This window comes from Zingiber officinale, chromosome 5A, assembly GCF_018446385.1.
Source record: "Zingiber officinale cultivar Zhangliang chromosome 5A, Zo_v1.1, whole genome shotgun sequence".
In the NCBI taxonomy this organism is placed as follows: Eukaryota; Viridiplantae; Streptophyta; class Magnoliopsida; order Zingiberales; family Zingiberaceae; genus Zingiber; species Zingiber officinale.
The window spans coordinates 110,584,133-110,656,221 of record NC_055994.1 but is presented as its reverse complement, the minus strand read 5'-3'; the positions used below and the strand labels follow the sequence as shown (position 1 = coordinate 110,656,221).

General features: G+C 38.0%; 1 protein-coding gene and 1 long non-coding RNA gene across 2 annotated transcripts; both read left to right on the top strand.

Annotated features, from left to right (window-relative positions):
- The first annotated feature begins 24,439 nt into the window (after nt 1-24,439).
- LOC121981380 (elongator complex protein 2-like) lies at nt 24,440-49,436 on the top strand. Its single transcript, XM_042533861.1, has 10 exons — nt 24,440-25,067; nt 25,286-25,373; nt 26,819-26,904; nt 29,465-29,618; nt 30,639-30,799; nt 30,865-31,533; nt 31,672-31,987; nt 42,176-42,393; nt 46,892-47,069; nt 48,608-49,436. The coding sequence occupies exons 1-10, from the start codon at nt 24,939-24,941 to the stop codon at nt 49,099-49,101; spliced, it is 2,493 nt and encodes an 830-aa protein (XP_042389795.1). The 5' UTR covers nt 24,440-24,938; the 3' UTR covers nt 49,102-49,436.
- A 578-nt stretch (nt 49,437-50,014) lies between these two features.
- Nucleotides 50,015-64,780, top strand: LOC121983136. Its single transcript, XR_006112394.1, has 3 exons — nt 50,015-50,164; nt 64,417-64,468; nt 64,561-64,780. It is a non-coding gene; the product is annotated as an uncharacterized LOC121983136 (long non-coding RNA).
- The last annotated feature ends 7,309 nt before the right edge of the window (nt 64,781-72,089 follow it).

Here is a 72,089-nt window from a genome sequence, read left to right as displayed (position 1 = left end):
TACATATTTATACAAGTAAGTGGACTCTAAGAACATAGGAAACAAATCATAAAAGACTGACAAATATACTTGACTCTTAGAATTTCTTGCAAATAAAAAAGATTCTTGATTAAATTAAAGACTCTTTTAACTAACTGTTTAACTTTCAAATATTGGCATCTTAGACTTTACAACTAACTCTTTGACTTCTAAAAGCTTTCAAATATTGAAATTGTTGGACATTATATCAAAGGTTCAAAATCTCAAATCTTTCCATCTTTAAATAGAATGATATTGTTCATGCTAATATTCTGACTCGTGATATTGATGATAGATTGGAGGTTATAGAAAAAAAAAAAAAAAAAAAAAAGAGATGAAGCATGTTGACAGCATCTAAAGCTTAAACACGGAATAAAATGTCATTATCTTGTGAAGTTATGCCCTTTTATGGTTCTACCTAAACACAAAATTTATGCTTAGATTTGCGTGACATAGGAAGTGACATATACATCTTATTTTAAAGCTAGGCTAATAGATTTGAGATGTATTCAAGAAATAAACTAGGACTCTCCTTAAAATGATTGTTATTATGCTTTTAAATTAAAGAATTCCACGTGTTATATGATATGTCTCGCGGTCTCTGCCCTAGAACTATTATAGATCTACCCATGCCAGTACTTGCTAGACAACTCAAGACATTGCCTTAGAACTCTGTGGCTTGGGAACATCCTCTTTGAGTACATCCCTGGAAAGATTAAGTGTCACGTTCCAGAGGAGTCCCTGTCAGACAAAAATTCGACAGCATCTTCCCTGTACAGATGACAATCTGAATCATACATACATCCACAAGAATACATCAGCCCACATGGTTGGAATATACACAACCATGCAGTTATATACTCAGTCTACTCGGCTGGAACAAAATATCACAACCACGCAGATATATATATATATATATATATATATATATATATATATATATATATATATATATATATTAAACAACCCACACGACTGTACTAAAAACATAGCGGAAAAATGAAAGAAAAGCCCATATAAACTAAAAACAAAGGTCGGCTAGACTTACACAGCCACAACAAAACAAATACAACTCCATATAGCAAACTCTAAAAAAACAAAGTTGAATTTATACAACACCAAGTCCACCAAAAACATAAGACAAGTAAAGCAGAGGTAAAACCGGGAAACAATCCTCGGATGTGACGTGAGATCGACAGACAGGATACTCCAAGCGACGCGACGTATCTATGTGCTAACCTGAAAATAACAAGAAAAGAAATAGGGGTAGTGAGTATAACATACTCAGTGGGTATCAAGTAAGCATACATAGTAAAATATAACTACTAGTAATAATCATGCAGTACATTATTCTGAACAATAACAGATAGTACAAAACTGAATAACAAAAGAATATTGTACTCACTAGGACCTCCTATCCGAACATAAAGGTGTGAACCATATGAACAGGTGCAGGGTCGTCAGACCAAATACATAATGTCTCCTGTATGCATATCAATCATATGCAACCACCAAAATGCAGCATACAAAAATATAGCAATCACAAGCAATAAATGTAATTCATGCATATGATGCAAATAACATGGTCACCCTTGACGCCAGTCAGCCATCTCACACGCGATGGTGAGACCGAGTGGGTAGGGCTATGACAACTATGTACTCTGTCATCACTACTCCTGAGTGACCAAGTGGACAGGATGTTGTCGGAGTACACCTATCCTCCTACCCCAACTAAATGAGGGAGTCGAAGCTCTCATCTCCCTGTGTCATAGTCAAGAGGAGGGATCCCTGCCCGCTACCATGCTGTAATCATCGCTACCCATGAGTGGACCAGCGGAGCCCTAATAGAGCAAAACTGCACACATCCTGCCTGATGTACCACTAACCCATGAGTGGTTGTGTGTGCAGATCATGTAACTGGTGATGTGCTCAACTATAAAGGAGCCGACAATCGCTCAACATGCAATCATGCAAAATAGTACATGACACTAAAGCATGTAACTCCTGAAAATATCAACCTTCATATAATATGTACCAAAAGAAAAACTGAGCCCATAACAATGATCTTGGTACACATGCCAGATAGTAAACCTAGGTACACATGTCAAGTAATAACACTAGGTACAGATGCCAAGTATATCTAATAGCTAGACCTGTATCCGGTAATGCATTGTATGTCACTACGTAAGTACATAATGCAAGAATCAAGAGAACATAAGCAACAATGCAGAACAAACAACAATATGGGCATACTACGGGTATCAAGTAGTGACACCCCAAGACATATATAAACATAATCATTACTAGTAGATATAACCTACTACGCATATCAAAATGATAATATCAAAATGATAATATCAAAATGATAATATCAAAAGAGATAAGTCAAATATACATGCCTTTATCTGTAGTTCGTATCAGAACAAATCCCACGTCGAGACGCTTGTCTCGAGTCAACTTCCTGTAAATCACATAATGTATTTAGCTAATTATATATGTAATAAATAGCTAAATAAAATTCCTAATCTACTTATAGTAACTCTAATCGAATATGATCTTTGATTAATCCTCCAGTTAACCTTAATCATACTACAACTAATTGGGTTTAATCATACATCCACTAAATCCAACTAATAACAATATTTCCACATACTCATCAAAACCATCCATTAAACAATCCAATACTAATTAATCAACTTCCATGATCAATTAACCTATCATCCATTCCATTGTATCCACCACTAAACATAATAGGGAAATGAACGAACCAACCTTACCTAAAATTGGAGACTCTGCTGTTATTACATAGCCAGAGATACTTGCTGTCGAGAAATGGTGAATCGCTCTCAAAAGTGATGTCCGAATCTACAATGGAGCTACTAATCTCCGACACAAACACCCCAAATCAACAAACCTAAATCACAATCAACCACAAATCTACACTCAAATCATCTGCTAGTAATGAGTGGTTACCTCCAATGTAATCGTTGGTAGCAGGACACTCAGGCGGTCTTCTATTGGTGACCGGAGCAAGAGTACGACTACATCGGGTAATCTGTCGCTCACGGCGGCGCTGCGCTCAGCGATTGGGGTGGCAATAGGGCTACGAAGCACCTCCTGATTAATGGAAAAAGAGCTCGACGTGTGAGAGTAGTGGATACTACTGACCACTTGAAATGTCTGCTACTGCTGAGATCCGGTGTCGATGGCCGTGATTCAACTCCGACGAAGGAAACTATGCGACGGTGGAGGCGAAACATATAGATCTATTGGCAATGGCTCCTCAAGTGGCTTCAGCCGCTAGCTTGCTTGGATCCGCAGGCGAGAGAGTCAACACAAGAGATCCAAAGATAAGAAGAGGATCATCAACTTGTACCTGTTGTGAGATGTGACTCGACGCTATGGCTTACGACAATCGGAAGTGGAGGGTCGATTGAAGGTTGCGTTAAGCGTTGCTGGTCCAAGCCTTAACGAGGAGTCAATGGTGGTCTGCACCAGCGATGAGGAGAATGTGGTCGGCGACGGGATGCAGAGAAGGAAAAGTGGGGGTTTGGATGGAGAAGGAGATGGTGTCTGGGTCAGTCCTATAACAGGGTGAAGGATGCGCTGAGCCGGCGATGGGCTTCTGGTGGTCGACGACGGCGATGATGCTGGATCACACAAGATCGTGCCGCACGGGAAAGAGACGACGCCTCTGTTGGAGTGTATACTTAAAAGTTTAGCCTTTGTACACATTTATTTTGAAATAAAGAATCACATTGGTCAAATGTTTACATTTATTTGTTAAATGTAATTGTTCAATTAATTTATATAGTAGATAACATGGAGTGTGGAGTCACACTTAGAAGATCATGTTGTCGGTTCTCTATAAATTATAAACAGTTGCTCACGACTAAGATGGAAAGGAACAAACCATCAGAATAGACGTAGTATAATTAAGTATTAGTTTATCTTGATTAATAAATTACACTGATACACTTTAAGTGTATTGAGTAGGATCATTTAGGTAAGTTCTTTTTGTATTGACTTAGTAAAAGAACTAGACCTTAGTTATTATGGAAGTGTGTGCTCTTAATCCTAATATAATAACAAGCATGTATATTTAATATTTATTTCTTTGACTTATCAAAGGGTGAGGTTTAGCTCGATAAATCAATATGCCCGATAAGTTGGGAAATGATATTACTTATAGTATGTGTTGTTGATTATAGAAGGAATCTGTGTCCTAGTTATCTAGGTTGAGAATGTCCCCAAGAGGAGCTCATAAGGATTGCCATGTTAAACCCTGCAGGTGGACCTAGTCCAACATGACAATAAAGTTGAGTGGTACTACTCTTGGAACTAGATATTAATTAAATGAGTTGTCAGTAACTCACTTAATTAGTGGACATTCGTAATCTTAAACACAGGGAGACTAACACACTCATGATAAGAAGGAGTCCATAATGTAATTTGTGATTGGTGCGGTAGTACGGTAATAACTCTCTAGTGGAATGAGTTATTATCGATGAACTTGAGTTGTGTGTTCGGAGCGAGCACGGGATACTCAAGCTCATCGGAAGGCCAAAACCAATTTCTCCTCTAGGTCCCTGTTGTAGCCTCAATAAAGCCTCAAATCCATCCAAAGAAAAGCCTATCTTGGTGTCCAAGAATGGGTCGGTTCATTGTTTGGCGACTAAGCAATGGTCGACCACATATTCTCTAGAAGTGGCCGGCCCTTGCCTTGGGCAAGGGGGCCGGCTGCAATATTTAAATTAGGAAGGTTGTTTTTGAATTTTTAAATTTCCTCAGATATTTACAATTTATAAAAAGAGAGATTTTAAAAATTTATAAAATTTTCCTAATTTAAATTAGGCCACAAGGTTTTAAAAGAGAATTGTAAAATTTATAAAACTTTCTTTTAAAAAGAAATATTATTAGAGATGTTTTAAATTTTAAAACTTGGTTTAAATTTTAAAACTTTCCTTTTAATATCCACATTAGAAAAAAAAAAGAGTTTGTAAAATTTTATTAGAAGTTTTCTTCTTTTAAAATTTTATAAAAAAATTTTCTTTCTTTCCCTTTCAATAAGTGGCCGACCACCTTCCTTGGTGCCCAAGCAAGGGGCCGGTCAAATAATTAAACATTAACAAATAGTTGTTTAATTAATAAATCAATCTAGGATTGATTAATTTAAAGGAAAGAAAAATAAAAAATTAAAAGGAAATAGGAATGAGTCTAATTTTTTATAAAACTCTTTCCATAATTTTCCGTTGGGAAACTAATATAAAAAGGGGGGAAGGGGAGGCCTTGAAAAACATAACAATTGATATTGTGTTATTGGAGATCATCAAGTGGCCGATCCCTCTCTCTCTCTTCCCTTTGCTCTCTTTTGCTCTTTTGTGGTGGTGGTAGCCAAATTCTAGAGAGGGAGGAGAAGCTTTTCGGGTGGTGTTCGTCTTGGAGGATCGTCGCCCACACGACGTCCAAGAGGAGGCGAGGGATACAGCAGAAGATCTCGAGGTTTTTAGCATACAAGGAAGAGGTATAACTAGTATTTAATTTCCGCATCATACTAGTTAATTTTTCTTTGTATAAATGTCAAATACAAGAGACATTCGATTCTTGTTTTTCGAATTTAATTTCAATGTTGTGTTCTTTTTCTTTTTTCCTTGTGATTTGATTGTTCCTTTTGGTTAACCTAGAGTTATATAAGGAAATTAAATATTAACTTTCCTTAAAAGGCTTTGTCTAGTCGGTGGTGGTTGCTCCTATATCCAAGAAGGTCAAGTGCCTCGCCATGCAGCACTGGAAGCCAATTTTAGAAACTAATATTTAATTGAATTTATAACCTAGGTGATTTGGATCAAACGTGTTAAGTTCCGCAGGAGATCCAAATCTAAACCTAAAAGAACATATAAGTTAAACTTGGAATCAAACGTGTTAAGTTCCGCAGGAGATACAAGTTTAACTTAAAAGAACACATGGTAGCTAGGAAAGGTTCAGATCACGTACAAAATTTTTGTACAGTGGAGCCATTGGGTTTTCCGAGTAGCAACCAACAATTGGTATCAGAGCTAGGGTTTTGCCTCTGTGTATTTGGTATTAGTTTAATTATGCACATGTCATACATAATTTAGGCTGGTTAATAGTAGGATGTGCTAACTTTGTGGATGCAGGATCCAACTATTATGACTTATAGTTATTATGTGTGTGATTGGATCCTTGGACATGTCAAGGGCATTTATTATGTGTGCATGATTGTATTATAGAATACAGCAGGAGCTGTATTTAGTTTTATTAGGATTTTATTTTTTGATCTAGATACATGTACATTCCTTTTATGGAATATAGGATCGATGGATGTAAATTTTATTTTATGTTCGATCTAGTTTACATGTACATTCCTTCGAGGAATATAGGATTGAAAAATGTAAAATTCTATTTATGTCACGGATCGAATCTTGCAAGGCGTGGAACCTTTTGATGATCAGAGTGGCGCAGCGGAACAAGGAGCAAGATGAATGCGACAACTAGACCCGGTGGCAGTGGCCAAAGATGGCAACAGCTAGGGATGATGACACATGGAGGACAACAATAGATAAAAGCCATAATAGTTGAAAATTAGTTTTTCTATTTATTGTTTTTGTATTGTGTTGTGTGTGAATGTTAGTGTACATGTTTAGTAGGCTAGCATCATCAAAATTCCTCACTTTAAATAACTAAGTGGGAGAGGAATTTATTTTAGTGAATTCCACGGTCTCCATTATTGGTTTGTAAGTGATGCAAACAAACTTGCGCGTTGGCTCTGAGTGCCTTCCTCCATATCGGATGAGTTTGTTTGCGGATCACTAGACCAAACTTCCATTTCGGATGACTATAGGAAATTAATTAAAAGCGTGTGATCTTCCCCATCGGAAGGGGCACAATCTTATTAATGGACTTAGTGTCAAGTAATGGTATACACTTAGACACGTCTAATAGTATCCTCCCCATCGGAGTCACTGCTATTATTTGTGTTACCGAAGGAAACCAACTATTAATTTTATTTGTCAAAAAGTTAGGTTGACAAGATAATAAAATTAATAGGATATACCCTCCTTTTACAAATGTTGAATTTGTATACGCCCACACTATCGTGGCATACAAAATTCACGGTGTTTTAAGGTGTTGGTTAATTTAAAATAGTATTGTTTGAGGAATCAATATTATTCTAAATTTAGAGTTTTGACCAAAATTTATTTTGTGATTCTTAGGATGACTTTCAACCCACTGGCCATTATTCTAAAAGAAAACAGACTTACTGGTCCCAATTATATAGATTGGAAAAGAAACCTGGACATTGTTTTAACTGTTGAGGGCTATAAGTTTGTACTGTCAGAGGAATGCCCAGAAACACCTAGCAATGATTCTACCCCAGAGGAGATTCAGCATCATAGTAAATGGGTAAAAGCTGATGAGATGGCGCGGTGTTACATCTTGGCTTCGATGTCAAATGTATTGCAACATCGGCATCAGGACTTACCAACAGCCTATGATATAATGAACAATCTCAAGGAACTCTTCGGACATCAGAATCGGGCTACTAGGCAATGAGAAAACTGATGACAGCCACCATGACTGAGGGGACTCCCGTGAGGGATCATATTCTCAAGATGATGGCTTACTTAAACGAAATACAAGTTCTTGGAGGGGAAATTGATAGGGAAACCCAGGTCGATATCATCCTCCAAACATTGCCCAGAAGTTTTGAGCATTTTCGCGTGAACTATAATATGAATAAAAGGATGTATTCATTGGCGGAACTTCTGACAGAACTTCAGGCAGCCGAAGGGTTGTTTCGTCAACATTCTCAAATTCACTATGCTGAAAATGGTTCTACTTCTAAGCCGAAAGGCAAGAAGAAGAAGAAACAAAATGGCTCAGCAAAGAAGGTGAATAAACCTCAAGGTGCAGGACAAAAAGATGGAATAAAGAAGCCAAAGGGCAAGTGCTTTATTTGCAAGCAGACTGGACATTGGAAGGCGGACTGTCCTCGTAGGAAACAGAACAATAAAGGTATATCTCATACTCTAGTAGTTGAAACATGTTTAGCAGTGTTATCTACCAGCACCTGGTGTGTAGATACGCGAGCCACTGATCATGTCTTCAATTCTTTGCAGGGGTTCCAGGAAACCCGGCGACTATTTGATAGAGAGATAACTGTCTACATGGGCAATGCTACTAAGGTGGTGATTGTTACAGTGGGAGACGTCTACTTATCATTTGATAGGAATAGGAAATTGATTTTAAGGAATTGTCTTTATGTACCCAGTTTTAGAAAGAATTTAATTTCAGTTTCTAAACTGTATTTGGATGGATATTCAGTTTCCTTTAGTAACAATGTTGTTATAAAGAGAAATAAAGTGATTATCTGTTCTGGTGCATTGGTTGGTAATTTATATACTTTAAATCCAATTTCTCCCACAAAGCAAAATATGAAAATTAATAACACATCTTCTAACTCTAATAAGAGAAAAGAACCTTCGGAAATGAACCAAACACATCTTTGACATCTAAGGCTTGGTCATATTAACTTAAGTAGGATTCAAAGGCTTGTAGCCGATGGACTCTTGGGTCCATTAGAGTTGGAAAACTTTCCAACGTGTGAATCCTGCTTGGAAGGTAAGATGACCAAGAGACCTTTTAAGGCCAAGGGGTATAGAGCCAAAGAAGCGTTAGAATTGGTTCATTCTGATTTGTGTGATCCTATGTCTATCCAGGCTAGAGGTGGCTTTGAATATTTTGTCTCTTTTATAGATGATTATTCAAGATATGGATACATTTACCTAATGCGCCGCAAGTCTGAGTGCTTTGATAAGTTCAAAGAGTACAAGGCTGATGTGGAGAAACGTCTAGGTAAAAGTATCAAGACACTACGGTCTGATCGTGGTGGCGAATACCTCTTAGGAGAGTTTAGGAATTACTTATCAGAGGTCAGGATTCAATCCCAATTATCCGCACCTGGTACACCCCAACAGAATGATGTGGCGGAACGAAGGAATATGACTCTTATGGAGATGGTTAGATCGACGATGAGTTATTCAGAATTACCAAATTCGTTTTGGGGATACGCTCTGGAAACAGTAGCGCACATTCTGAACTTAGTACCTTCTAAATCAGTATCTTCTACTCCCACAGAATTATGGAATGGGCGGAAGCTCAGTCTAAGACATATTCGGATTTGTGGTAGTCCAGCAAATGTGCTGAAACAAGATGCTGATAAGTTAGAATCTTGTACAGAAGTTCGTATGTTTGTGGGGTATCCCAGAGGAATGAAAGGCGGTTTATTTTATAGTCCTAAAGACCAGAAGGTCATTGTTAGCACCAATGTCTAGTTTTTAGAAGAAGACTATATAATAGATCACAAGCCCAGTAGTAAAATTGTTCTAGAAGAACTTAGAGAGGACACGTCTACTTCAGTACCAACAGTACAAGATGAAGTACCACAAGAGACTGCTGTAGGACCGTTAGATTCGATAGAGGGGGGGTGAATATCGATTCGAAAATATCGAGTATAAGCGCAGCGGAAAAGTAAAGTAGACACAGGGTGTTTTTACTTCGTTCGGAGCCTGTGACGACTCCTACTCGAAGGTTCGTACTCCTTGAGTACTTTCGTTGGGCAATTCACTAGCAATTCGGATAATTACAATTTAAGTACAAAAAGATGCTAATGAAAAGAAAAAACAAAGCTGTACCGACAGACAAGGAATTTAAAAGAGCGGGATCGTGTCGTCGGAGCTTTGTGAGCGTCGTTGGAGCGCAAAGCAGCAGAGCGAGTAATCTCAGAGTTCTCAGATGTGAAACAGATTATTCAGAAGCTCCTGCCTGGGGCTTCATTTATATGTTGCTCCGGGCGCCTGGATTCCTTCCGGGCGCCTGGAATGTGACGTAGCTGCTCAAACCGAGATGTTCCACGTGGCGACGACTTGGCCTGGATATAATTTGCTTTCCGGGCGCTCGGATCCCTTCCGGGCGCCCGGATCCCCTCTGGGCGCCCGGACCACTTTGTTCCAGAAAGCTCCCTTTTCCTGCAAAACAAAGTTAGTCCGAGGTAATATATATCATGCAAAATAGATCGTTAGCACATTTTATAATAGTATGAATTAGCACAAATAGTATGACTTAGATTCCGTCTTTCCGAGACCGGAATCTAGTCACGATCTCGACTTAGACATCCGAAATGGATCTAAGCTGGATCGACGCCTAATGTTCCCTTCCCGGGAACGCGTCCTCGCAGTCACTCCCCTCTCGTGACTTACCTCACTTACCTGCCAGACGTCCGGTCAGCCCTTCGACCCATCTAGACTTCTTGCCAGCTATCCGGTCAGCCCGTCGACCTAGCTGGACTTCTTGCCAAGCGTCCGGTCAGCCCGTCGACCCGCTTGGACTTCTCACCAGCTATCCGGTCAGCCCGTCGACCTAGCTGGACTTCACGCCATCCGTCCGGTTAGCCTTCTCCTGCACACTCGATCAAAGTGTCAGATAATAACAAAACTAACTTAACCTATTTGTCATTCATCAAAACCTAGGTTAGATCGTTAGTGCTACCTGCACCAACAATCTCCCCCTTTTTGATGGAATGACAACCTGGTTAAGTTAGTGAAAGGACGAAAAAAATAAATAACACAGGTACATCGGTTTTAAAGTTAGTTTTAGTGTTTTCAATTTGGTTTAGCTAACTTAACCACCTAACCCTCCCCCTTTGGCATTCATCAAAAAAATAAGCAAGGGTAAACAATCATAGTGTAGAGTTGCTGTAAAAAGTAATCAAATTAAAAAAACAGCTAATTTTGAAAAAATATCTAAGTTTGGTTCAAAATAAAAGTACAATTTTTAACACCAAGTTAAAAAAAATAGTCAAGTTGACTTGGGGGAGACAAGTTGAATTTTGAAAAGTATAAATTTAAAGTTAATCAAGTTTAACTTTTCAAGCGTGTAAAACTAGGTTTTTCAAATTTAGTTTTCAAGTTTAAGTAACAATTACTATTCAAAAAGGTAAGTTTTCAACTTCGATTTTTCAAAACAAAGCAAAAATTAAACAAGTAAGATTAATTTTTCAAGACGTAAAATTTTTTTGCCAAAATAAATTTTAAACACTTTTAAACTTCCAAGTTTAATATTCAACTTTTAAAATCAGGTTTAAAAATTAGGTGGGATTAAACTTCCAAGTTTTTCAAACACTTAGTTAAATTTGATTTTTTTTTTAAAAAAACTGATGTTCACAAAATAAGTTAGCTTTAAAATAGATGTATAAAAGCATTTTTCAAACACACAAAATTTTAAATAATTTCTCCCCCTGAACTTGATACTTAACATTAAACAGCTGTCTAACCAATTAGGTACTAACTAACTATCAGAAGATAGTAGCTTTCACTTGGTTAGTCAGATTAAGTTGATTATAAGCAGTCAGTGTTTGACTTGACTGATGATCTTAATCTGATTACTGTCTGATTTGTATTTAACGTCCAGACTTATGCTGATGCACTAAAATAAGCATCTTAAGTCCAAACAGTTGGCCTATGCATCTCACCCCTTTCTATGTTTGTCAAATACAAGCAAGGTAAACCTAAGGTGTTGGTGAGATGCTTAAAAACTAGTCCTATGGGTACATGCTTTCTAGGAATTCAAAACTAGTCTAAGGCCAAAACTGTTTTTGAAAATCTAAAAATGGAAATTTTTTAAAACAAACAAGTTTAAATTATAATTTGAAAACAATTATTTTTGGAAATAATTTTGAAAAAAAATCCTAGTATATTAAGCACATCCCTAATTTTCGACGTAAGTTGCTAAATTCACTTTCAGGGAGTGGCTTTGTGAAAATGTCAGCTAAATTTGATTTGGACTCAATGTATTTGAGTTCAATATCACCTTTAGTAACATGATCTCTGATAAAGTGATGTCTAATTTCAATATGTTTGGTTCTTGAATGATGCATAGGGTTCTTGGTTAAGTTAATTGAACTTATATTGTCAATTAATACTTTTACATTTGTGATATTTAAGTTGAAATCTTTTAGAGCATGCATCATCCATAATAATTGTGCAACACATTCGCCTATAGCTATGTATTCTGACTCAGTTGTAGATAGAGCAACACAATGTTACTTTCTACTAAACCAGCTGACAAGTGATGAACCTAATAATTGGCATCCACCACTTGTGCTTTTGCGGTCTAATTTACATCCAGCATAATCTGAGTCAGAATACCCTATTAGTTCAAAATTATTTGTCCTAGGATACCAAATTCCTACATTTGTTGTTCCCTTAAGATATCTAAAAATTCTTTTAACTTGTGTCAAATGGGATTCCTTAGCATAAGTTTGGTATCTAGCACACATACTAACTGCAAATAAAATATCAGGTCGGCTTGCAGTTAAGTACAGTAGGCTACCTATTGCACTCCTATAATATTTTAAATCAATTGGTTTTCCATTTGGGTCACTGTCTAAGATTGTGTTTACTGCCATAGGTGTTTTTATTTCTTTTGTATTTTTCATTCCGAATTTTTTAAGTAAGTCTTTAGTGTATTTATGCTGATAAATATAATTTCCTTCATTTGTTTGTTTGATTTGTAATCCTAAGAAATAGGTTAATTTTCCTACTAAGCTCATTTCAAATTCTTTTTCCATTAGATTAATAAATTCTTCTAAAAATTCTAAATTTGTTGAACCAAATATTATATCATCTACGTATATTTGTGCAATAAATATGTCTGTATTTAATGATTTAACAAACAAGGTTGGGTCAATTTGACCTTAGTTGAATCCTTTAGATGTTAAGTACGATGTTAGCCTTTCATACCATGCCCTGGGTGCTTGTTTAAGTCCATATAATGCTTTCTTTAACTTAAAAACATAATCAGGGTGTTCTAGACTTTCAAACCCAGGAGGTTGACCTATATAAACTTCTTCTTTAATTAGTCCATTAAGAAAGGCAGACTTAACATCCATTTGGTATAGTTTAAATCCCTTGTGGGCTGCATAACTTAGTAACATTCTAATGGATTCTAATCTGGCTACTGGGGCATATGTTTCATCATAGTCAAGTCCTTCAACCTGACTAAACCCTTTGGCAACTAGCCTAGCTTTATTTCTAGTAATTTCCCCAGTTTCACTTAATTTGTTTCTGAATACCCATTTTGTTTCTATTATTTTCTTATTCTTAGGTGGTGGTACTAGGTCCCAAACTTCATTACGCTCAAATTGGGCTAGTTCTTCTTGCATAGCTATAATCCAGTCTGGGTCTAGAAGGGATTCATCCACAGTTTTGGGTTCAATTTTTGAAATTAGAGAAATTGACTTAGGTTTCTAAAGGATGATCTGGTTTGAACTCTCAAATCTGGGTCACCAATTATTTGATCAGTTGGATGGTTAGGATTTACTCTTATAGTTCTAGGGGGTTCATGTTCTTGAGTGTGTTCATCTTCTTCATAGTCTAGGGATTGATTGGTTTCTTCAGAATTATTAATTTCAGTAGGTTGAAGTTGAGTTTGTCCTTGGGTTTCTTCAAATTTTACATTTGTGGTTTCCTCGATTTTTAGTGTAACTTTATTATATATTCTGTAACCCCTACTGTTTAGAGAATATCCTATAAAAATTCCATTTTCTACTTTAGAGGTGAATTTTCCTAAATGTTCTCTAGTATTTAGGATGAACGCTGTACACCCAAATACTTTAAAATATTTTATGTTGGGTTTTTTGTTATAAAATATCTCAAAGAAGGTTTTATTATGTCTTTTATTTAATGTTGTTCTATTTTGCACATAGCAGCCAGAAATATTTAGGTAGGTTATATTCATTTAACATGGTTCTAGAGGCTTCTAGTAAGGTTCTATTTTTTCTTTCTATAATTCCATTTTGTTGGGGGGTTTTAGGACATGAAAATTCGTGATGGTAGCCATTTTCAAGACAAAATTTGTTAAAATTATGATTTTTAAATTCTTCCCCATTGTCACTCCTAATTCTTTTAATTTTAATATCTTTTTCGTTTTCAATTTGTTTGTAGAAGTTTATAAAGATTTCAAAAGTTTCATCTTTATGTTTTAAGAATTTTACACAAGTAAATCTAGAATAATCATCTATAATTACTAAACAATATAAGTTTCCATTTATAGATTTGACTCCATGGGAGTCAAAAAGGTCTAAATGTAGAAGTTCTAATATTGAGTTAGTTTGTGGCTGATTTGTTTGTTTGTGTGTGGATTTAGTTTGTTTACCTTGTTGACAAGCATTACATATGGTTGAATCTAAGTTAGGTAATTTTGGTAAGCCTCTCACAAGTCCATTTAGTTTACTTATATATCTAAAGTTGGTGTGAGACATCCGCCTATGCCATAACCAAGTTTCTTCTTTTTGTGTTAAATAGCACTTAATGGAAGAAGTGGTTAAGTTGATGGCATAGATGTTGTCTTTTCTAAAACCTTTTAGGCTTATGGTAGGATTATCTAGATGTTTGATTAAACACTCTGTGGATAGAAATTTAACCTTATACCTAGTATCACACAATTGACTTATACTCAGAAGATTATATTTAAAATTTTCAACGAGTAAAACATTTGTAATTATAAAGTCTATTTTTAATTCAATATTACCTATACCAATTACCTTGAGTTTGTCGTTGTTTCCAAAGGCAACTGTTCCTAAGCTTTTGTAAGTGAGTTGAGTGAACTTGGTGTGATCTCCAGTCATATGTTTGGAGCAACCACTGTCCAAAATCCACTTGGTTTCCTACAGTAAGTAGGATTTAAAGTTAGTCTATTTATTTTTGAGCAGGCATTATTTAAGTTTTTTTTTAAATTAAAGTGAGTTTTAAGTTTGGAATTGAAATTAATTTTAAAAACTAAAATTAATTTTTAAGTTTAAAATTAAAAGTTTGAAAATTAAGTTTGAGAATTAAAATTTTGAAATTAATTAATAAGTTTGAAATTAATTTTTAAGTTTTAAAAAATTTGAAATTAATTTTTAAGTTTTAAGATTAAAATTTTGAAGTTAAATTTAAAATTTAAAATTAAAATTTTGAAGCCTTATTCATCTCACCCGATCTATATTATCAATCAGGGAATCCTATGATTTTGTGAGATGAAATTAGATTTTTAATTATGGAGTTTTGGTTTAACTTGTGTTAGATTCAGATTTAGCTTTGGTCTCCACAAATAGGCAATCTTCGGATAAACTTCTAAGCTTGGTGAGTCACATGGACGTCATTAGAAGTAAACAACCTTTCGAGGTTTTCCGAATAGTCCTATCCACGGAGCTTAGTACTAAATCTTGGTCTAACTGGTTAGGATTCATTTAAGGGTAGCTTCGGTCAGTTCCACTTGGCCAAATGCACCAGATCGAAACCATATCTTTCTAGACATGCGATGCCCAAGTTTCCCTAACGTACTATCATCCAAAAACTTTACCAGTACCATGATTCAAGTTAAACTTGGTCTCTAATCCTAATTACCCTGCCGGGTTAGTTTGTTTTAGGTTACCCTGTCGGGTAAGTTAGTTTTGGAGGTGCCAGCTATTCTGAAGCCTCCCCTTGAATTATTGGCCATTAAATTAACTTTTAGATTTAGGTTTGTGTCGATTCCTTTTATAGTTATGGTTAACTTGATGATAATTTTGTTGATTTTTAAAGTGTTTAAATTTTGAATTTGATTTAGGTTTGTATCTTGGATTTTGGTTTAGTTTATTCGATTTTATATAATGTATTTTTTCTTTAGGTATATAATATTGATTAAGTCCTATTTGCGTGGTTAAGCACGCTTTCGGAACCCAAGCTAGATTGGTTGATTTGTATTGGGTTATTAATGATTTGAAGGTTTTATTTGAATTCGACTTATATCCTAGTCCGGTTTTATTATAGCATGCTTTTTGATTATTTAGGATTAAGTCTAGATTTTTTGATCTTGTTGTGAATTTTTCTAACACTTCTTTTAAATTGTTAATCTCATTTTTTAATGATAAATTCTCCTCCTCAAGTGTTAGATCTTGAGTTGGATTTGTATTTTCTTTTTGTCCCTTGAGGTTTTGATTTTCCTCAAGAAGTGATTTGTTTCCATTTTCTAATTTAATCAATTTACTATTTAAACAGGAAATAATTCTAAAAAAAATTTTGTTTAAATTAAAATCTACCTCATTCGGGCCTTCAGAAACGAGTACGGACTCGTGGCTTGTTTCGGGTTCAGACCCGTCTTCATCTTCCGACTCGTCTTCTGTTTCAGCTTCGTGGGCCATCAGTGCGAGGTGGCTCTGATGTTTTTGCTCTTCTTCCTCCGATTCGTCGAGGAGTCGTCCCACGTTGCTTTGAGGACATTCTTTTTGGTTGGCTTCGGTTTGTCGAACTTCAGTTTTGGACATTCGTTCTTGTAGTGTCCCTTTTTGTTACAGCCGTAGCAAGTCACGTTCTTTTGTTCTGAGGGAGAACTGATCTTTTGAAGGTCCTTTTTGCTGAAGCTCCTTTTTCTCCTGGTGAACATTTTTCTTACCAAGTTCACCAGGTGTTCTTCGTCTTCGGAGTCTTGGTTGGAATCTTCTTCATATTCAGGTTTGCTCTTCTTTTCTTTGGAGGAACCTGCAAATAAGGCTATACCTTTCTCGGCTCCAGCATTAGTTTGTTCATGTAATTCTAATTCACAGAAGAGCTCGTCTAATTTTAATTTAGAAAGATTTTTAGAGATTTTGTAGGCATTTACGATTGATGCCCACAAACTATTACGTGGAAAAGCATTTAATGCGTACCTTATTAAGTCTCTATTTTCCATCTGGTGGCCTATCGCATGAAGCCCGTTGAGGATGTCCTTGATCCTCGCGTGGAGCTGATTCGCCGTTTCACCTTCCTGCATTTTTATATTAAAAATTTTATTTAAAAACAGGTCTCGTTTTGTTACCTTGGCGTCGCTCGTTCCCTCGTGTAGCTCCATCAATTTGTCCCACAGCTCTTTAGCGTTTTTTGTGTGGACCAACTCTGTTCAGTTCTTCTCTTGTTAATCCGCACTGTAGAGTGTTGATCGCTTTATTTTCTGTTGAAGCCTTTTTCTTCAAATCTGCTGTCCAGTCTTCAGGATCCAGTATATTCCCGGAGTTATCCGCTGGAATTTTATAGGGTCTCATAACGCTCATCCATTGATCGAAGTCTGTTTTGAGGTAAACCTCCATGCGCTTCTTCCAGTACGGAAAATCGTCCCCGTTGAAGAGTGGAGGTCGTACTGTGCTGAATCCTTCTTGTTGGGACATCCTGTACACAAGTAAATAACCAAGAAAAATATCCCAAGACTTGGTCTTGGATTAGTAGTGCGGTAAGAGAAAATAGTAGGAAAATCTAGATTGGTGTTGCAACAAAAAAATATAAAAAAAATGATAAACCAGTTTGGAGTTAAGTGTAAAACTGAAGACCGAAAAAGAAAAAAAAAATTTCACCCCCAGTCTGATTGGTGGTTGCACCAAATCAGAGCGATAACCGCTCTGATACCACTTGTAGGACCGTTAGATTCGATAGAGGGGGGGTGAATATCGATTCGAAAATATCGAGTATAAGCACAGCGGAAAAGTAAAGTAGACACGGGGTGTTTTTACTTCGTTCGGAGCCTGTGACGACTCCTACTCGAAGGCCCGTACTCCTTGAGTACTTTCGTTGGGTAATTCACTAGCAATTCGGATAATTACAATTTAAGTACAAAAAGATGCTAATGAAAAGAAAAAATAAAGCTGTACCGACAGACAAGGAATTTAAAAGAGCGGGATCGTGTCGTCGGAGCTTTGTGAGCGTCGTTGGAGCGCAGAGCAGCAGAGCGAGTAATCTCAAAGTTCTCAGATGTGAAACAGATGATTCTGAAGCTCATGCCTGGGGCTTCATTTATATGTTGCTCCGGGCGCCTGGATTCCTTCCGGGCGCCTGGAATGTGATGTAGCTGCTCAAACCGAGATGCTCCACGTGGCGACGACTTGACCTGGATATAATTTGCTTTCCGGGTGCCCGGATCCCTTCCGGGCGCCCGGACCTCCGGGCGCCCGGACCTCCGGGCGCCCGGACCACTTTGTTCCAGAAAGCTCCCTTTTCCTGTAAAACAAAGTTAGTCCGAGGTAATATATATCCTGCAAAATAGATCGTTAGCACATTTTATAATAGTATGAATTAGCACAAATAGTATGACTTAGATTCCGTCTTTCCGAGACCGGAATCTAGTCACGATCTCGACTTAGACATCCGAAATGGATCTAAGCGGGATCGACGCCTAATGTTCCCTTCCCGGGAATGCGATCACTCCCCTCTTGTGACTTACCTCACTTACCGCCAGAGGCGACCATGACGGCCGTCTTGATCCTATCCAGGTCAGCTAGACCTCATGAGGCTTCTTACCAAGCGTCCGGTCAGCCCGTCGACCCGCTTGGACTTCTCGCCAGCTATCCGGTCAGCCCGTCGACCTAGCTGGACTTCGTGCCAGACATCCGGTCAGCCCGTCGACCTGTCTGGACTTCTCCTGCACACTCAATCAAAGTGTCAGATAACAACAAAACTAACTTAACCTATTTGTCATTCATCAAAACCTAGGTTAGACCGTTAGTGCTACCCGCACCAACAACTGCAACACGTGTCACACATGATACATAACCACAGACGGTGCCTCGTCGTAGTGGGAGAGTTGTAAGGCAGCCCAAGAGATTCATGCTTTTGGGTGAGTCTTCGGACTTGATCCCAGGCAAACATGAACCAGATCCCCGGACATATGATGAAGCACTCCAAGATATAGATGCAGTATCTCGGCAAAAGACAATGAATTCCGAAATATAATCTATGTATTCTAATAAGGTCTGGGAGCTTGTAGAACCACCTGATGGTGTAAAAGCCATTGGATGCAAGTGGATCTATAAAAGGAAAAGAGGGATGGATGGGAAGGTAGAAACCTTCAAAGCAAGGCTTGTTGCGAAGGGGTACACTCAGAAAGAGGGAATCGATTATGAGGAGACCTTTTCGCCGGTAGCTATGCTTAAGTCTATCCGGATACTCTTATCCATTGCCGCTCATATGGATTATGAGATTTGGCAAATGGATGTCAAGACAGCTTTCTTTAATGGAAGTCTTGAAGAAAACATCCATATGAAGCAACCAGAAGGGTTCATTGAAAAGGGCAAAGAGCATCTAGTGTGCAAGCTTAATCGGTCCATTTATGGACTGAAGCAAGCTTCAAGATCTTGGAACATCCGGTTTAATGAAGTAAACCAGTCATATGGATTTATTCAGTGTCCGGATGAGTCTTGTGTATACAAGAAGTGTAACGAAAACATGGTGATATTTCTTGTAATATATGTATATGATATTTTGTTAATTGGCAACAATGTCAAGGTATTATCAGACGTAAGGGTATGGTTGTCCAAACAATTTGATATGAAGGACTTAGGAGAATGTGCACACATCCTTGGGATCAAAGTTATAAGGGATCGCAAGAAAAGAATGTTGTGCCTATCCCAAGCTTTATATATAGATGCAATCCTTGCTCGTTTTAGCATGCAAAACTCAAAGAAAGGTTTCTTACCTTTTAGGCATGGAGTAGCCTTATCTAAAGAGATGTCTCCAAAAACATCAAAGGAGATTGAGGACATGAAGGCAGTTCCTTATGCTTCGGCTGTAGGAAGCCTTATGTATGCAATGTTGTGTATGAGACCTGATATCTGTTTTATCGTGGGTATGGTTAGCAGATATCAAAGTAACCCTGGACAAGGACATTGGACTGCAGTAAAGCATATATTAAAGTACCTGAGAAGGACTAGAGATTATATGTTAGTTTACTAAGCAGACGATTTACTCCCTGTGGGTTACACGGATTCGGACTTCCAATCAGATAGGGACAACAGTAAGTCTACATCAGGCTATGTGTTTACTTTAGGAGGTGGAGCCATTGCATGGAGGAGTGTTAAGCAGAAATGCGTGTCAGACTCAACCATGGAAGCTGAGTATGTGGCCGCCTCTGAGGCAGCCAAAGAAGCTGTATGGCTCAGGAACTTTCTAATGGACTTAGATGTGATTCCTGGTTTACCCAAGATCGTCACAATTTATTGTGATAATAGTGGAGCAGTTGCAAACTCGAAGGAACCACGAGCCCATAAGGTAAGTAAACATATAGAGCGCAAGTACCACATGATACGAGACATCGTCAAGCGAGGAGAAGTTGTCGTCGCCAAGATAGCATCAGCAGATAACCTGGCAGATCCTTTCACTAAGGTCCTTCCGGCGAAAGCTTTTGATCGACATGTGGAGGGGATGAGAATCAGATGTATGGCAACAGATATGACAGCTTAGACTTTTAGTATAAGTGGGAGATTGTTGGAGTGTATACTTAAAAGTTTAGCTTTTGTACACATTTATTTTGAAATAAAGAATCACATTGGTCAAATGTTTACATTTATTTGTTAAATGTAATTGTTCAATTAATTTATATAGTAGATAACATGGAGTGTGGAGTCACACTTAGAAGATCATGTTGTCGGTTCTCTATAAATTATAAACAGTTGCTCACGACTAAGATGGAAAGGAACAAACCATCAGAATAGACGTAGTATAATTAAGTATTAGTTTATCTTGATTAATAAATTACACTGATACACTTTAAGTGTATTGAGTAGGATCATTTAGGTAAGTTCTTTTTGTACTGACTTAGTAAAAGAACTAGACCTTAGTTATTATGGAAGTGTGTGCTCTTAATCCTAATATAATAACAAGCATGTATATTTAATATTTATTTCTTTGACTTATCAAAGGGTGAGGTTTAGCTCGATAAATCAATATGCCCGATAAGTTGGGAAATGATATTACTTATAGTATGTGTTGTTGATTATAGAAGGAATCTGTGTCCTAGTTATCTAGGTTGAGAATGTCCCCAAGAGGAACTCATAATGATTGCCATGTTAAACCCTGCAGGTGGACCTAGTCCAACATGACAATAAAGTTGAGTGGTACTACTCTTGGAGTTAGATATTAATTAAATGAGTTGTCAGTAACTCACTTAATTAGTGGACATTCATAATCTTAAACACAGGGAGACTAACACACTCATGATAAGAAGGAGCCCATAATGTAATTTGGGATTGGTGCGGTAGTGCGGTAATAACTCTCTAGTGGAATGAGTTATTATCGATGAACTTGAGTTGTGTGTTCGGGGCGAGCACGGGATACTCAAGCTCATCGGAAGGCCAAAACCAATTTCTCCTCTAGGTCCCTATTGTAGCCTCAATAAAGCCTCAAATCCATCCAAAGAAAAGCCTATCTTGGTGTCCAAGAATGGGCCGGTTCATTGCTTGGTGACCAAGCAATGGCCGGCCACATATTCTCTAGAAGTGGCCGGCCCTTGCCTTGGGCAAGGGGGCCGACCGCAATATTTAAATTAGAAAGGTTGTTTTTGAATTTTTAAATTTCCTCATATATTTACAATTTGTAAAAAGAGAGATTTTAAAAATTTATAAAATTTTCCTAATTTAAATTAGGCCACAAGGTTTTAAAAGCGAGTTGTAAAATTTATAAAACTTTCTTTTAAAAAGAAATATTATTAGAGATGTTTTAAATTTTAAAACTTTCCTTTTAATATCCACATTAGAAAAAAAAAAGTTTGTAAAATTTTATTAGAAGTTTTATTCTTTTAAAATTTTATAAAATTTTTTTCTTTCTTTCCCTTTTAATAAGTGGCCGGCCACCTTACTTGGTGCCCAAGCAAGGGGTCGGTCAAATAATTAAACATCAACAAATAGTTGTTTAATTAATAAATCAATCTAGGATTGATTAATTAAAAGGAAAGAAAAAGAAAAAAAATTAAAAGGAAATAGGAATGAGTCTAATTTTTTATAAAACTCTTTCCATAATTTTCCGTTGGGAAACTAATATAAAAAGGGGGGAAGGGGAGGCCTTGAAAAACATAACAATTGATATTATGTTGTTGGAGATCATCAAGTGGCCGGCCCCTCTCCCTCTCTTCCCTTTGCTCTCTTTTGCTCCTTTGTGGTGGTGGTGGCCGAATTCTAGAGAAGAAGGAGAAGCTTTCCGGGTGGTGTTCGTCTTGGAGGATCGTCGCCCACACGACGTCTAAGAGGAGGCGAGGGATACGGCAGAAGATCTCGAGGTTTTTAGCATACAAGGAAGAGGTATAACTAGTATTTAATTTCCGCATCATACTAGTTAATTTTTCTTTGTATAAATACCAAATACAAGAGGCATTCGATTCTTGTTTTTCGAATTTAATTTCAATGTTGTGTTCTTTTTCTTTTTTCCTTGTGATTTGATTGTCCTTTTGGTTAATCTAGAGTTATATAAGGAAATTAAATATTAACTTTCCTTAAAAGGCTTCGTCTAGTCGGTGGTGGTTGCTCCCATATCTAAGAAGGTCAAGTGCCTCGCCATGCAGCACTGGAAGCCAATTTTAGAAACTAATATTTAATTGAATTTATAACCTAGGTGATTTGGATCAAACGTGTTAAGTTCCGCAGGAGATCCAAATCTAAACCTAAAAGAACATATAAGTTAAACTTGGAATCAAACGTGTTAAGTTCCGCAGGAGATACAAGTTTAACTTAAAAGAACACATGATAGCTAGGAAAGGTTCAGATCACGTACAAAATTTTTGTACAGTGGAACCATTGGGTTTTCCGAGTAGAAACCAACAGCCTCCTTGCTCTTGGCCGAAGATAGCCCACACTGAGAAGGGCAGCTCGGAGATGATGGTGGCGGATCTGAGGGGAGGAATGCGCCGGCGGCAGTGCGAAGAGGAGAGGGGAGGAAGGGGATCGGCGGTGAGGGTGGCTAGGGCACGGGCACGATATTAGGTTTATAAAATTTAAACTTAGGGCTTTTCAATTAAAACCTAGATTATTTCTCAATCAACTCTCAATTAATTGGTATATCTAAACAGGTTTTTCCCAAGCCTATAAATTCATCCCCTTAAAATACGTCATACGAGCTCCGAAAAATTCTCAAAAAATTTCTACAAATTCCTGAAAATACTGTTAAGGTTATTTATCCATTAAACCTTATTATTTTATTATTATTTACGATATTTTACACTAAGTCTTCATGGCTTAGGAAAAATGATAGTTTAGGAACACCCCCTTTGAATACATCATAGAAAGACTAAATTTCATGGCTTAAGAAAGATAGCTTCTAGGGAATAATCCCATTGGGTACATCCCCAAAAAGTCTAAATCTTCATGGCTCAGGGAAGATGGAAGCTCAACCCCTTTTGAGTACATACTCGAAAAGGCTAAATCTTCATAGCTTAAGGAGAATGGTAGCTTGGGAACAACCTCTCTGGGTACATTCCTAGAAAGACTAAGTTTCATGACTTGGGGAAGGCGACGGCTTGATAACAACCCTTTTGGATACATCCTCAAATAAACTAAGTCTTCCTATCTTAGGGAAGATGGTAGCTTGGGAACAACCCCTTTGGCTACATTTCAGAAAAGACTAAGTCTTCACGGTTTAGGAAAGGTGGTATCTTGGGAACAACCCCTTTTGGTGCATCTAAATCTTCATAGCTTGAGAAATGTTGCAGCTTGGGAACAACCTCTTTGGTTACATCCCCAGAAAGATTAAGTCTTCACGGCTTGGGAAGTTCGTGGACTTGAAAGTTTGTAGATTGAGAAGTTCGTGGACTCAGAGATTCCGTGGCTTGGGAACAACCCTTTTAGGTACATCCCCAAAGAGACCAAGTCTTCATGCTTGGGAAGCTTGTGGACGGGGAAGTTCGCAGACTCGGCAATTCCATGTCCTGAGAACAACCCCTTTCGGTACATCTCGAGGTGATCAAGTCTTTATGGCTTGGGAAGTTCGTGGACTTGAAAGTTCGTGAACCGGAAAGTTCATAGCTTGGAAATGTTGCAGCTTGGGACCCCCCCAATGAGACATCACGGGGAGGCATAACAGCCAAATGGCTAGGATATAGGAGTGGCAGTCTACTCGTCCTAGTTGACCAGCATGAGTAAAATCTTGGATAGTAGGATAGGTGCCTAATAACGAGCATTTCAACACATTATTTTGGCTATTATACTTAATATTTTTATCTTCTCGTATGCTTAAATCCTCGTTTATATCATGTTTTACGGGTAGGATCTATTTTTGAGCTCTTTATAATTTTTCTTAATTTTTAATATTATTTTATAATTTTATAGGGAATTAAAGATAAATCAGGTGCTAAGACTTGAATCAAATGAACCTAATGCTAGGGTTGAAAAGAGTTGGTCCAAAATTTGAAGGGTTCACTTAAAGCATCAACCGATTCATCTATTAGAGGAGGGTTCAATTCAAATTAAAGTTGGGTCAATTTAAGAACGGTTCACTTCCTTCCTTTTGGATCCGGTTCAATTTGAAACTTGATTCAAAGCTTGAGGGAGATTGGTTAGACCGGTTGATTTTAAGGATCATCCGCCGGTTCAAGGATGGAGGTTACTTCTCCTCTAAAGAAAAAAGACCGCACGAAGCTTCTCCTCACGCCATCTCGAGAGGATCTTCGCCCAAGCCATCCACGCCGCCACCAATCCTCCTCTTCTTCCTCTCCATCGCCGACCACCAAGGCCGGCGGCGCCACCACCTTCCCTTCATCACCTCCGTCGGCTGACCATCCTCTCATCATCTTCTCAAGCCATCTCTCACGGACACATCCCCGACACCATCAGTCCTCACACCATCTTCATTGACGCAAGATCTGCTCACGCCTTCATTCAGCCACCACCGGAGCTCCTCTCCTCTTCAGGGTTAGAAGAGGAGAGGCTCCGACCATTTCTCCAGATCCATCCAGCCTTTGTTGAGATTCCATCCCTTATCAACGGGCTTCAATACACACGCTTTAGCCCTTAATCGCCTAGTCATCATTCAATAGTGGTAGTGGCCAAGTAGGGTTTTAATAAATTCCCAAACGCGAGGTTGCATGTGCTCCCCATGACGCTCTCTGTAGAACCTGCCTTCGTTGGCGCCGGTTGCAACCGCATCGTGAACAATGTTTCCTGGGGTCCCTCAGGCTTGGTGGCCTTCGGCGCCCAGAACGCCGTCGCCGTCTTCTGCCCGCAGGTGTTCGACCATTAGCTCTTCCTTTTTATTATTTTTAATTTTTCAGTCGCATCATCTGTTTCCCGTTTGTTTTCTTACTTTCGGCGCCCAGAACGCCGTCACCGTCTTCTGCCCGCAGGTGTTCGAGGGCTAGTTCTTCCTTTTTATTATTTTTAATTTTTCACTCGCATCATCTGTTTCCCGTTTGTTTTCTTACTCTTTCTCGTGGTTTTGTCCAGAGTGCTCAGATATTGACTACGCTTCCAAGACACAAGGCTGTTGTTAACTGCACGCTATGGCTTCCCTCGAACAAAGATGCCCACAAAGGTGTCGCCTTTCTTTCATCTTATTTTCAGTTATGAATATTCTTTGTTCGAGTTCATGTATGATGATGGGTAGCAATTCACAGAGGCATTATTTTTTTTTAAATTTTAATTATAGGGATATATTTTTCAAACGTTTTGATAGACACTTACGTGTTCAGACAATTATTCACGTGTGTGAGCCATGTAATTTGAGAAATTAGGTGAATTTCCTTCTCAGTGGATTTTTCTATTAAAGTATTTTGTCCAAATTTCATAAAGATCAAGTGTTTCCTTTACTGTTTCCCACCAATTTCTAACCATTCTTTATAAAAATCAGGAAAATGCAAAAATGTAAATAGTAGAGCTCTGCTATGGTTACCCATGCAACCATCTATTTCACCTTTGTCTTGTAGTTAATAGTACTGCTACCAACTTTAATTGGATATATTTGTCGTTCAGTATATTGCCACTAATAAGTGGGGTTGCAGGAGCGTTAGATTGTGGAGTAATGAACCTCCATGCTTTATAATCAGATGGATCTCCATTCTCCTGATTTAGTTTGAGAAGCGGCACCATAAAGGTCTTACTCTCAAAGTATGTACCCAAATGGACATATGGATGTCTATCAATGTGAAAAATGCCCTCATTAAATGGTGTTTTTTGGGAAAATGAAACAAACTTTTAGCTAGCATTATCGCTGAACTGATTACCACTTGGTTCACTGTTTTATTGATTGATTGTACAGGTTCAACAGCTTAAATAAATACTTTTCTTTTATACGAGGCCTTTGATTAACCCTTGTTTGAACTACTTCAGTCAGCTGAATCTTCTGCCATTTTAGTTTTAGATACATATCTGCCTTGGCTACATTGATAAGTGGTTGGGGCTTGCACGTCTCAATTGTCAATATATCCTAAGGTTGAAAGAGAGCAAAATTGCAAGAGTCTATCTCCCAAAAAGGGCAATATCTTGATGGGCCAACAAGTTTAGATAAATGTTGAAATGCCCTCATTAGCCCTCAGTTCAACACGAATAAAGGAACAAGTTTGATAACAAAAAGAAGAATAAAAAGGCCAAAGGCACGATTGTCATGGTCAACAAGTTTAGATAAATGTTCAAATGCCCTCTTCAGCCCTCAGATGAAAAAGAAGAAAAACAACAGTTTTAGGCATAATTGTCCTGTCCATGTTTTCCTTCACTTAGAGAGTTATTAAAGTAGAAGTTGGCAATCATCTTGCTTTATTCTACAATGACTTGATGAAAATTCTCACCTTCAGGCACCCCCAATACAACATGTCCCACATACTGCAACCATTTCCTGAAGCAAGGAAAGATTTTTGTATTTATTTCTTCTCTTTTTCTTTATTGTAAACTCACCTGTCAGAAGCAGAATTAGAAGCTTTTATATTAATGTTATTTTTTTTTTCTAGCTTGCTGAGCTAACATTTCATAATATATCTGTGACAGTTCCAAATGCAGAGGTGCATTATTTGCTCTCAGGAAGTTCTGATGGTCTACTTGTGGTGTGGGAAATGCACCTCAAAAGAAGAGAGGTCTGTAGTGACTAGCGAGATAAATTCTACATGTTTCTGCAGTAATCAAATCAATTAGTGCAACCTCTGCTTTTAGTTTCTGTCTTCTGTGTTATGAGAGAACATCCTTTTGTTAATCATCCTTGATACCATAATTGGTACAAAACGGAAGCTCAATGTTGTTGGCAACTGCTTTTCTGGGAGTACTACACCAGTTGCAGTTCTGAAATCAATATGAAAAACAGGAAAATTCCTAGAGAAAGGCTATTTTTCCTTGTATTTGTTGAACACTTGACTTTGTAGCCTTAGTCATTCTAGATTATCAAATGGAATTCCACAATTAAGAATTAAAATATGTAGATTGTTTCCTTTCCTTGAATTTTGAACATTTGGAATAGTGATTAGTCAACCAACTTTAACAAGACGGAAGTCTTATTTTCAAATTGTGCTGTTAATAATATTTTCTCATCACTTCATGTATTGTGTTTGGGCTAGTCAAGTCATCCTGTGCATGAAGGGGAGTGTTAAGCATACAACATTATGCTCTTTCCTTGCAGCATGAGCTTTGGGGGGGTACTGTTAACCTATCAATTTTAATAACTACAACCAGTGTTTGGAACACTGGCCCAGGAGAGTGAATGTGCTAGTCTCCAGGTGGCCATTTTCCAAATGAATTTTTGGTAAAACTAGAAGAATAACACTACCTAGATCGGATCGAATTAGTCTCCGGTTCTTGGCTGAACTGGTTAAACTGATCCAGTCTGATTTTTTTCAAAACACTGGTTGTAGCTTACAATTAAACTCAGCAATCACAAGGGGTTCAGTAGAGGATTGGATGATGACAAGCTTGATAAAGAACAAGACTTGCATACCACAATTTTGACTTATGAAAGAAATCAAGTTATCTTTTACTAAAATGATTTTGAACTTAAATTCTTGACATATAGTTTGTGTATTAAGATTTTTATAGAACATATTTCAGATGATGCTCATGTTGAATGGAAATCTATTAGGATCTAAAAGAACATTGTTCAGTTTGTTTGTATGAATAACGTGTTTATCCCTTGCTAGTAAAAGAGGCTTCGATCATATGAATCCGTGAATGAGTTAACCACATTTGCTAACAAACTCTTCTGTTTTTCATAGTTTCAGGGAAGTTACATGGACTAGGAACTGGTAAAATCTAGTAGGCATATGTCATGCCCAGCTTGACTCAAATTTTTTAAAAACCTTTTCTTGTGGAGGAAATTATCTACATTGTTAAAATTTAAGAAATAAAAGTTCATTACATTATGTTTATATACAAAATATCATATAGATTCATCATAGACCCATGGTCTGGCTAGTTTTAACATCAAATTGCCATCTCTCATAACTAAAGTAGAAAGGAGATATTACTTCCAAATATATAGAGAGAATTATGTTTCATAATTTATGGATGAAACAACATTAGCTTTCTGTTAACTAAATGATATTATTTCAACCAAATCAATCAATAAATAATATTTTATTTTAAAGATTGACATTCTATAATGATGTTATATGCAGGGAACTTGTATATGCTCAAACACATCTTCTCACAAACTCTTTAGGTTCTCTTCCAGTTATGGACGCTCACAAAATTTGCTAGTTCTCTAGCCTTTAGGTTCTATTCGAAATATTCTCCATTCCTTTTATCTAGCATGGTTTCAGCCATGGTTTAAAATTTCGACCTGTGCCGAGGTTTTGGTCCTGGATTGGAACGATACGGTTTCGGCACCGTATCGTGCTGTGCCGATATAGTTTTGATATTTTTTAAATATAAAATATATTAATTAAAAACTAAAATATTTAACATAAATATTTAAAAAATAAACAAGATAAAAAATAATCTTTTAAAAAAAGGAAAATATATGAAAATAGATAAATAAATAAATAAAAATTTTATTATATTTTTTAAATTAAAATAAATGAAATATAAAATTAATTAGATAATTTTATTAGGGTTTAATAAAGTCTCTTTAGATTATCTCCACCATAATTAGGAGTTGATTAAAAAAAGTAACCTAAGTTTAATTAAAAAAAATTGAAATCCGACTCCACTCGTGAGCCTGCACGACTTTGGTGCTGTCGCAGGGTTGCGCGACCAGCCATGGCCGCGGGATTGCATGACTCCTTCGACACGACCACGTTGGTCGTGAGACCCCTATGCAGTGACCGCAAGATCGTACGATGCCTCCACGGCGGCAGCGGAAGGGTTATGCGACCTCTCCGCTGCTGTTGCAAAGTCGAACGACCCCTTTGCTGTGACCACGGGGTCGCGCAACATGTCACACCTGTCGTGGGTCTAGTGCCGGAGTCGTGCAGGTACTGGTCACCGAGTGGAACGAGACGTTTCGACCGTTTCGGCACGACACTTTAAACTATGGTTTCAGCTTCAGTTCAATACTACTTTGGGTTGAACTTCAGTTGGTGCTTGTTGCTAATATTTCTAGTACCTCTTACATATTCTGAGTATTCACAGACAATTATGTGTATAAAATGTATATGCAATTAGCTAACTTGTTAACCCTTGGATTTTATTTTAATGGTTCATATACAGTGGAGAAGTGTATTACAAGTATCGGAAAGGCATAAGAAAGGCATTACATGTCTAAGTGGATTGATGATTTCTCCTACTAAGGCTATGTTTGTTTCTACTTCTTCAGATGCTCTCATTTGTACATGGGAACTGATTTTTCCATCCAGTATGTCAGGTAAGACAACATTAAAAACTGATTTAAGTTTTTCTAACGGTTATTAAAATCTTACTGAATAAATGGGAAACAGAAAGCATTTCAATTTTCAAATAATTTTCTTGGTGCATGACTAGCTTACTAAACATCTTGAAGATTCTAGTAGGGAGTAAGAGAAAATAATAGTAAACAATAATCAATCATTATTGTTTTTACGTGGCAATGACATTTTCTGGTGACCTATGCATGATAGTCAAGATTGTGTTATGGACCTTAGCATTTTACGATCAAAACTAACTTGAATTCAAGTCACAAATAGGATCTAAATTGTGATAAGATATTATGAACTTACAATCTGATCCAATTCTACTTCTTGTTACTATGTAGGATTTCAAAATCCCAACAACCATGACTAGATAGAAATGTACATGCAACTCATCATGCATGCAACTCAACAATTTAATGATTGATGTTAGAAGTTGCTTCTTTATAAATAGGGGACTTTGAATTACATAATAGTTTCATATATTTACTACCTAATAAATTTATTTATGCTTCATGAAATTCAAATGCTACTTATTAAAATGTTTTATTTAGTAGTTATATATTGCAATATCAAATTCTATTCTAAAATATTTTAATTGAAATTTTCAATCTTACGATCTTATGCTCCGATCAATCCTGTGCTCCAATACTAGGATTTGAAACTATCGGACATCTTCTCATTCCTAGGTAGGATCTGGCAAACCTTGGTTCCATGTCCTTGTGTCCTGGAAATATGGGAATTTAAATGTCAAATCTTTTCTTAACTATAACTTACTTTGTTCTTTTTAGTTGTGGGTCATTTGCACATTCATTTTTTTTTTCAGAACTGTTAGATATGCATATTTATAGAATACACAAACTTGGTAGACTTGTGCATCGAGCTGTTCCTTCAACATTTTTGCACTATTACAAAAAAATATTTAACTTGTTGCCGCATTATTATTTATTACTATTGAGTTTTGACCAATGATTGTGCTGTTCATTGACTTCTAATAGGGGATTGCAAAATTTCCTGTTTGGAGTCTTTCTCTGTGGGTTCAAAGCCTATGGTTGCACTGTCCTTGGCTGTCTTACCAGGAGACACAGGCAAAGTTATTTTAGCCATGGGAGGACTAGACCAAAAGATTTATATTTACCTTGGCCAGTTTACTGGAAAAGTAAGCATAGTATTTTTCTGTTTTGTTATTTTGAAATCTGTAACTGATATATTTTCAACATTCAGTTTGTGCGTGTTTGTGAGCTAAAAGCTCATACAGACTGGATAAGAAGTTTGGATTTCTCTTTACCTGTTTGTTTAGATGGACAAAAAGAAAGTCTTTTTCTTGTAAGTTCATCTCAGGACAGAAGCATACGAATATGGAAGATGGTTATGTGTAGTTCTTTAGCTAATCCTCAAATGCCACTGAGGAAAGAAAGAATTGGCTTGGCATCATACATCGAAGGCCCTTTATTTATGGCCGATTCTAATTCCTACCAGGTTTCCCTGGAGTCTTTGCTCGTTGGGCATGAAGATTGGGTATATTCTGTTGAGTGGCAACCTCCTTTTTTTGATGGAAGTAAAGCTCATCAACCTATGAGTATTTTGTCTGCATCTATGGATAAGACAATGATGATATGGAGACCTGAAGAAAGCACCGGTATCTGGCTAAATGTGGTCTCTGTTGGTGAGTTAAGTCATTCAGCCTTGGGCTTCTACGGTGGCCACTGGGCATCTGATGGTGAGTCAATTCTTGCTCATGGTTATGGTGGATCATTTCATTTATGGAGGAACACTGGCGTGGATTATGAAAATTGGAAACCACAGAATGTTCCCTCTGGTCATTTTGCTTCTGTATCTGACATTGCATGGTCCAAGAATGGTGAATATATACTTTCTGTAAGCCATGACCAAGTAAGAACTTATCTTCATTACAGAGCTTTCTTATTGTGGTTTGTGCTAATTTTATCAATTGGATGCTTAGCTAGCAGTTTCAATTAGTTTCAATTAGTTCATCTTTACTGAAACAGTGTGGCAATTCTTTATCTGCAGACAACTCGTGTGTTTGCTCCCTGGCATAGTGAAGCATCTCTTGAGGAGAGGATTAGTTGGCATGAGATTGCACGGCCTCAAGTTCATGGTCATGATATTAATTGTGTGGCCATTATACAAGGGAGTGGGAATCATCGGTTTGTCAGTGGTGCTGATGAAAAAGTTGCTAGAGTTTTTGAGTCTCCTTTGTCCTTTTTGAAAACACTTAATCATGCAATACAAAAATCCTGCTGCTTTGAAGACATTTGTGAAGTACAGGTATTGGGGGCTAACATGTCTGCTCTTGGATTATCACAGAAACCTATTTATGCACATGGTGAGTTTCTTTTCTTTGCATTTCGACATAAATGAGTACGAATTTATTAGAAGATAATCAGCCTGGATATTGTTGGATGAGCTAATTAGTTAGCCATGAAGTAACTAGTTAGAACTGGATTTGGATTTGGGGTGATAGTTCTTCGCAATCAGGGAGAAGCTCTACATAAATTTGAAGAAACGCTCCATGACTGCATTTGTGATATTCTTGGGTTTGGTGGTGTCATCTAAAGGTTTAGAGGTAAAAATCATTCGACAGTAGACACTGCCTAGGATACTACATTAAGTTAGAAACTTTTATGACTTTGCAACATTTTATTGGTGATTCATAATTTTTTTTAGTACTATTATAGCCCCTATATAAAAAAAAGGACAGCCCGATGCACGAAGCTTCCGCTATGTGGGGTTTCGGGGAAGGATCCATTGTACGCAGCCTTACCCTGCTTTTTGCAAGAGGCTGTTTTCAGGATTTGAACCCGTGACCTTTTGGTCACATGACAACAACTTTATCGTTGCGCCAAGGTTCCCCTTCCATTATAGCCCCTATAACTATGAAGAAAATGTCAGCCTTTTTAGGTCAACACAACTTATGGACCAACACAACTTTTAAGAAGTAAGGGAAAGATTGGTTGAAACACTAATTCTTTGGCTATTAGATTTTTCAAAGGTTTGTGAAGTGACATGTGATGCATCTATTTTAAGATTAAAGGCGTGATAAGCCAAGAAGACTATCCTATTACATTTTTTAGTGAAAAGATGAATTAGGTAAAACAATAATATTCCACTTATGACAAAGAATTTTATGCAATAATTCAAGTATTGTGCCATTAGTGACATTACTTCCTTTCACAAGAGTATTTTATTGCCTATCGCTTGACATTACCAAGCCCTTCAATACATCAATTAAAAAAAACACAACTGGAAAAAATACTAAGCAATTAACATCAGAAATGAGTTCCCATTTTACAAGGATATTCCTTCATAATTAAACACAAATCAGGTATTGAAAACAAGATAGCTAATGCACTAGCAGAGCAATATATATTCTTCTATGACAATACAAGTGGTGAGGTTCAAGCCTTGGTTTTCAATTTTGTGTTGTGCTAGTTTGCATGGACAAAATTTACCATTTTCTCTGCCGATTCCATATCGTTGCGGTCATATAATGGTGGCAAAAGGCGACTACGCTCGCCCTCGCCAACTAGGGCCAATATGGAGGAGGTCAATCACGGGTGACTACTAACCTTTGGAATAGTGACTGGTGCATTAGGGAGACATTTACCTCGGCTATGCCGAGATTCAAACCTAGACCTCATGGTGTCAGCACCTCATGTGCTAGCCACTAGACCGTCCTGAGGGGACAAGAAATTTGACACAGTGGGCATCCAACCAATGGGAATTGAATCTTGCTTCGTGGGTGTTGTGAGAAACAAGGGTAGATAAGTCTTTTTATCTTTTGTAAATAAGTTGATGCTGCTTAGGGTTGTGTGGTTATATAAACGATGTATTTCTCCTGAAATAGGGATGATTTAAAAATCTCTTTATTACAACATGGTATCAGAGCAAAGTTTCTGATCCCTAACCCTAACCGCCACCGCCTGGCGCATCTTCTTCCTCTCTGCCCTAGCGCCGACCAAGCTTTCCCTTCCCTTCTTCATCGCTCGCGTGTTTGGCCTCTGGTTTCCTTGGTTTCCTGCTGCCGACCACAAGCTGCGCCCTCTCTGCTCGCGCACTCGGACGCCCTCTCTGCTCGCGCACGCTCTCTCTTCTCGCGCACGCCGCGGACGCCGTCTCTGCTCGCGTACGCCCTCTCTGCTCGCGCACGCCGCGGACGCCGTCTCTGCTCGCGCACGCCGCAGACGCCTCCCGTCCACCCAACGCCGCGGACGCTGCCATCGGCCAGAGCCACCAGCAGTAGCCTCCAGTAGTGTCGGACAGAAAGCACAAGAAGCTGCCTCCTGTTCCAGAGTTCTCTGCCTCCTGCACTTCCCCTTTCCTTGTCGCTCTTGGCTGCTGCTGCTTTCTCTCTACCGCGTTAAGGGATCGATCAACTGCACTTCCCCTTTCCTCTTCTCTTCAGCCTAGTCTGCTGCCGCCGCCCTTCCAGAAAAAGAAACATATTTTTTTTTTTGTGATCTTAATGGCGGACAACGCTAGCGAATCCTCTGGGATTTCTGTGAACCATATGTCTTCTTCAGGATAGGTACAACCAGTTTTCACAATGACAGGCACTGGAGGATCCGGTCTTCAGATCGTATCAGAAAAATTGTCTGAAACAAATTATGCATCATGGGCAGTTGCTGTTGAACTTTATGTCGAAGGCCATGATAAACTTGATATTCTTCATGGCACTAAAGTAAAACCAGATGAGAAGGATCCTAGCTTTCGCACTTGGCGGCGTGACAATATTCAATTAATGACTTGGATGCTTAACTCTGTTAATTCTGGCATCAAACAAGTCATTCTTCATAACAAAACAGCGTACGACATGTGGAAGACACTAGAGCAGATGTATGGACGTCGACATGATATGCTGCGTACCTATCAGATCAGCAGTCAAATTTTCAAACTTGAACAAGGTTCTATGTCCGTCACCAATTATTTTGCTACTCTGAAGGGGCTGTGGGATGAGTTTGACTACTACCGGATGGAAAATTGGAGTTCCACGGATGATCATCAGAGATATTTAAAGCTTCTGGAAAAAGACAGAATTATTAAATTTTTAGATGGCCTTACTGCAGAGTTCGAAAATTTAAAAGGGCAAATCCTTGGTCTTGATCCTACTCCCTCTCTAGAACAGGTCTACTACAAAATTCTAAGTGAAGAAGATAGAAAAAGGACCATGAACAACAAGGGGATTTCCGCTGTAGGCCCTCCGATCGGGGAGACCTCTGTCTTTATTGGTTCTGCAAACAAGTTCCGACCTGGGGGAACTAAAAGACAAGGGGACAGATTTTGTCGGCACTGCAAGAGGACTAATCATGATTCAGATTTCTGTTGGGAAAAATATCCAAAAAAAAACCTGAAAAATTTAAGCACAACGCTAAGAAGGCTCCTAATAGTAGTAATATTGCTATCCAAAAGATAGAAAATAAAGAGCCTATTGGTTCCTCTGTGCCTTCTACCACTGGACTGTCTTCCACTGATATTGTTAATCTCCAGCATCTTCTCTCTCGGCTTCAGGCTTCATCTTCGGCCTCTACTCCTGCAGACTCTACTCCCTCTCAGGCGCACACAGGTATTCGTGGTCTGGGATTAAGTGTTACTGGTCCCAACTTTTACAGCCCCTGGGTCATTGATTCAGGAGCTACGGATCACATGACAAATGCCGCTAACTCCTTTATTTCTTACTCTTTATCCTCTGGGCAGGAGAAAGTGATCATTGCAGATGGAACCAAAGCCACTGTTGCTGGCAAAGGTTCCATAAAACTTACAGATCATTTTTTCCTATCCTCTGCACTTCATGTTCCTTCCGTCTCTATTAATTTACTTTCTGTTAGTAGCATTACTAAACAACTACACTCAAAGGTGAAGATTCTTCGTTCTGACAATGCCCGTGAGTACTTTGCCCAGTCTCTAAATACTTTTCTTGAGGATTTGGGAATTCTTCATGAGTCATCCTGTCCCTACACACCACAACAAAATGGAGTGGCCGAGAGAAAGAATCGGCATATTCTTGAAACAGCCCGTGCACTTTTATTTCAACGTCACTTACCCAAATATTTCTGGGCTGATGCTGTTCTTGCAGCCGCTTATCTCATCAATCTATTGCCATCTAAAGGTCTCGGGAACCGTTGTCCTCTCACTATTCTTCATCCTGGTGTAGAGTTGTTCTCCCTTACACCTCGGGTTTTTGGTTCTCTTTGTTTTATTCATGTTCTTGGTCCCAAGTCCTCTAAACTTGATCCTCGTTCTATACGAGGAGTTTTTATAGGATATTCTACTTGCCAGAAAGGCTACAAGTGCTTTGATCCTATTACTAGGACGAGATATATTTTGAAGGATGTTACTTTTTTTGAGTCTGAGTCCTATTATTCTCCTCAGTCTCATCCTCAGGGGGAGAATATTACCTCTTCCTTTGTACCTCAAGTGGTTCCTCAAGTGATTTCTTCTCCTATTCCACTGGATGTCATAGAAAATAGAAAAGATGCCCCACCACTGGGAAAAGATGCTCCGTCACTGGGAGCACAGTCTTCACCAGATATTATTACTTACAAACGACAAAGACGCAAGCAAGAACCTACTATTGATCGGCTAGTTGAATCGGATGCTCTGGCTCCTGATCCTGTGAAGCAGTTATCCTCATCAGTTGAGTCAACCGCACCTCTAAATATGAATGAGCTGAACCTTCCGGTTGCTGTTAGAAAAGGTGTCAGGTCATGTACTCAACATCCTATCTCCAACTACGTTTCATATTCTCGTTTGTCTCCTTCATATCATGCATTTGTTTCACAGTTATCAAATCATGCTATACCTTCTTCCTATTATGAGGCTGTAAGGGATTCAAGGTGGCAGGAAGCAATGAACGACGAAATGGAGGCTCTTAACAGAAATGGTACTTGGGAATTAGTTGATCCCCCGAAGGGGAAGAACTTGGTTGGTTCTAAATGGGTCTATGCTATCAAGTATAACTCAGAGGGTGAAGTGATTAGATATAAAGCCAGACTTGTTGCCAAGGGATTTACCCAAACATATGGGGTAGATTACTTGGAAACTTTCGCACCAGTTGCAAAGCTGAACTCTGTCAGGGTAATTCTTTCTCTTGCTGCTCAATATGATTGGCCTCTATTTCAGTTAGATTTCAAAAACGCCTTCTTGAATGGTGACCTTTGTGAAGAAGTATACATGTTGCCACCTCCTGGAATTGAAACAAAAGGAAAGGTTTGCAAGCTAAGAAAAGCTTTGTATGGGCTTAAACAATCTCCCAGAGCATGGTTTGATAGGTTTTGCAAAGTCATGATTTTGTTTGGCTTTAAACAAGGGAATGCTGATCATACACTCTTTATGAAAAGGAAAGGGGACAGCACTACCATTCTTTTGGTTTATGTTGATGATATGATAGTTACAGGTGATGATGAGGTAGAAATCCAGACTCTTAAGTCCAAGTTAACATCAGAATTTGAAATTAAAGATCTTGGGTCATTGAAGTACTTCCTGGGCATTGAAGTTGCTCGATCAAAAAAAGGGATCTATGTGTGTCAGATAAAATATGTGTTGGATTTACTCAAGGAGACAGGGAAGCTGGGTTCTCGGCCAGCGTCTACTCCTATTGAAGTAAATCATGATCTTACTAGTTCTAGTGGGGAAGATCTTACAAGTCTGGAAAAGGGAACGTATCAAAGGCTGGTTGGAAAATTACTCTATTTATCTATGACTAGGCCTGACATCACCTATGCTGTTAGTGTGGTAAGTCAGTACATGCATGCTCCTAAGACTATCCACATGAAGGCCATTGACAGGATTTTAAGGTACTTGAAATCATGTCCTGGAAAAGGCTTGCTGTTTAAAGGAGGTGGTGATCTGAAGGTGGAATGCTATTCTGATGCAGACTGGGCTGGTTCTCGAGATGATAGAAGGTCCACTTCTGGCTATTGCACTTTTTTGGGAGGAAACTTGGTAACTTGGAGAGTAAGAAACAAAATGTTTGTGCACGGTCCAGTGCTGAAGCAGAATATCTAGCCATGGCACATGGTCTTGCAGAGATGTTGTGGTTGAGTTTTCTGTTGACAGACATAGGATTAAAGGTTGAATTACCTCTCAAGCTGTATTGCGACAACAAGGCAGCAATCAATATTGCAAATAATCTAGTACAGCATGACCGGACTAAACACATTGAGATTGATCGTCATTTTATTCGGGAGAGACTTGATTATGGAGAGCTATGTCTGCCTTATGTTAAGTCTGAGGACCAACTTGCTGATATGTTTACAAAAGCTATACCCCAAGCTGTGTTCGACTCTTCTTTTAGCAAGTTAAACATGTTTGATATATATGTTCAACTTGAGGGGGAGTGTTGTGAGAAACAAGGGTAGATAAGTCTTTTTATCTTTTGTAAATAAGTTGATACTGCTTAGGGTTGTGTGGTTATATAAACGATGTATTTCTCCTGAAATAGGGATGATTTAAAAATCTCTTTATTACAACAGTGGGTTTCACCACCAAACCCATTTACTGTTCCGATCATATAATGAAACTATAGCATGAGTAAAAATTGTAGACCTTAGTTTAAACTACTCAAGAAAGATTATCCTTTGTGTAAAGATTTTAACATTATATTTGCTATCTTGTTTGTTGGATAGTGATGCGGTCTGAATCTCCCTTCCCGCTCCCAATCCTCTTGGTTCGGCCGCACCATCTAGTTTAGGTTCACACTGGTAGAGCCTTTAGTCCTTTGTGAGTTGTGACTTGTTATCCCTGAATGATTCCTACTGCGACTTGCTGTGTCCAAGTTGTTTGTCCAATCTGCAATGTCAACATCGGTCAGCGCAAGCCGCGTTGTCGGCTTTTCCCCTTCGATGCTTAAGTCAACACAATGCTAAAGAGAAAGATTGCCTTCTTCAAGAAAAGGGCTTGAACCGGAAAGAAGAGAGTGCCTCCCATAGGAGGAGGGCTTTAGCAAGTTGAAAGAAAAGGGGCCTTCCAGTGGGGAAGGCCTTGAGCTAGAGTAAAATAGAGAAGAAGCACAATAATTGACCAAGTCAACCTACTGCCTTTACTCACAATGAGTGGTTTTGTCGAAAATGGCTGAGAGCCCCTCTTGATCAACCTCTAGTTCCTTATATAACGATGCAACACCTTTCCACGTGGAAAAACCCATGCTTCTGTTGCTAGACTCCTTTGTGGGCGGAAATCAAGCTTTAGTGTGGGCGGGGGTATGGTCACAATCACCTCCAGTCAACTTTAGTAAGAGACAAGGTCTGACACATGTATGAGTCCTAGGTGCAAGGTTGACCTCTCCCTATGCTTGTTGTCTAGTCCGCTGATGCCATTACGTAAGGGTATGTGGTTGACTTTGTCTCACCTCACATAATAACATGTATGCTTGTCACCTCACATAATAACATGTATGCTTGGTCTGCTGACGTCACCTGATGAGAATCCATGGCTGCCTTCACCTCGACTGCATCAGTTGTTTCGACCTTGACTTTATTGCAGCTTCTTCCTTCAGGGTTAGGCAATCATTGGCAAGAATGATTAAGCAGAACCAGTAAAGGAGTCTGAGTCCATTAGAGATGTCCGCGGGTGAGAATATTCTCATAGCCTGGATAACGGAGGCGTCAGAGTCCAGGCAGATATTCGCAGGTGAGAATATTATTGCGATAGTGTTGTAAATGACGATAGGCGGTGGTGGATGATCAATAACTGCCTATCGCCTTGGCCGCCTAGGCGGTTGAATATTTTTTACTATTTTTTATATATAATATTATAAAGTCATTATTCTTATATTTACTTTTAATAAAATATATTAATAAAAAATAAAAAATTTAATCTAAATATTTAAAAATTTAAAATAAAATATTTGTTTAACTATATATATATATTAAATTAATAAAATAATTTTATTAGACTTTAATTAAGTGTATTTAAATTATCCTAATTATAGGTAGAAGATTAAAATTATTAACTTAAAGTTTAATTAAACCGAGTACCTCGGCAGGGTGACGAGTCCAACACGTCGTTAGGACCGCGTGATGCGTTTGGGCCTGTCGTCGGGCTTGGGCGACGCATTCAGCAGTCACAAGGCTTAAGCGACGCTTTCAGGCTCGTCGTAGGGCTTAGACGATGCATCCAAACTCATTGTTAGGCCCGGGCGATGCGTCCGGATGTGTCGCGGTGGTGAAATGACGGCGGTGGCGATTCTAGGCGCAGTGGTGGTACAAGGAGATGATTTACCGCCTAAAGCCTCAGGCAAAGGCAATGTGATTGATGCCCGTCTTCTGCCTAGGCGGCCACCTCAGCCGCTATTTAGAACATTGTATCGCGACTTGGATGATGGAGGGGTCGGGGTCCATTGGAGATATCCACGGGTGGGAACATTCTTGCGGCTTGGATAATTGAACCACCTATTAGATTGCTGGTTAAAGAAGTGTTAGCAAGAATGATGTGATAAAATCACCATCGGAGTCCATGGGAGATATCCACGGGTGGAAATATTCTCGCGGCCCAATGACGGAATGAGGATGTTCTCGAGTGGGGATGCTCCTGTGCTGTCAATTTGTTATGAAAAGGAGCTTGAGGGGTTTACCCGAGAAGGCACCTGTGCAGGTTTTTACTCGTGTTGGTTGACTGGGGTGGGTAGACCGCCACTCCTATATCTAAGCCATTGGCTGCTATGCCTCTCCGGGGAAGTCCCGTAGGGGGTGTTCCCAAGCTGCAACATTTCCACGCTACAAACTTCCAGTCCATAAACTTTCCAGTCCAGGAGCTTTCAAGTCCACAAACTTCCCAACCCATGAAGATTTGATCTCCCGGGATGTACCAAAAGGGGTTGTTCCCAAGACACGGAATTGCCGAGTCCGCGAATTTCCCAGTCCACAAACTTCCCAAGGCATGAAGACTTGATCATCTTGGGGATGTACCTAAAGGTGTTGTTCCCAAGTCACGGAATTTCCGAGTCCACGAACTTCCCAAGCCGTGATTTCCCAGTCCACAAACTTCCCAAGCCATGAAGACTTGATCTTCTTGGGCATGTACCTAAAGGGGCTGTTCCCAAGTCACGGAATTTCCGAGTCCACGAACTTCCCAAGCCGTGAAGACTTAGTCTTTCTGGGGATGTACCCAAAGGGGCTATTCCCATGCTATGACATTTCCTGAGCTGTGAGATTTAGATGTACCCAAAGTGGTTGTTCCCAAGCTGCCACCTTTCCTAAGCCGTGAAGACTTAGTATTTCCGGGGATGTACCCAAAGGGGTTGTTTCCAAGCTGCCATCTTCCCTAAGCCATGAAGACTTAGTTTATCCGGGGATGTACCCAAAAGGGTTGTTCTCAAGTCGCCACCTTTCCCAAGCCATGAAGACTTAGTCTTTCAAGAGATATACCTAAAGGAGTTGTTCCCAAGTTGCCATCTTTCCTAACCTTATGAAGACTCGGCCTTTCCGAGGATATACTCAAAGGGGTTGACCTGCCATCTTCCCTAAGCCATGAAGACTTAATCTTTCCGGGTATGTACCCAAAAAGGGTTGTTCCCAAACCACAGAGTCCTAAGGTCACATCTTGGGTTGTCTCGTAGGTACTCGCACGGGCAGGTCTTTAGTACTTGCTAGGGTGGGGACTGCGAGACACATCATATAACATTTGGAATTCTTCAATTTTAACGGCATAATGACCTCACTTTAAGGGAACCTCACTTTGTTTCTTGAATACATCCACATATTGCTTCATCTCCTTTTTATTACAACCTCCAATCCATCTTCGACATCATGAGTCAGAATATTGGCATAATACTGAACAATATCATTCTATTTAAAGACTGAAAAATTTGAGATTTTGAAAATGTCCAACAATTTCAATATTTGAAAGTTTTTGAGAAGTCGAAGAGTTAGCTGTAAAGTCTAAGATGCCAATGTTTGAAAGTCAATAGAGTCCTTAATTTAGTCAAGAATCCTTGTTATTTGCAAGAAATTCTAAGAGTTAATCAAACTATATTTGTGAGTCTTTTTTGTGATTTGTTTCCTATGTTCTTAGAGTCTGCTTGTATAAAGATGTATTTGCAGTACTGCTAAAAGTAGAAAAATGACATTCAAAATTTTTTTTTTCCAGATTGTGCGCTATAATGTGCCTAAGGTATGATGCCTAGGATTCTTCAAGTGTGATGTCTTAGTTTCTGTGTTTTCTTATGTTTTTTAAACTAAATTGTGGATTTCTACCCCACATATCCTCGAGCAATCAAACCCTCCTATTAGGCTAATTTACGAAAAAACACTATCAATATTAGCACTGGTATTTTATTATATAAATCATTACTTTTGTGCAAATATCATAAAATCCTAAATAACACTCCATGTCTAGTAAAATTGCTACAGCTTGTACCTTTGTCTTTAATAGCTAACTATACAATCACCAACCATAACTGTCTTTTCTTTCTACATACAAATTTGGTTTAGTGTGTTTAATACAGTACTGCAAGTGTTTCATTTACATTATTCATCTGCGTTATGGGTAAATCTGATATTATTGTCCACATGTACAGCTACTGGTGAAGTTCCAAGCAGGCTTCAGAATGATGTTGCAGATTCTCTAGAAACAATTCCTGATGCTGTGCCTGCTGTTTTGACTGTGCCTCCAGTTGAGGAGCAACTTGCATATCATACACTGTGGCCTGAATCTCACAAGCTTTATGGTCATGGAAATGAATTGTTTGCCATCTGTTGTGATCACAAAGGAATGCTAGTTGCTTCATCATGCAAGGTATATGCTCTTAATGGTCCACTTCTATTGGTTACATAAAACATTAGTATATCAAGGGTAATACTTTTATCATCCAAGATACATTGAAGGAATGAAGATGAAACAATTATGATTGTAGGGCAAGATGGTGCTCCTATTGAGCTTTGACTTAAAACTAAGTAGTTTAAGTGTGTAGTTCTAATGTTTTTATTAAAATTTTCAATGACTTCCATGATTGGCTTTGGAGTCTGAACTCATAAAAACAAGTGACAAGGCAGTTAAATGTATCTTAGGTCACACAACACATGGTGATTTAATGGATACTATTAAAAAATAAATAGTTAGATTACAATTTGATTATAGGTCTTAAAGAACAATGCTATATTGATATACACTATTTTAGGCATTTCTGGGATGAAATGTTGCCGCGGTAGGACATCCAAATTGTCACCCAGCACCTGTGGTTCGAACCCCAACTACGACATATTTGCAGGAATTTACATCCAAATTGTCACCCAGCACCTGTGGTTCGAACCCAAACTACGACATATTTTTCAGGAATTTTTCCTCTAAATGGGGGACGTAATCGAAGGATGGTGGGCTTCTGGGATGGCCGCTGCGTGCGCTTCCCAATTTATCCTGGTGGCTGGTGGGAAACATCCTTGGGACTGGACCGGTCACCCCAGGGATAGTCAATGAGGCTAATTGAGATTATCATTTTAGGCATTTCTAGTAAAGACTCCAAGCTACAAATGTCCAAGCAAGGTCTGCACAGTTATAATTGCTAAACCACATGTGAGATTTACACCCTACAAGTGGCAAAAATAAAGTTACTAGTGTTGTAAATGGCGGTAGGCGGTGGTGGTCCGGTTAGTGATCGCCTACCGCCTTTGCATCCTAGCCGGTTACTTTTTTTTTTTTACTGTTTTTATACATAATTAAATAATATATTAACTAAAGGATAAAAAAAATTAAATAAAGGATAATTTTTTTTTTTTAAATTACTATAAAATATATTAACTAAAAATAAAAAAGTTAGTCTAAATATTTTTTTTAATAAAAAAATTAATATATATATATATATATATATATATATAGGATAATTTTATTGGGCTTTAATTAAGTTTATTTAAATTATCCTAATTATGATTAAAATTATTAATCTAAAGTTTCGATTAAAAAAAAACCTATTCTATTCGGCGATCGACTTCGGTGTTTTAGCGTCGGACGCAACGTGTTTGGACACATCGCCTAATCCTGACGACGAGTTCGGACCTGTCGTGCGTGCCCGAATGCATCGCCCGAGTCCGGCGATGCGCCCGGACCCATCGCCCGAGTCGGAATCGGAACACTTTACCATCGCCTAAACATAAGGCAGTGCGGTTCAAGGCGGTGTGGGTGAGGTCCGCCTCCTGCTTAGGCAGCCACCTCAACTGCCATTTAGAATACTAAAAGTTATTGGAATAGAAAATCTGAATATATAATTATAAAATTTGTAACATAGTATTAAATGCCACAAAGGTTTTTTTATCTATTGTATATGGGTGACTTTAGATAGTTGAGAAGACAAACACAATTTGATGATGATGAAATTCAGTATAATGAACCTTTCTGAAAAACGGATGGAGAGAAGAATGAGATAAAATAAACAGTTCTAAAAATTATTTTTCATGCCTAAATGCAAATCTCATTTATAATAAGATAAAAAATTGGACGAATGCAAAGAAAAGAAGTGTTTGCATATAATTTTCATCCAATTGGGAAAACTGATGATAAAACCAAGTTGTTATAATAGACTTTAGAGAGGAAATGAATATCTAGTAGCTATATTAATGTGACGAAGAACATACATGATAGCAAAGTTTTCAATATTAATGCTACCAAGAGCGCAATATATAATTTTTCTACAATTGTCAGGTTATGCTACTCTAATCTAGATGAACTTACCAGCCATATTAAGACAAATCACAATATTTTTAACAATAATCTACTAATTGATGAAGCTGTAAATAATTAAATTTTTTTTTAATTGTGGAGTAAAATTTGGGAAAGTAAAGGGATTAAATCAATTAGAACTAGACTAAATATAAGAAATGCAATTTCACGAATAACAAAACTTATGAAATAATAGTTAAGATGGATGGATTTAAAAGATATCTTGGGTTTATAATTCATCACGGAAATATTGACGAATATATAATTAATTAGATCAAAAGTGACTATTTGGATGGAGAGGAGTTGTTAGAGTTCTGCTTGATCAACATGGGACGTTATGCTAAAAGAAAAATTTATGAGTTATGGTATGATATCCATACTTTATGGATTATAGTATTAGAAAATTAGGATGAAAACCCATAAAAAGTTAGTGTGGCAAATACTATTGTAGCAAAATGTGATTATGTTCACCTTAGGCGTCCCTCACTGTTGTCCCCAGGTTAGGTGAAAGGAGGTAAATCATGGGGTCAGTTTATAGCCAACCGCTAAGTTGGTTAGGGGGTGGGAGGAATTTTTTTTCCGAGGACATACGCTCATTGGGAATTGATCCCTTGCCTCCATTGTATCAAGTCTGTCACCCTCTAGCCAACTGTAGTGTGGAGGGGAGAGGGGGATGTCAATATCAATTCTTCTAATTGACATTTAAGTGGGCAAATATTGTATAGGAATTAGTAAATGTCAAAAAAAAAAAAAAAACTGAATCAATATAATCACATTTAGTCGGAGCTGAAGCCAATTTAGAGGGGGATGCCAATACCAACTCTTCTCACTTTCAGTCGTGTCCATTTGATTCCTTTGCATGAATCTAGCAAATCCCAATTTATTGACCGATTGTGCTTGATTTCTTCATAGAAATTGTATTGTCGTGTTTGCTGATTCAATCCAGCTAAATGAATACATATTGAGATCAATGGAATTTATGAACCATGGTATTTAAAGCAATGCGATGATCCAATATTTAGAATTTCACTGTTGCTGTGAATTTTGTTATAATCAAGAATATCATCTTGATGCCAAGCTGAGCCAACACTCGGCAAGGATCAACACGAGTCTAATTGTGCTGACATGGTTTTGAATTGGGGATTGTCTTTGATTGGTTTTCTGCTTGAGCAGATTATGAATGGGACTGCATAATGACTACATATGACTCCATCTGACATGTGGTTTACATCTCCAATTTTAATACTTATTTATTTTCCTTAATTGATTTAAGGTAAACCAAATTTGCATAAAACCCCAAGCTACACTATTTAGTATCTTATAACTTGTTTGTTAATTTGAACATTTGATTTGGTAGTGATAAATAGTCTAACTTATATATATATATATATATATATATATATATATATATATATATATATATATTCTAATACTGACCATATCTTTCTTTGCATATGGCCTTATGTACTATGCAATTGATCTACCATATATTATGGACATAAACATTTTGAATCCTTGTAATTTGATTAAACTTCCATAGAAACCACTAAACAAAGTATAACAAGCACCTTACTAATCTCATATTACGAGTTTGTATTAATACCAAAATGACTCTTACATTGGATGAGTGCATTGGTCATTGCCACATCAAGTGAGATCAATATGATATTTTTTTTTTCATTACGCAGATTAAATACTATTTTTAGGACAGTTGGTACTTGAATTGGTTTTGCTGCATGTCTTATCATTATATCAATTGAAAATTAGAAGTTGGACTAATTAGGGATGACAATGGGTCGAGTTTGGATCGGATTCTATATCCTCCGTCCTTACCCCTATCGGGTTTTCAACTTTTATCCCCATACTTATCGGGGATCGGATATCCAATTTCCATACTCATCCATCAGAGGATTGAAAATTGTCTATATTAATATTTTTTCTCATTCCATTCAACTATCATCATTCAATAAAAGCATATTAGAATTAACATCATATTAAAAAAAACATAATTAAAAAAAAATAGATGAAACATCTATAGTTAGTGAGTTTTGAGAGAAGAAATTTTTTTGTAATATATATATGTATGGGTATTCGGGTTGGGTATGGATAGGATTCTACTAGACCTGCCTCTATACTCGAATACCCATACCCGATTATTTAATTGGGTCCAAAAAAAATTCCTCCATACCGTCTTTCATTCGGGTTGGATATTGAATCCTCCATCGGATTAGGAGTAAATTGCCATCCCTAGAACTAATATAGTGGGAATCTGAGTACCTGTAACACCTGTGCATGTAATTGTGTGTGTGTATTTGCCTGTACTTTTGACATTGTATTCAATGTTCTAGAATGAAGATCAGATATGTGTGTGTGTGGCCGATATGGGTAAAACATGTAATTTTTGCCTGTACTTTTGACAATGTATTTGATGTTCAAGAATGAAGATCAGATAATCTCGCTCATTGATTCTTACGCTGTTGCTCAGTGTGTAACAGATATATCTCCGTAAACTTAGTGAATCTAGATGCTAACAGACTCCATTTCATTGAGGTTTTATTAAAAGCTCCTTTTCCTTATCTTGCAGGCTCAATCAGTAGCTGTGGCAGAAATATGGCTATGGAAGGTTGGATCCTGGAAGGCTGTTGGTCGCTTGCAATCTCACAATTTGACAGTTACACAGATGGAATTCTCCCATGATGACTCTTTCCTTTTATCTGTTTCAAGGGATCGCCATTTTTCTATCTTCTCAATTGATAATTCTGGTATGTTAGACTAATTTATGAGGTTAGGTTTACTTTAGTTATCTAAAGGCAAACATTACAATTAAATATTTCAAAAATATCATGATTGATGAGCTTTTTGTTGGCAAAGTTAAATTTCTTACAACCAAATATCATTAGATGAAAGTTGGATAAACTTGGATTGAGCATCCATAGACTATTATAATGTTCTATTAATTGCGATTATTAGGCTCAATTTGTTTCCTTGGAAAGTAATTTATTTATTATTTTTTTCTTAAAAAAATCTTTTTAGGGAGATTAGATCATTTTCTATTGTTTGAATGTGATACTAAAATCTATTGGAAAATATTATTTTATTTGGAGCATAAAGGGAAAATTTTTTTTCCCTTCTCTAGGTCAGGCTGGATGAGTTGAGTGGGCTAGTTGAGTTGATCACGCGTGGGTGCCTCACCTAGCTTGTTCAATGCACTCAACATGATTACCCTACCCAGTCTGACTGACCAGCTTGGATTGATTGGCTAGCTTGGACCAAACAATTGACTCGTCTGGACCAATTGAATTGATTGGGTTTGTTGGATAAAAAAAACTGGACCAATCAACTCGACTGAATTGAGACAAACAGATCTCCCTTGATCACCTGGCTTGACTAACTCACTTAGCTTGCTTGGAACAATCGGCCTAGGGTGGCCTAGGGTGGATGGTAGAGAGGAGCTTATTGATGGAGTGAATGATTTACAAATGAGTGAAATAATGAGTTCTGCTCTTTTCCAAAAATAGATTTTGCATCTGAACGTGAGCTTATAGATCAGCCTGCTCAGAAATTAGATTATTGTACATAAATCATGACAAATGAAAAGTTCCCAGCATTTTGCATCTGAGATAATATATTTGCTTTGGAGCAAATAGTATTCACTGAGCAACCTAACCAAGATATATTTTTGTGTATGCTTACCCTATTTGTCCTCTGATGGGCAAACCATGTACTAGTCTGAATATCATTTAACTTATTTTAGATTTGTACTATAATCCATTAAAACATTAGATACCTACCTGATTTAATTAGAGAAACAATTTGCACTGAAGAAAATTTCAACTACATTTTTCCTGATACAAAAGTCCCATTCAACAAGTTACGGTTAAAGATAAGTCGATGTTGCATGATGGGAATATTGAAAAAAAAAATTTGCAGCAAACTGCTGTAAGTAGCTTAAGCTGGAGAAGCATAAGTAAATCTAGTAAGTTTTTTCCAATTTTTTCTATACCATTCTTATTAATAACCACCATAGCAGTTTGACATCTGCCATATAACTTATGATAATATTTCTCAGTGACTGAAGCATTATAACTAACCAAGGAAAACTTGCTTTATTTTTATTTGACTGACGATTCCTTCTCAATTGAAAAATATTCTTCAGAATTTGAACTTATCTTATACATAAAAGCTTGTAATTTTATTTATAAAATCTCCCATCGCACTCCAATTCCATGCTAATTTTGGAAAATATTATGTTCATAAGAGTCATTGCTTCTGTAAATCCTTTATGGAAATTTGGAAATAGGTGAAACAAGCTATCGGCTAGTTGCAAAGCACGAAGCACACAAGCGAATTATTTGGGCCTGTTCATGGAATCCATTTGGAAACCAATTCGCAACAGGGTCAAGGGATAAGACTGTCAAGGTTTGGGCCATTGAGGGTGGCTCGTCTGTCAAGCAACTCTGCATCTTGCCCCAGTTCGATGATAGTGTTACAGCTTTAGCTTGGCTGGGCATTGATCGATCCAGGAATGCTGGAACTCTCGCTGTTGGCATGGACAATGGTCTCCTAGAACTCTGGAGTGTCTCTGGTGGACAAATTACTGTCGGAGACTCAGAATCGCCCCCATTTGGTGCTGTTCTTGCAATACGGCTTAGCCCATTCTTGTGCCATGTCTCCACAGTTCTCCGTTTAGCCTGGAGGGAACCAGAATCACATGGTGGCGACCCAAGCTTGATGGAGCTTGCATCTTGTGGAGCTGATCAAACTGTTAGGGTATTCAAGGTGTTTGATCATTGAAGATTGTTTGTCAGGCGGAACTCATCCAAAAAAGTTGAAAGGTATCAAACAGCAATCAAAATTTGCAGGATGAGACAGGTTTTTGCAATGTTGGTGCCATGAACAATCTAATTCCAGCTTTAAATATCTGCTATGAATCAATCAACAACCAAGGAGAAAAAGAGCTGCAACATTTCAATTTTGCTCTTGTTGTATCTTGTAAAACTAGGCAGTTGGTTGTGTTTTTTTTTTTTAATTAAAAAAATTAAAATCAAGGCTTACTCCTTTATTTAGATGTCCCAGGGAGGTTTTCTCCCTGCACTTGAATGCTCTCAATGATTTCTTTGCCGTGTTAATATTGGTAATTGTTGTGATGGCCAGCTTGGTGCTCCTACTGTGTAGAAAAGTAAACTGATTTCGAGATCAAACTCTGTACAATAGCTTTCAATCTGCAAGTGGTTTAAATCAATGATATCCATAGCATTATCTTTTTCAAGAGTTAAAGTGAGAAGTTGGTAATCTAACAAAGTCGACATCAACTTGATAGGATTGTTAAAGGATTTTAAATACATCATTTGTGATTTTTGCGAAGCTCCAGGGAGAGGTTAAGTTCATATTAGTTAAGACATAGACCATCACTTCAATTGACTAGAGTCTCTTAATTACTTTAATAATCTAAATGTTTAGATTTTGATCGATTAATTTTTAAATGTAGATGACCTTGCTCTTAGTTTGTCTATTGAGTGAATTTGAAATGCAACTTATGAATACTCCTTTTGAGTATTTTATCATTGTATCACCACTGTAGAGGTGCTTTAATATTCTTTTCAGAGACGAATCTTCACTGGGGCTATACTGGGCTATAGTCCAGCCTTATTGCCCCATCTAAAATTTATTTTTAGGGAGAGATATAATGTGAGTTTAATTAATTTTGGGTTGCTGGCTTGGTGCAGATCCTGCAGTGCTGCACATCTCTACAAATCGATGATTAAACCCTCCATTGAGTCAGCAGGAATCAGTGAAGCCACGAAGGGCCCGGATCTTGGAAGTGCCAGCGTCTACCATCATTGGCAGCGGAAGAAAGGTTAACCCTAATTTCTCTGTTTTCATTTTCATCTTAATCGAATTTTAAAAGTGTCCACTTTCTTGTCCTCGTTTTTCTTCGTGATTTCATAGTTACACCGGTTTCAGATGATCATAGGATACGTGGTTCGGTGGTTGTCTCTTTTCATGGATAGATATTTAGGATGCAATAAGATTTAGAGCCTGGAATAATAACTAATCTTTTTTTTCCTTGGCCACATAAATTAGATATTTAGATGTGGCATTATGCCTTGTCTTGGTTTTATGTGATTAATCACTTGATTTTGATTTTGTCTATTTTATTAGCATGTCTACTACTATTCTTAATTGTTTATTTATTCTATTGTTATTTCATTATTTATTTAAGGATATAATTTGAATTATTTTACAATGGAACACCAATCTATTGTGAAGAAAGGAAAAACGATAGCCTCTTACTTAAAAAAAAGAGATCGTGAAACAAGTGAAAGCACTTTAATTCCAACCGTCCCTACAAGGCAACATCAATCTAGTGAAAGTCTTCCGATTCTTAGTGTCCAAATTCCTTCAATTTCCTCTTCAAGCGATGACCATTAATCATCCTCTATTTGTATTGAATGAGATTTGGAAAAAAGAAAATAGATATATGAATATCATATCAATGTACGAGATGAGATAAGACGTTCATATCTAAAGATGAGGCCTTATCAACCAGATATGTTGGAGTATCAGGCTACAAAATTTGGAAGTCAGAATTGTCGATTTTAAAAAAAAAATGATTTTAGAAATTTCATTCGTTAGAGTATTCGCCTTCAACAAATAAGGCATATTGCTTTTATTGTTTTTGTTTCCTGAATGATGTTAATTCATCTAATATCTCAACACTAGTTAAATGAAGGATTTGACAATTGGAAACGGGTAAACCAAGGAAAAACATGTGCATTTCTTGCCCATATTGGTTCTGCAACTTCTTCACCTCATACTATGTGTGAAAGAAAGGCTGAAAATTTGATGAGACCCTCACAACATATTGATAATGTGATGCATGTCCAATCTAAAGAGGAAAAAGAGAAAAATCGAATATAGATGTACAAATGATTTTCTTGAAGATTGTTTAGCACTCTATATTGAATGAGATTTAATTAAGGATATAGTTGTAGATTCTTTTATAGATGAATTTTATGTTTTAAAATCTCGTAGAGCACAACTTTGTTGAATAGAAAAATGTAATGACTTTTTTTGTTATACATATATATAATCTATTATATTTTTATGACATATAATTTATTATATTAACTTCAAGCCTCCCCTAACTTAAATTCCTAGATCCGTCCCTGACTCTTTTCACTTGGGCTGAAAAGGGCACTACTGAGTGAGTGTTACAAGTACGATATGTTTCACAATATCTTTTAATTTTGTTGATGGCAACCATGTCTTAGAAATTAATGAAATGCTTGCCAGCTATGAGATGCTCACTGGAGCTCACTCAAATAATTTAATTTATTAAACAAACAATTTGACGCATTTATTTTGAAATAAGAAAATAAAATTTTCCAAGGCATGAATGGTGATGCTTCATTGACTTTGCACAACATCCTCGGTTATTGTTGTTGTTGTTATTGTTGTTGTTGTTGTAGTATAGCTCCCAGAGCTGCAAAGAGGAATGCAAACTCACCTCAAATGATTTTCATTTTGCCACTTAACTTTATTAATTTTTTATTGGAAACCAAATAATCCAAACCAACTAATCTTGGGATGACCAATTCGATCCCGGACATCATAGTTGAGAATCATGTTGGAGCAATCCCAATGGTCCGTGTGACCATGTGTTTTGATGTTTGGGCAAAGGGTTTAAGTTAGGTTTACCTTTGTATTTGATATGTGTATGTGAGTGTTCAGGTTTGCAGGATACACATATGACTCAGTTTGATGACTTTAAGTCCAGTGAAGGATGGAGCATTCGAGGGGCCGTGGACAAGGCAGCAAGGACAAGAGCTGAGGGAAACGACTTCGAGGTATACACGAAGGATGACATTGGGACAGGCCGCATGCTTGGATGCATCCGAGGGACAAGAGCCAAAGGAAGTAGGCTTGAAGGCAAGGTCAAGGTTGTGAAGAAGAGTCAAGTGAGTTGTGAGAGGACGAGTGCATGAGAGATTATATTCAGAGTAAAATCCTAGGTTTAGGGTTTTATTGTAGCAGTTACTATATCAGTCGACTGGTAGTGAATAGAATACCTCTGTTCGCTCGACCAGTGTGGATCAGTCAACTGGTACTTCCACCAGTTGACTAGTATCGAGCCGTTGGGCTGTAAAGGTCAAATTTCCACAAAGAGCAGTCGACTGATGGAAGTGTCAGTCGATTGGTAGGCGGAGCTTTTCAACCTGTGACCTATATAACCAAAACTTTGGAGCTTGTTTAAGGTAGCTGAAATAGTGGTGGATAACCCTATTAGTAGTCTTCCAAGTGTCCTAGTGTCTCGAGAGTTCTTGTGAGAGTTGTGGTGTGATTTCTCCACCCACAAGGAGCTATGTGAGCTAGCCGGAGGTTTTCCGAGGAGTCATCCACCGACGGATCGCCCACTTTACGGATAGCCGTGGAGTAGGAGCTTTATCTCTGAACCACGTTACATCAACGTGTAGTGGTTTGCTTGTTTTCTTTCTTGTCTTTAACCTTTAGTATTCGTATTTGTATTCTTTATATTCCACTATACTAACAAATACGTAGGAAAGTGATTGGGGGCAACATCTATTCAACCCCCCTTCTAGCCGGGCACCGATTCACCTACAAGTGGTATCAGAGCAAGGTTGCACTTCACCGGACTAACTGTCGAGAAGAGTAACATCAAGAAGATGATCGACTTGATTGAACCTCCGAAGTATAAAGGAGGAAGCTTATGGGACATCTCCTATTGGATGATGAAGATGGAGGTCTTTTTCGACATGGATTGGGACACAACGATGGATGTATCCATTTGAAAGGTAAAATTTTCAAATGTTATAATTCATTATTCATGCATAAAAATTGACAAATTTTATTATATATTAATATCTAATATAATTTGTTTTATTACAATCAGATTCCTACATCATTTGAAGAAAAAAAAAATTCAAAAATAAGGCACAGGTTGAAGCCTCTATTGTTAATGCATACATCGTGGAGGAAATAACAACTTTTGCACTGTATTATTTTGAGCCTCACGTTTAGAACAAAAGGCATAGAGCAGGAAGAAATGCTGAGGGTCTTATTGATCCTAATTTGAACTAATTTTTAATTTTTTAACTATCTTGGTTGACCAAGTGTACCATGTAAGAAGAGATACTTAACTGGTCAAGAATAGCTGACAACCCAGATATATTTTATTAAATTATCTAGAAGCATTATCATATTATGAGCTCGTATATATTTTCTATTTTTTGTATTTCTTTTGTTGTAAATTATTTGTGTTATAATTTATTTTTTTATGGTAGGATTTTCTAAAACTTATATTTTGAAATGTTGACATAAGAGTTTTATCACTTTTGCGATGAAGAATTTGTACCATGGTTCAAATCATATATAAATAGACAATCTAAATTTGGTTTACGCATATGTAGGCTTTTAAATATATTTATTTAACTTTAAGTTCATGATAATCAAACTCACCTTGAGAAAGAATTGCTTTTCTATTTGTCATGTTGTCTAAAAGTATTGGTACACACTTAACCAACATGTTTCATAAATGAATATAATTTTTATACTCAAGAATATAGAATGGGAAAGACTACAATGAATAGTGAGATTTATGTTCAATCATCCAATGATAGAGGTAGAAGCAATGATTTTTATAGTTTGCTCGATGAAATTATAGAGGTAGAATACCCTAGCCTAGAAATACGAGTTATCCTATTTATGTGTCATTGCTTTAACCCTATTAGACGGATGAAGGTGCATCCATGATATAATTTGATTGAAATAAATAATAAGAGATTGTATAAGAGATATGAACTATTTGTGTTGGCATAACAAGCGATTCAAGTATTTTATACTTCATATCCTAGTTTGAAACATGATAAAATTAATTGGTGGGCTGCTTATAAAATAAAATCATGGAAAAAAAAATTTAGGAACGGTTGGACGACATTACATATCAACAAGAGGAAGTTGCAAACATATTTCAGACTAAGGAATATATTATTCTAATGTTACGAGATCCAATCAAAGTAGTGATAAATGTAAATGCAAGTAAAATTTATGAGAATGATGATGATGATGATGATGATGATGATGATGAAGATGAGAATGACAATAACAATGAGAACTTTGATTTTTGATGATGAGTATGCTTTCTTATCTTAATATAACAAAAATATGATATTCTATTTTCATATATGATAATATTACATTTATGAGTAAATTTTAATCTGCAAATTTACAAAACTCATAGCTCAATTAATTGTTTATATACTGTCTCATTCTTATATTTATATATTTTATCTATTAATGCACTGTATTTTTTCCTATAGATCATTAGAAGTTATATCTTGGTGTATTATTTCGCGCACTCTTTGATTTGTTAGCAAATATGGTAAGTTTTTTCATGTTATTCACTATGCATGAAATTTTTATTTACTTTATCCTAATAATTTTGGTTGATAGTCTCGACATGGTGGGCATAGAAGGACTATTATTGGCCAATTTGCTTCATCACCTAGCACTGTACCTACTCCCCCTTCAAGTGTAGGACATTCCCATGTACATTCGCCAGCACCTTCTCATTCACCATCGCCAATATCTTCATCAGTACATTAGCTAATACCCATGCAAGTTCCTTCAGCCAGACACTTAGTTGCTGAGGCGCAAGACACTCGAGAGTCTATAGTCCTGCTTGAAGATTCGTAAGTACTATAAAATATTTTATTTTTTCAACTATCTTAATTATTTAACATTATTTGTTAATAACTTTATGATAGATTTGCAAATTTTGTATGGGTTATTCATGAGATTATTAGAATAGTGAATAACCATTGGGGAAGGGCATCAATGACATATTCAAGTACTCCAATACCCAAAAAAAAGAGCTATGGTGAAACGAGTTGATCCTATCTGAGAAGCTAGACAAAACGGAGAGCTAGGAGAAAAAACCTATTGTTGATGGAGAATAATACCTATGGAATGCCGATCCGAGAAACCTAAAGCGGATCCAAGAAGATGAAGCCACAAGAGTGCCCTCTCGATGCAAGATACCAATGGCGATGAAGAGATCCGATCGAAGAACACCCAGATTCGGAACTCCCAAGGCTTCCTGCGCACAAGAGACCAACCAACACTACCGTCAGTGACCTAAGACCGGGGTGGGAATCCCTGGCTAGGCCCTCTGACGCTCAAGTCAGTGATCTCTCTCTCAGTGTGGAAGAAGGAGGAAGAAGATGAACAATAGTTGAAAAATTAGGGTTATGAATGTGCGCAATGATGTGAACTTACCTGGCCAACGGAGAGGATTCCCCTTTTTAAACCACTTCATATAACCTCCGTAGTCATGAAGTGGACCTCGGTTTGTTAGAGTTTGTTATAAGATGACCTCAGCTATGTACTTGTGGAGAAGTAGCTTTTAAGGAATCTTTTTCGTACCCCAGATGTACTCTCTTTATTATTTAGTACCTGCAGAAGAGTCTAGAAGCATTTTCCCGCCATTTTTAGCAAACCTGCTATGTAATCACACACCACAGATATCGTCAATAAACTATTTATGAATATTCCTGAAATATTTGGCCCTACTCTGTCTTATAAATTATATCGAAGTATATTTGTCACCCTTACTTGTTTGCCCTGTCCTTATTATGCTATAGACAACCCAACATGATGCAGTGCCTTGTATCGGCTGAAGTTAAGCCTAGACTAGGTCCGGTCGGTTTATTACTATCATTCAACTAATCATTCAATAGGATACTATAACTTTATAGAGCCTTCTTCTTATATCCGGGCGATAATGTATTCTCAATTAGTATTAGTCTGGGTTCAGGTATATCACCTTGAACAATCCTGGTTTTGTTATCTTAGACGTGTAAACCCGACCGATATTAGCATATCTTTCTTAAGGTATTATCCCGACCAATATTGGCCTACCTTGCTTAAGGTATTATCCCGACCAATATTGACATATCTTTCTTAAGGTATTATCCCGACCAATATTGGCTTATCTTTCTTGAGGTATTATCCTGACCAATATTGGCCTATCTTTCTTAAGGTATTATCCCGACCAATATTGACATATCTTTCTTAAGGTATTATCCCGACCAATATTGACCTACCTCCCTTGAGGTATATCTCGGTCGATACTGGCCTACTCCCCTAGATTCTATTATCTCCTTTATTCTTTTCACCAGGGACCCGCTAAACCTAACCCATATCACTAGCCTTCCCTCCAAGTCTAGTCGAAGGAGGTGTCAACCGACTGATTAGACATGAGTTTTTATTTTTCTTATTCTTCTCCCATCTTTCTTTATTACACTTGGTAAACTGCGCACTTTTTCTAGAACTTCCTTGATTATGATTGGTTTTTCGACGGTAATAAAATGTTGGAGGCGCACGACGAGGCGTCACCCACCCTTACATGATTCGATTTGTCGCACGACGAGGAGTCACAGTCGTCAAGCTGTTGTTGTAAGTGTTTTTAATTATATGTTATTAACTTCTTATCACTTTCTCTAACCGCATTATTATTTTGTTTAATTCCTTGCCTCAAGTCTTTATTTAGACCAGCTGCTCATTGCTCTGGAAAGGGATAATAGTAAATTAAGGGCCCAAATAGAAGCTTTGAAAGCTATTCTTCCTCCTTCCCACAATGATCTCCCTCAATTACGAGAAAAATAGCCTTACAAAATCAACAATTGGAAGCTCTGAAGAAAGAACTGCAGCATCGACACCAATTATTAGAAAACAAAGAGCTTGAGAGGAAAACCTTGGAGTTACAAGTGGATCGGTTAAACTCCAGCCTCCAGGTGGAAACTACTTTGAAGGACAAAGCTATTTCGGATGTTTCTCATAAAAATATTGTCTTAGAGAAAGTAGAGAGGCTTCACAATATTTTTCTTTCTGAGCAGGTTCAAGATTTATCATCAAAAGAATTTACTCTTCTACAAGAGAAAGAACAAAGAAAGGCTCAGGATGCAGGGATATCCTCACTCCAAAAAGAACTAGAACAGCTTAAATTGGAAAGAGACACTTTCAAAGATGAAAATACTAAACTACAAGCTGAATTTCAGAGTTATAAGGAGCATGAGGAAGATCGATGGGAGGACAGGCGTTTCGCCTATCTGAGGTCTTCGAAGTTTAATGATGAATATCTCCGCCGTATAATAGGGACTTTAAATCATTCCGTGACAGGGGTTATTCAACAATTAAGGGAAGGTGGTTATCTATCTCGAGAACCCCTCTCTCTATTAATAAACCGTCGTAGATTTAATCAGGAATTGCCCAAAAACTTGACAAGCAATTTTGAGTAAGCATGATTATGTATTCATAAAAGACTTGTAATTAAATACTTGCATTTTTGTAAAAATTTGTACTTACCTGCTTTCCTGACCTTTGTTATCTTGCTGCTGCTTCCTTTGAGATGTTCGTGAGAGATGAGAATAAGTACTATCTTTGCTACGGCTCCCTTTGAAGTAATCATGAGAGCTAAGAATAAGTACTATCCTGTTCAATAATTATTTCTTATTTCTCAAAGTTAGGCACTGTTTTGACAAACTCCTCTATTTGTGGTATCTTAATTGATCATATGATCTGGAACAGTAAGACTTTCCATAAACTTCTTGGTCTTTATTCAGGAACGATTGTATATAAAGAATTCCAAAGGCCTCAATGCTTCCGAGGGATGTGTAACCTTGAACAATCTTTATATGAAGAACTCCATAGGATTTATGTGTTCTTGGTCGGGCGTACAATCCCGAGCGATTTTAGATAAAGAACTTCATATGGTTATAACTTCTGATGGGGAATGTAATTTTGAAGGATTATATATATAAAGAATTCCCTTTGAATTTTGAATCTTGGTCGGGAATGTAATACCGAGTGATCTTTATAAAGAAATCCAGATGACTTTGAATCTAGGCCAGGTATATAATCCCGAATGATTTAATATGAAGAATTTCATCAACCTTTGGCCGGGCGTATAATCCTGATTAATTTGAGTCAATAGAGTCATGTGCTCTATTATATTTTGATCAGGTACTCAACCCTGCATGACTTTGCTAATGATAGTTTAAAGTCTCCGATTTCTATCAAGAAGACCCGTCCGGGTTACTTCAGGAGATTTCTCGATCGACTGTGTTTATGATAGTTTAAAGTCTCCGGTTCCTCCCAAGAAGACCCGTCCGGGTTACTTCAAGAGATTTCCCGATCGACTATGCTTTTATGATAGTTTAAAGTCTCTGGTTCCTCCCAAGAAGACCCGTCCGAGTTACTTCAAGAGATTTCCCGATCGACTATGCTTTTATGATAGTTTAAAGTCTTCGGTTCCTCCCAAGAAGACCCGTCCGGGTTACTTCAAGCCCGATCGACTGTGCTTTTATGATAGTTTAAAGTCTCCGGTTCCACCCATGAAGACTCGTCCGAGTTACTTCATGAGATTTCCCGATCGACTGTGCTTTTATGATAGTTTAAAGTCTCCGGTTCCTCCCACGAAGACCCGTCCGAGTTACTTCATGCGATTTCCCGATCGACTATGCTTATGATAGTTTAAAGTCTCCGGTTCCTCCCAAGAAGACCCGTCCGGGTTACTTCAAGAGATTTCTCGATCGACTATGTTTATGATAGTTTAAAGTCTCCGGTTCCACCCATGAAGACCCGTCCGAGTTACTTCATGAGATTTCCCGATCGATTGTACTTTTATGATAGTTTAAAGTCTCCGGTTCCTCCCACGAAGACCCGTCCGAGTTACTTCATGCGATTTCCCAATCAACTATGTTTATGATAGTTTAAAGTCTCCGGTTCCTCCCAAGAAGATCCATCCGGGTTACTTCAAGAGATTTCTCGATCGACTATGTTTATGATAGTTTAAAGTCTCCGGTTCCTCCCAAGAAGACCTGTCCGGGTTACTTCAAGAGATTTCCCGATCGACTATGCTTTTATGATAGTTTAAAGTCTCCGGTTCCACCCATGAAGACCCATCCAAGTTACTTCATGAGATTTCCCGATCGACTATGCTTTTATGATAGTTTAAAGTCTCCGGTTCCACCCATGAAGACCCGTCCGAGTTACTTCATGAGATTTCCCGATCGACTATGCTTTTATGATAGTTTAAAGTCTCCAGTTCCTCTCAAGAAGGCCCGTCCGGGTTACTTCAAGAGATTTCCCGATCGACTGTTATTTGAGGGAAACTAAAATGCTTGCACCAACCTTGTGATGGTTTTAACGTCTTTGAGAATCCTTAAGGAAGCCTGGTCGGTTCCTCCTTAAAAGCCCCCAATTATGCTTGAGAGGAATAATGCCCGGTGATCATCATGTTGTTTAAACCATGTTCTATTTTTCGGGCGATATTTGGCCTGCTTGCACTGTATTCACAAAATTATATGAAGTACATAAATTGCAAGCATACTTATCATCTTTTTGCAGAACCGAATGGAGGGAACTTGCTTAAAATAAATTCGATTTGTTCCCTTGGACATGCTAAGCTTCGCTTGCTTAGGTGATTGGAATATACTGGGGAGGAATTAATTCTCTCATTCAAGGATATTTATATTTCTCAGGCAATATAAGCTTGTTAAGTATGATAGGGCTGTAAATGATTTGCACTCCATGGACACTCAAGAATTCTTCCTTCTGCATCTTGGAGATAATATGAACCCGATGCAAGTTTTTCTACTACCTTGTAGGGTCCCCCCTTTTGTGGTGCCAATTTGTTAACATCCCCAGCCGGCTTGACACGTTTCCATACTAGATCTCCCACCTGAAAGAATCTTGGGATGACTCTCCTATTATAATTTTGCTTCATTCGTTGTCGGTATGATCTGGGACGAGTTGCAGCTTTGTCTCTAATTTCTTCTATCAGATCTAGTTCCATAAGTCGTCGACCCGCATTATCATCGTCATATAGTTGTTTTCTGTCAGATTCTACGCCTACCTCTATAGGAATGACAGCTTCTCCCCCATAAACCAGTTGGAAAGGAGTGATCCCTGTAGCTTCTCAGGGTGTAGTACACTAGGTAGCTCATCTACCCAACTGCCACCAACATGATCTAGTTTGATTTTTAGGCCCCTTATAATTTCTCTGTTAGTTACTTCTGCTTGCCCATTACTATGTGGATATGTCACAGAGGTAAATGCTTGAGTAATGTCGTAGCTTTTGCACCAGTTTAGGATTCTGTCTCCTTGAAACTGCCTTCCATTATCAGAAACTAATTTGTGAGGAATACCAAATCTGCATACAATATTTTTCCATATGAATTTAATAACTGCATCTTCAGTAATCCGAGCTAAAGGTTCTGCTTCTACCCATTCAGAGAAATAATCCACTGCTACTAATAAAAAATCTTCTTTCTGCAGTTGCCATAAGAAATGGACCAACTATATCCATGCCCCATTGATCAAAGGGACAAGAAACTATAGAGGTTCTTAACAATTGTGTAGGATGGTGTGAAATATTCTGATGTTTCTGACAAGAAATACAAATTCTTACAAATTTAGTAGCATCTTCATGTAAAATAGGCCATAAATATCCTGTTAATAAAATTCTGCGGGCTAAGGACATTCCTCCTATATGACTGCCACATGACCCCTGATGAACCTCTTGCAAGATATATTGTATATCTTCTGTTCCAATACATTTAAGTAAAGGTCTAGAGAAAGCCCTTTTATATAACTATTCCCCTATCATAGTATATTGAGCAGCTCTCTTCTTAAATATCCTTGCTTGTTCTACATCAATTGGATGAATACCTTACTACAATTATAATATGATTTTGCCCTCCAGTCACCTTGTATCTTTACATCAGCCTGTCTTTCAATACAAGATACTAACAATGTCTACTCAACCGGTTGATCCAGGCTCCATGGTGTTATAGCAGAGGCCAATTTAGCTAATTCATCTGCTACTTGATTCTCAGATTGAGGAACTTTTTGTATATTTACTTCTTGAAACTGGACCTGATAATTGTTGGGCTGCTAACTGAGAATCAAAATAGATGTAAACCCGAGGTGTTGTAAGGAACATCCGGCACTTCACTCCGTCAGAAAATTGTTATAATAATGCTACATTCTCAAATTTTAACAAATGATCTTCCAGATCTGTAGTCCCAGTGTACTCACTGATCTGAAGATTTTGATACCTCTTAGGAAGCGGATCATCCAGTACACTTTGAGAGAATGGAGAAATGATTCTTTCCGGCGAGCTATCGCTAGTTATCATCTTGACTTTGCGCTTTTCTCTGTCTGGTGCTTCGCCAGAGGATTCTTGAAATATAGGCTTTCGTCCTCCTTGTTCCAAAGGAGTGCGAAGGAAAGCTCGAGGATGCCTAGTTGGGGAAGTTGTGGCCGGAGGGAAATATACATGTTCTTCTTCTTTTGGCTCCTTTCCTTTCCGGTGCTCAGTAGTCGAAATTGCTAGATTATGAGCTACTAAAAGAGTAGCTCCAGTATGAGCTTGAAGTTGTTGTTGTTGTTGTTGTTGCAAAGCTTTTTGTACATGAGAATTAATAAGAAAATCTAGATCTTCACGGCTAATAGTGAGTAAATTCGATTTTCCAGCCTCTTCCATCTTGTAGTCTCAGATTCAGGTGAAGTTCCCACAGACGGCGCCAAATTTGATCCTGTCTGAGAAGCTGGACAAAATGGAGAGCCAGGAGAAAAAACCTACTGCTGATGGAGAATAATACCTATGGAATGTCGATCCGAGAAACCTAAAGCGGATCCAAGAAGATGAAGCCACAAGAGTGCCCTCTCGATGCAAGATACCAATGGCGATGAAGAGATCCGATCGAAGAACACCCAGATTCGGAACTCCCAAGGCTTCCTGCACACAAGAGACCAACCAACACTACCGTCAGTGACCTAAGACCGGGGTGGGAATCCCTGGCTAGGCCCTCCGACGCTCAAGTCAGTGATCTCTCTCTCGGTGTGGAAGAAGGAGGAAGAAGATGAACAATAGTTGAAAAATTAGGGTTATGAATGTGTGCAATGATGTGAACTTACCTGGCCAACGGAGAGGATTCCCCTTTTTATACCACTTCATATAACCTCCGTAGTTATGAAGTGGACCTCGGTTTGTTAGAGTTTGTTATGAGATGACCTCAGCTATGTACTTGTGGAGAAGTAGCTTTTAAGGAATCTTTTTCGTACCCCAGATGTACCCTCTTTATTATTTAGTACCTGCAGAAGAGTCTAGAAGCATTCTTCCCGCCATTTTTAGAAAACCTGCTATGTAATCACACACCACAGATATCGTCAATAAACTATTTATGAATATTCCTGAAATATTTGGCCCTACTCTGTCTTATAAATTATATCGAAGTATATTTGTCACCTTACTTGTTTGCCCTGTCCTTATTATGCTATAGACAACCCAACATGATGCAGTGCCTTGTATCGGCTGAAGTTAAGCCTAGACTAGGTCCGGTCGGTTTATTACTATCATTCAACTAATCATTCAATAGGATACTATAACTTTATAGAGCCTTCTTCTTATATCCGGGCGATAATGTATTCTCAATTAGTATTAGTCTGGGTTCAGGTATATCACCTTGAACAATCCTGGTTTTGTTATCTTAGACGTGTAAACCCGACCGATATTAGCCTATCTTTCTTAAGGTATTATCCCGACCAATATTTACCTACCTTGCTTAAGGTATTATCCCGACCAATATTGACCTATCTTTCTTAAGGTATTATCCCGACCAATATTGGCCTATCTTTATCCCGACCAATATTGGCCTATCTTTCTTGAGGTATTATCCCGACCAATATTGGCCTATCTTTTCTTAAGGTATTATCCCGACCAATATTGACTTACCTCCCTTGAGGTATATCTCCGTCGATACTGGCCTACTCCCCTAGATTCTATTATCTCCTTTATTCTTTTCACCAGGGACCTTCTAAACCTAACCCATATCACGAGTATAAGGTATATTCTCTTCAGTTTATATATGAAATTAAAGTGAATATATAATCTATTATTTTTTCATTTCCAATAGACATTCAATTAGGACCCGAGTGGAGAGTTCGAAATAAGAAGAATTTTTAAGAAAAAAATGTGGTGATCACATCTGACATGTACTTAATCATGCAAACACTAGGGGAAAAAAAGTCACCCAGCAACACCGATGAAAATTGGGCATGGATCTCCATTTTTTGGAAAACCAAGGAGAGTAAACATAGGAGTGAGCAGAATAGAACAAATCAAGCTTATAATTATAGAGACTTGTCTACGATATATATCGGAGGCTCTATCAATATCGATGAGCATATACGTAAATTGATAACTTTTTTAATTCTTCCAATAATTTTTTAATCTATTTTAGACTATTTCATTATTTCTAACTGTGTTTTTTAGACTAGAGAAATGGGGAAGGAGCCATTATTTATGGATACTTTCACCTACACATTTAAAAGAAAAAGACAAGACTTGGAGAGAGAATAGAGCTAACACAATTAAGACTTGGATTAATCTTTGATCTTAATTTATAACTTTGATCTATTATTTATGAACCCGCTCTCTCTTTATATATTATATACATTGCTAAAATATTGTTATTATAATTTTATTTTTCTCATGACAATATAGGATAAACATGATGAGCTAGAGTTAACACAAAGAAGTTCGGGTGCTAGTGATGATACTGACGGATTTGAGCCCTTTGTTGGTAATAATATGAGTTTATAGTTGGTGGTGATCGGGGGACCGAAAGGGGGAAAGATACGGGTAACGTGTTCTTTGAGCATAACCCAAAGAGTTGTTGATACATCTTCTTCCACCCTACCAGTAGTAAGAGCACAAATAGAAAACTTAATCGAAGAGATTAGCAGTTTGAAGGGGATAATATTACAAAGGCATCAAGAAATGAGGGAATTACGCTAGCAACAGGACTTCATAATGCGACATCTTCAGTTAGGCTTCGCTCCAAGTCAGATTCCTCCTAGTTCTGGTGATGATAGTGATGATGATGATGATGGTTCTTCATAAATTATTGTGTATGAATGGTATTTATCTCAGACAGAGTGTTTTTGAAGATTTGTTATTTTATTGAGTTTATTCTTCCTTTTTTTTATTTTTGATTAGTATTATTAATTTATTTCAAATAGGGTTACTGAGGCCAAGGAAGGTGGTGGAAATTGAAAATCCACGTCAGAGGAAGTAAGTATTTACATATTAAGTTTTGTGTTAGTTTATAGGATTTTTTTTCTTGTTAAAAATGATACTTTTTGTTTGTTTATTTTTTAATGCAGGAAAATAAGAAGCATAGAAGGAAAAGGAAGTGTCTACGGAGGCAGAAGAGGATGATGATTTTTTATTTTTTATTTTTTCATCCTTTTAAGACCGTTTGGTATGGATATTTATGTTTTGGATATGATAACTTGTTGAACTTGGATAATGTTATATTGGAATGTTGTGTTGTTTAGAATATGATGACTAGTATGCATATATGTTGTGTTATGCTTGTTTTGATTGTTTTGGTATAGTTGTATTTTGGATATGTTTGTTTTGATTTTATCATATATGACTTGTTTGGAATGTTGAATATGATCTGTTGGATTATTACATTGTGTATAAGATGTGTTGGAATTTTCAATTGTGTGTGTTAAAAACAAATTTGAAATCTATACACGATAACATGTAGAAATGGACAGGTTTTGGCTAAAAAATTTACATTTTGCGATAAAAATTTTCATTGCAAAATTATCAAAAAATACTGTGTATCACAAATCTATGAAGAAAATTAATTTTCATCATCAATCTGCAATGAAAAATGGTTTTCCTCCAATTTGTGATGAAAACTAATTTTCATCGCATATTGATGATGAATCAATTTTCGTCACCAAATTTGCTACGAAAACTTTTTCATCACCAATCAGTAATGAAAACTAATTTTTATCATAGATTGGCGACAAAAACCAATTTTCATAATAGATTTATGTTTTGTGAATTGTACGATGAATTTTATTTTCGGCCAAAAATTAGTTTCAATTTTGCGATGAAAATAAAATGTCACAATATTGTTGATGAATTTACATGATTCATAGAAGAATTTGGCGATAAGCTATTCACGATGAAAAATTTTTCATCGCAAAATTCATCACGAAAAACATTTATGATGGTTTTTTTTAAAAGTCATCTCAAAATTAAAGGCCTGATTTTTTGTAGTGTGCATGAACCACTACATTGCCGGCTTCTTGGCCACCGACTCTGTCTTTCACTGCCTTCACGAGGATGTCCCGATCTCAGACCTCACCCTCTGTCTTGCCATAGACGTACTAGAAGAGATGACCTTCAGTATCAACTTCAAGCTATTGAGTATACCCAACCATCAACGGAGTTGGCGACGAGACGGAGACGAGACCTCCACCTTCTTGAAGGAGCACACTTACATGGTTTCTTTGCTCAAGATGGACCTGCCTATCTCATTCTCCACGATGCTCGACCTCATCACGCATGCTCCAGATCCCTTCTTGCCAAATTCTAAAATGGAACCCCAGCATCTCCGACCACAAACTTGAGTGAACCCACGAGAGGCTGTGCACGAGGCTCAACGCCATTATCGCGAAGAGGTCACAATAGTTGGAGTTGGGGGAGCTAAGGGACTTCCTGGACGCGCCATGAACTCAAGGAGGTAGCCTGGCATGTCGCCCGCCGAGATGCTCACCAGTGGCCACGTGTGCGCGCTCGCCTACGAGCATCTGGTGGTGGGAACCAAGACGACCACATTCACGTTGACGGTGTACCCGTTAGGAATACAATTAAAGTCTCACATTGAAAATACATAAAAAAGATCACAAATGTAAAAGATGAAAGATATCTTTATTGGTTGAGACTTTTTGTATAGAGCCCAAAAATAAAATCATGAGAGCTTAGACTCAAAGACGATAATATCATACCATTGTGGAGATATGTGAATTCTTTTTGTCCTAACAAGTGGTATTAGAGCTATGGTCTAGACCAGATGTCATGTGGGGTGGTCTTGAATGAAGTTGGGAGAAGGCCCAAAGTCGGTTAAGAATGATTGAATACTTGAGGGGAGGCCCATAGTAGGTTAAGAGTGACTGAATATTTGTCGGGAGGAACAAAGCAGGTCAAGAGTGATCGAATGCTTGCGGGGATGCCCGGAGCAGGTCAACAATGATCAGATGCTTACAGGGAGGTCTCAACCATGAGAATATATGGTGGTCTTTCGTTTGAGGGGAGGATTATTGGGAATACAATTAAAGTCTCACATTAGAAATACATGGAATAAATATCATGGTTTTAAAAAATTAAAGATATCTTCATCGGTTGAGGTCTTTTGGATAGAGTCCAAAAATAAAACCATGAGGGCTTAGACCCAACATAGATAATATCATACCACTGTAGAAATATATGAATTATTTTGGTCTTAACAGAACCTGGTGTCGTGCCATCTAGAGTTGTAGAGAAAGTTGGTGACAGAGATTGACCAATTTACCCCTAGAGTTTGGTGCCGACATACAAGTGTGATGTAGTGGTAACACACTTAGGAGAATAAATGAAAGGATCAGAATTCTAACTTGAATAAGATAACTGGTAACATAGATTTAAATGATTGTTAAGTCTAAATGGGTTAGTGGAATGAATATTTACCAAGATGGACATGATGGGTCAGTGAGGATCGGACATCAAGTCAGAAGAAAGTCCTGGAGGGCAAAGTGATTGGATGTTGAGTAGAGGAAGGCCAAACAAGTTTGGAGTGTAGAATCGAGGCATGTGAGGGGGGAGGGGGAGAGGTGGTGTATTTAAAAAACTTTTCGTTTTAGAAACTAAAAAGAAGGTGAGTGCAAAGTGCAACGGAATTAGAAATTAAATGAAGTAATAAAACAAAACACGAAGAGTTACTTGGTTCAGAACTTTCATTGACTCCTACTCCAAGACTCACAATCCCTCAGACCGTATCGATGGCCAATCCATTATGAATCTTTTTCGAAACCGCCAAAAAAAGGAATCGAGTACAAGATTAAAAGAAGGACAATATAACATACTACACTACCTTTTGAATAATAATAAAACAATTAACTTTAATTAAAAGTTAACAATCATAAAGTATGCCAATATGGGATGCTCGTGTGTTGGTGTTGGTCTACTGCCAACAGTCGGATATCTTGGAGCAGTAGCTGTTGGACCCCGTAGTTGTTTTGATGTGATCAACCAAGTTAGATTGGGTCATGTTTGATTTTGATTCCTGTGTCTAAGTGTGCAGGAGTTTAGGAGCACAGGAAGTCGAGCGGAAGACGCAACTAGCGAGAAAGATGGCACGGGAAGGGAGCCGACGGGCTCGGTGCATCCAAGGGACGAAAAGGCTGCGGAATAGTACACCGGTGGACGAGAAGAACGTATGCGACGTTCGAGGGACGAGAAGCTGGAGCGGAAGCCTGCTCGAGGAGAAGGCCAGAAATTGAGTTCGGATGAACCCTATTTCGGTTGGCCACAATCACCCAAGCGAATGGAGCAGCGGAAGATCCAAAAGAAGGCTAGAGCTATTTATATGCTGCAGGCAGAGAGCGCCTTCCGTAGGTATGGGAGGCACCCTCCATGAAGGATGGGAGGCACCCTCAATAGGTATGGGAGGCACTCTCCATGCTTATTGAGGGCGCCCTCGACCTAGTCTTAGTAGCCTTTTGCCAGAGGATAAAGCTTTATCCGCTGCTTCACTGGAGGCACCCTCCAAGCCCCTTGGAGGCGCGCTCCAAGCCCCTTGGAGGTGCCCTCAAGCAGTAGATAAAATTTTTCAGGGACTATAAAAGGACTCCTGGACCTAGTAAAAAAGTAACAACTTTAGAACAACTACTATAATCATTTCCTAGAGATTTTCTGAGCTTTTCAAAGAGTGTAAGAGGCTTCTCCGCCTACAGAGAAGGAGATATTTCTAGTAGAGCTTTGCAACCGCCTTGGATTAACAACTACCTAGGTTGTAACCAAGTCAAATCTATTTGTCTCTTTTCTTTTTAATTAGTTGTTCATTTCAGTTTATTTTAATTGTGACACTGCTACTAATATTGGTTGGAAAGAAGGGAAAGGCTTTATTTTTTTTGTTTACAGACACTGCGCCCTCTCACCGGCCTAGCCGTTGCACCAACAAGTGGTATCAGAGCCCAACTGTCTCAGAAGGACTAACCACCAACTGAAGCATCAAGATCAAGACGATAGCCGGAATAAGCATTCATCCACCAATGTTCGAGGGAGACTTCGCACAATGGAAACGCCGAATGGAGGTATTCTTCAAAACAAATTTCAAAATTCTTTTAATAATGGAATATGGTTTTACAGTTCCAAAAGACAAAGAAGAATATCAGTGGACGAAGAAGGAGCAAGCCGACTTCGTGACGAATGGTAAAATAGAATTCCATCTGCTCAACGTTCTTCCGCCCTAGGAGGTCAATCGAATCGGCAGCTACGGGTCAATAAAGGAACTTTGTGAGAAGTTCTTGGAACTACACTAAGGAACTTCCAAAACGAAGCTTGCGAGATGGGACGTGCTCCGAAATCAACTGACACACGTCCGAATGGAAGAAGGAGAGTCAGTAGCACAACTACACGGAAGAATCAAGGAGCTGATCACCAGACTAACAAACCTCGGAGAAATGGTAACAAATCAGGACGTACAAAGGTATGCGTTAAATGCGTTTCCAAGAACACCCGAATAGACAACTATAGTAGACTCCTACTATATATCCAAGGATCTTGAGGTAAGTACTTTAGAAAGTCTTTTTTCTACTTTTGAATTACACAAATCTTGGTGCGCAGGAAAAAAAAAAGGACCGAGTCAGAACGTTGCCCTGAAGGCAAGAACTAATGATTCGGACTCCGAAGAATCAATTGACGATCACGAAGCAACCCTAATGGTAAGAAAGTTCAATAAATTTATTAAGTCTAATAATTTTAAATCGTAGACAAAGAGAGATTACCAAAACAAAAAGAAGGTCCGATGCTACAACTGCAACGAAGAAGGGCACATCAAGGATGACTGCCCAAAATTAAAGAAAAAGGACAAAGTGAAAGAAAAGTCCCAAAGACCAATATCCTCCAAACATAAGAGTCTAAAGGCCACATGGGATAGATCATCTTCCTTCGAATCTGAAGTCGAAGCCTACGTCGGACTTGCCCTAACGGCAATCCATCAAGAAGAAGATGAGACCAGCTCAGAGATGAACATAGATGAAGGGGGAGGATCATAGGAAGAAAACAACGATGAAGGGGGAGCATCAGAAATTAAGGTAAGTAAGGTACATGCTCTTTCTCCCAAGTAGTCCTTTAAATTTATTAAAAGTCTTTCTAAAGATCTAGTTAAACTAGAAAAGGAAAATACTGAATTGAAATTAAATTTACCAAAAGCCTGTTCTCTACAATTGTATGATAATCTAAAATTAGAAAATGAAAATTAAAAATAGAAATCGAAAAACTGAAAAATCACTATGCATGCTTGAATAACTTTCAAAAATCAAAACTTAGAATTTATGGTAAATTAAATTGGTATATTAGACATCACCAAGGTCAACTTAGAAAAATTTTCGGAGAATATGTACCCCCAAATTCTTAGTTAACCTAATAGGAAGGAACCTATATTGGGTTCCAAAGTCTTACTTAGATTAAACACTTTTCTAAGGCTTTCAGAGAAGATTAAATGTTTAAATTCTCTAAAAGGCTTTGTCTAGAAGTGGTTAATGATCCAATAACCAAGAAGGTCTAGTACCTCGCCACAGCCTGGAAGTCGATTATTGAATTAGATATTTAATTGACAAACTGGTAAACTTGTAAAATTAATAAAGATAATTGCTTTTAATGTTTATCAATTTTTGAAAAACTCCATAAGTTGGAAATTGTTTTAAATTTATTTTACTTGTTTTTTATTAAATTAAGTTTTTAAATCTCCATATGTTTTGATGTGATCAAAGGGAGAGAAATATGTACAAGTTTAGGGGGAGTAGGGGGAGTTAGAAATTTTTTTTTTCAAATTCTGAATTCAAATCAGTTTATCTTTTACTTAGTGTTGTAATTTCTTTTATTGCAAACTTTATACTTAAAATATTTTTTTTATTTATCTGTTATTACCCTAACTTGAATTTGGATTGATGCACATCAAAAAGGGGGGGATCATTGGACCCCGTAGTTGTTTTAATGTGATCAACCAAGTTAGGTTGAGCCCTGTTTGGTTTTGATCCCTGTGTCTAAGTGTGCAGGAGCTTAGGAGCACAGGAAGTCGAGCTGAAGACACAGCTAGCGAGAAGGATGACACGGGAGGGGAGCCAACGGGCTCGGTGCATCCAAGGGACGAAAAGGTTGCGGAAGAGTACATCAGTAGACGAGAAGAATGTACACGATGTTCGAGGGATGAGAAGCCGGAGCGGAAGTCTGCTCGAGGAGAAGGCTGGAAATTGCGTTCGGGTGAGCCCTATTTCGATTGGCCGCAATCACCCAAGTGAACGGAGTAGCGGAACATCCAAAAGAAGGCTGGAGCTATTTATATGCTGTAGGCAGATGACACCCTCCATAAGTATGGGAGGCGCCCTCCATGAAGGATGGGAGGCGCCCTCGATGCTTATTGAGGGCGTCCTCGACCCAGTCTTAGTAGCCGTTTGACAGCGGATAAAGCTTTATTCGTTGCCTCGTTGGAGGCACCCTCCAAGCTCCTTGGAGGCACCCTCAAGTAGTAGATAAGATTTTTCAGGGGCTATAAAAGGGCCCCTGAATTTAGGAACGAAACAACAACTCTAGAACAACTACTGTAATCATTTCCTAGAGATTTTCTGAGCTTTTCAAAGAGTGTAAGAGACTTCTCTGCCTACAGAGAATGAGATATTTCTAGTAGAGCTTCTCAACCGCCTTGGATTAATAACCACTTAGGTTGTAACCAAGTTAAATCTGTTTGTCTCTTTTCTTTTTAATTAGTTATTCATTTCAGTTTATTTTAATTGTGATATTGCTACTAATCTTGGTTGGAAAGAAGGGAAAGGTTTTATTTTTTTTGTTTACAGACACTACGCCCTCTCACTGGCCCCGCCGCTGCGCCCTCTCACCGGCCTTGCCGTTGCGCCCTCTCACCGGCCTCGTCGTTGCGCCAACAATAGCGTGGCAGTAAGGCATAGTTGAAACAATAGAAGAGTCGTTGAAGCTTGTGAATGAGTTGTATCTTCAATGCAGGTTGAACCCTTCTTTTATTGGTTGTTAAGGGCGCCTCCAACTCCTGTTGGAGGCGCCTCCAACTCCCGTCGGAGGCGCCTCCAACCTCATGTTTGATTCCGAAAATTTTGAATTCGATCAACTTCGTGAGCTTCTTCTCTTATCTGCACTAGGATGCCTCCAAGGGCCCCAAGGTGCCTCCAAGCGCTCCAAGGTGCCTCCAAGCACTCATTAGGGGTGCCTCTAGAACACTCTAGGGCGCCTCCCTACAGCGCAAACTCTATGTTCACGAGGGCGCCTCCAACGAATCTAGGGCGCCTCTAAGTACTGATCAGAGGCGCCTCCGAGCACCTCTGAGATGCCTCAGATACTGTTCATCCGAGGCTAATTTTTACTATTTAACATGTAAAAAAGAGTTAATCCACAAAATAAAATATACCCTGCAAAACAGAGTTAACACAGTTTTAAAAAAAATATTATTAATTAGATCATGTTTTTTCTAGACCATGATCTAGTCATGATCTCAGTTTAGGCTTCAAAATAGATCTAAATTGGACCAACGCCTATAGTCCCAACTGGGGCTCGTCCTCGCTGGACTACTCTCCTCCAGTGACGTATCTCAATTACCATTTGC

Excerpts from the sequence above, each read along its gene's own strand:
- LOC121981380 (XM_042533861.1), top strand. The coding sequence starts at position 24,939 with ATGACGCTCTCTGTAGAACCTGCCTTCGTTGGCGCCGGTTGCAACCGC. Across the intron at positions 25,374-26,818 it reads GAACAAAGATGCCCACAAAG|TTCCAAATGCAGAGGTGCAT; the intron begins GTGTCGCCTTTC and ends TATCTGTGACAG. Across the intron at positions 26,905-29,464 it reads TGCACCTCAAAAGAAGAGAG|TGGAGAAGTGTATTACAAGT; the intron begins GTCTGTAGTGAC and ends GTTCATATACAG.